The sequence below is a fragment of the Anoplopoma fimbria genome, chromosome 22 (assembly GCF_027596085.1).
Source record: "Anoplopoma fimbria isolate UVic2021 breed Golden Eagle Sablefish chromosome 22, Afim_UVic_2022, whole genome shotgun sequence".
Lineage (NCBI taxonomy): Eukaryota > Metazoa > Chordata > Actinopteri > Perciformes > Anoplopomatidae > Anoplopoma > Anoplopoma fimbria.
Window position 1 is genome coordinate 11,542,374 of NC_072470.1, and position 62,862 is coordinate 11,605,235.

The 62,862-nt window shown below is 43.4% G+C and overlaps 5 protein-coding genes across 16 annotated transcripts in view; all 5 read right to left on the bottom strand.

The window, feature by feature from the left end:
- Positions 1 to 2,143: 2,143 nt before the first annotated feature.
- On the bottom strand, positions 2,144 to 16,589 carry LOC129111743 (probable ribonuclease ZC3H12C). Its single transcript, XM_054623824.1, is given in 7 exon segments — positions 2,144 to 6,062; positions 6,065 to 7,045; positions 7,203 to 7,309; positions 7,655 to 7,889; positions 8,053 to 8,192; positions 8,347 to 9,224; positions 16,467 to 16,589. Coding segments are annotated over 6 exon segments (2,880 nt in total). The 5' UTR covers positions 9,156 to 9,224; positions 16,467 to 16,589; the 3' UTR covers positions 2,144 to 5,454.
- Positions 16,590 to 17,731: 1,142 nt separating this feature from the next.
- Positions 17,732 to 49,567, bottom strand: LOC129111682 (mitogen-activated protein kinase kinase kinase kinase 4-like). 11 transcript variants are annotated; one of them, XM_054623736.1, is made up of 32 exons: positions 49,250 to 49,567; positions 48,849 to 48,914; positions 38,426 to 38,482; positions 35,041 to 35,166; positions 34,710 to 34,820; positions 34,459 to 34,549; positions 34,224 to 34,354; positions 34,056 to 34,110; positions 33,862 to 33,940; positions 32,634 to 32,809; positions 32,420 to 32,492; positions 32,091 to 32,301; positions 31,802 to 31,963; positions 31,278 to 31,364; positions 30,367 to 30,804; positions 29,036 to 29,188; positions 27,982 to 28,263; positions 27,264 to 27,364; positions 26,989 to 27,128; positions 26,678 to 26,772; positions 25,301 to 25,479; positions 25,024 to 25,153; positions 24,338 to 24,622; positions 22,860 to 22,977; positions 22,303 to 22,473; positions 22,004 to 22,147; positions 21,561 to 21,695; positions 21,326 to 21,426; positions 21,088 to 21,237; positions 20,844 to 21,003; positions 20,537 to 20,676; positions 17,732 to 20,397 (listed from the first exon to the last, which is right to left on the bottom strand). In XM_054623736.1, exons 1-32 carry the CDS (start codon positions 49,304 to 49,306, stop codon positions 20,314 to 20,316), a joined length of 4,488 nt encoding a protein of 1,495 aa, XP_054479711.1. In that variant the 5' UTR covers positions 49,307 to 49,567; the 3' UTR covers positions 17,732 to 20,313. The 11 variants fall into 11 exon arrangements, with proteins under 11 accessions (XP_054479711.1, XP_054479713.1, XP_054479706.1 ...); XM_054623738.1 differs by lacking the exon at positions 30,367 to 30,804 and having other exon boundaries at positions 22,303 to 22,470; positions 27,001 to 27,128; XM_054623731.1 differs by lacking the exon at positions 30,367 to 30,804 and having other exon boundaries at positions 27,001 to 27,128.
- Positions 49,568 to 53,632: 4,065 nt separating this feature from the next.
- On the bottom strand, positions 53,633 to 55,982 carry chst10 (carbohydrate sulfotransferase 10). 2 transcript variants are annotated; one of them, XM_054623741.1, is made up of 6 exons: positions 55,862 to 55,982; positions 55,567 to 55,710; positions 55,372 to 55,481; positions 55,018 to 55,243; positions 54,720 to 54,825; positions 53,633 to 54,616 (listed from the first exon to the last, which is right to left on the bottom strand). In XM_054623741.1, exons 2-6 carry the CDS (start codon positions 55,670 to 55,672, stop codon positions 54,064 to 54,066), a joined length of 1,101 nt encoding a protein of 366 aa, XP_054479716.1. In that variant the 5' UTR covers positions 55,673 to 55,710; positions 55,862 to 55,982; the 3' UTR covers positions 53,633 to 54,063. The 2 variants fall into 2 exon arrangements, with proteins under 2 accessions (XP_054479716.1, XP_054479715.1); XM_054623740.1 differs by having other exon boundaries at positions 55,567 to 55,982.
- A 698-nt stretch (positions 55,983 to 56,680) lies between these two features.
- On the bottom strand, positions 56,681 to 58,826 carry rpl31 (ribosomal protein L31). The gene is made up of 5 exons (XM_054623743.1): positions 58,718 to 58,826; positions 58,195 to 58,298; positions 57,802 to 57,927; positions 56,835 to 56,947; positions 56,681 to 56,745 (listed from the first exon to the last, which is right to left on the bottom strand). Exons 2-5 carry the CDS (start codon positions 58,296 to 58,298, stop codon positions 56,714 to 56,716), a joined length of 375 nt encoding a protein of 124 aa, XP_054479718.1. The 5' UTR covers positions 58,718 to 58,826; the 3' UTR covers positions 56,681 to 56,713.
- A 321-nt stretch (positions 58,827 to 59,147) lies between these two features.
- The window catches only part of zc3h13 (zinc finger CCCH-type containing 13), an 11,896-nt gene continuing 8,181 nt past the window's right edge, over positions 59,148 to 62,862 (bottom strand). Inside the window, 5 exon segments of the mRNA XM_054623744.1 lie at positions 59,148 to 61,221; positions 61,346 to 61,509; positions 61,753 to 61,953; positions 62,168 to 62,311; positions 62,399 to 62,862. The exon segment at positions 62,399 to 62,862 is cut by the window's right edge and continues 238 nt beyond it. Of these exon segments, the coding sequence (XP_054479719.1) occupies positions 61,021 to 61,221; positions 61,346 to 61,509; positions 61,753 to 61,953; positions 62,168 to 62,311; positions 62,399 to 62,862 (1,174 nt within the window). The 3' untranslated portion in view covers positions 59,148 to 61,020.

Genomic DNA, 62,862 nt, shown 5'->3' on the forward strand with positions numbered 1-62,862 from the left:
ACTAAGGGTACATCCCAAGTCTGATATAGCTCATCATCACTGGAGTTGCGTACCAGAGTGAGGACAGATTAAACAGATTGAAAAGTTAGAGAGAGAGAGAGAGTTGGAGAGTCTGTTTGTTTTTACATCATTTATCGTCATTTCCATTCATTCATATGAGCCTAATAATTCCTGAGTTGAGCCTAATAAATTAATTCTAGTGTTTAGGAGAAACCATAATCCTATTCTGGATTATTTAATAATGACTTCACAATCAAATTTCAAAACATAGACGTTAATGATAAATAAGACAAACGCATTTCGCCGGTAGAAATCGGCCCTGCACTTATGAGCAGGACACAGAACACAGTATGAATACTCAGAACACAGTATAAATACATAGAACGTAGTTTAAATACCAGAACACAGTATAAATACTCAGTGCAGTTTGTTAAACAGGTAACAGGCTGCAGAGAGAAATACATTTCTACTCTGGCAGTGATGATTACTTTGTTTCATTATGAACAGTGATGGTTACTTTGTTTCATTATTAATATTAGTACAGTGATGATTACTGTGTTTCATTATTTATATTAGTACAGTGATGATTACTTTGTGTCATTATTAATATTAGTACAGCGATGGTTACTTTGTTTCATTATAAATATTAGTACAGCGATGGTTACTTTGTGTCATTATTAATATTAGTACAGTGATGGTTACTTTGTGTCATAAATATTAGTACAGCGACGATTACTTTGTGTCATTAATATTAGTACAGTGATGGTTACTTTGTGTCATTATAAATATTAGTACAGCGATGATTACTTTGTTTCATTACAAATATTAGTACAGTGATGGTTACTTTGTTTCATTATAAATATTAGTACAGTAATGATTACTTTGTTTCATTATTAATATTAGTACAGTGATGGTTACTTTGTCATAAATATTAGCACAGTGATGATTACTTTGTTTCATTATTCATATTAGCACAGTGATGATTGCTTTGTTTCATTATTCATATTAGTACAGTGATGATTACTTTCTTTCATTATTCATATTAGTACAGTGATCATGTGTGCAAACACAAAATCAAAACTCTCTCCAGCTGTTAAAGCCGACTGACATCATCAGAAACAGACGTCGCTTCAAGTGACGATTCAGAGGAAAGGACGTCTCATGTCTCTTAATACACATTTCCTCGTTTCCTCTCTCCTAGCATGGTGGAAAAGACGTAAGTGAGGGAAACGGGGATGCAATGAAGAGACTTGGGATGTACCCTAAGAGAGTACCTTTCAAAATAAAACCGGAAACTCACTAGACAAAACTTAAGGTCATGATAACCGGATGTAGTTCAAGAGCATGCACGCTGACTTAATTGCTCATTCACAGGTGGCGTTGATTTCCTCTGACAATTAAGAATAGGAAAAGCATTACACGCCATTACTCTCGTTTACTGCTTGAATAATTCAGGTGAATTTGACCGCTGGGACATTTGTTTATTCTCCACAAACAACCAAGTGAGATGTATGCTAGATACCAAACGTTGTGTGTATTTGTTTGTGTGGCCGTCAGCCTCTGACTGACCGAACTACTCACAATAAACTCCAGTTCCTTCTGTTGTTTTCATCCGCTCTCTTCTTCTTTTTCATTTTAGGCTCCAGTTCCTTCTGTTTTCCTTCGGTCTCTCTTTTTCATTTTAGGCTCCAAACCTCTCGATGTAGCAGGTTCAGCAAAGAGTAGATCACTTTTCCCATGTGCGTATCCAATCAAGTCGTAGCGCATGCGCCTTAGGTGTCAGTTCGCCAACAACACAGACAACTCAAAACAATTTACAATTGTTAGGATTGTTTAAACATTTCTGCCGATACCAAATCATTGTATTCATTTACTAATTAATGCAGTTTTCCACTCTTTTTGTCAAAAGAATGCTGTTTTTTTGTGTGTGTAAAAATACAATTTAATTGGCATCTTGAAATGTGAGGCTTCATCCAATAATCAGTCAACATTTTTTTAAAGTCAGTTTACTGTCAAAAATGGAAAAAAAACAAATCAAAAGCTCAAATTGGAGAAGCTGAAACCAGAGAATGTTTGAATGTGTTTTTGCCAATTCATCTATGACCAAAATAGACAAACTATTTAATAAAATAGTACATTATCATAATGATTCTCCATCTGTCCGCTAAGAGACCAAATCATCATTTCAGTTTGAATTTTTAATCCGGGAATGGTAAAATAAGGTGATGAGAAAGATCTGGCGTTCACTTCAAAACCTACAGCAGCTTTAAAAATATGTTACTGTTACAGGAAAATAATATGGTACAGGGCTTTCTACGTACAATATTCTAAAACAATTATTTTGTCAATAGTAATAATTGTAAAAAGTGTAAACGATAGTCACCTTTAGAGCCTTTCTTGACTATTATAATGCCAATGGATATCACATGTTTTGTAGCCGTACTCTCTTTAATGAACAATCACAGTTACAGTTGAGAATGCTACAATTATCAATTAGTTACACCATTATTCTACTGTCAAAATGGAAATATAAATATTTGAAGCAGAGGATTTTTATTGTATTGGTGTCGTGGTGTCGTAGCGCTGTAATATCTTCAGCACTTCAAGAGCAAACAATGGTGGAGAAAAGTGGGATGCTTTCCATAACTTGCTTCCTGATCCTTTGGATAGAAAACAGATAATATTTCTTCTTGACCCTTTTGTCAAAGGACTGTGTAGTTCTGAAATCAACTCTAACTGATGTGTAAAATAAAACATTAACAAGCAGAAAATAACTCTTTGTTTATAAGTAAGCCTAGTGGCATCTCTGCTACAGTCGTGTCACAGTAACAGCTAGACAAAGCATCCGGGACAGAAACACAGCTATGTACACTAATAAATCACAAGGAAACATGCAGAAACCAAAACAAATCAAAACATGCATAAAAGTTAGCTGAACATAGTTCAGAGTATTGGATGTGTCATAAGCACAATGCCATGAAGAGGCATTACTTTGGGCCCACGCTCAGGTGCCACACTGACACACAGTGCCAGGAGGCCGGAGAGAAGGCGCTTCTTCGATACACACAAAGGTTCTCTCTCGTCAACAGCACGTGTTATTGTACGACTAATCATTATTTGTACAATGTGACACGTTGGACAGGAAAGAAACCAGTGGGCTTTATGTAGCTGGCTTGCGATGAACCGTGTGACAAGCTCACTCTGTAGACTCCGATTCCACAGCGGCCACTTTGAACCTGCGTTACTCTTTGTTTGGGCTCTACCTGAAGTACAACTCATAGATACTAGCATTCAGAATATGTATTATACATTATACTACTAATAAAAGTGCAATCTATGTGGGTATTTCTACTTTTGGACCATCCCAGCATGCAAAAGGCCAGAGGCAGGTTACATACTGAACACGTCAGGTGTGGAAAATTTGAAAAATTCTCTTCGTTTATATTGTTGTTTTCTTTCAAGCTTCTGTTGCACATATATTAATGCACTCTGGCCAAAGAAATTTAAATATTTGTCCTTAAAATATCTAGCAGAATACCTATGTAAATGGAAGTTGAAATACTTTACCAACTGCATAATTTCTAGTTTTATGAAACCTCATCTTCTAGTAAAGGTAAAAACGGCTTTATACATTTGCAAATACTCCAGGTAGAACTTTGGTAGAGTGTTACAGACGTTCAAAATGGCTACCACGGTTAAGTAGACTGACCCAAATATAAAACTTTACTTATTAGACATGGTTGGGGTCCTTTCACTCAATTCGTGATTCAATAGAAACAATAGATTAGTTATTGATCAAATATCAATTCTCCATTATTTCAGGCATCAAGTCTTAATTCACTTCAAAGTAAATCCTCTTCCTGACTTAATAAAAAAAGGCTTTAAAAAAAAGCAAAAATGAACCGACCCCAACCTCATCCTGAAAAAATTGAATTCTTCTGGGGTTTTTTAAATGGGCATTTAACCAGTAAACCAAAGAATATTTCTCACAGGATTTAGTTAGAGCTTCCGGAGAAAAAATAAGCCAGCTTCAAACCCAAAAGCGCAAAAAAAAAGTTGTGATACCTAAAACATAGTAGGCAGACAACTCCTTTTGTTTCTTAACATATTTGAAATAATTGTCTCAAGGCAATTTCCGCAAGATCAAAAGTTGGAACGTCTCGATTGGAACATAACTGTAGTCGATGCATTTGATCGTATAGCGATACATCTAGAGTGTTTGATAGACACGGATCAATAAGTCCTTGTACTGTATAGAACATCAGCGACTTAGTTAATGATACAATTTGTATCAAACAAGGTTTTTCTCTGTCTAGCATGGATTCAGCTGGGATCTGCTACAGACAACCGTAGACGCCGTTACCCAAAGCGCAGCGGGAGAGTCTGTTAAATATATTTACAATACATACATGTTTGATTTACTGATGTCCAGATGTTCTCTGTCTGTAGCAGATACCAGAGTTGACCCAAAATAAAAGGGCCAGAGAGCGAGAGCGAGAGCGAGAGAGAGAGAAGAAAGAGAAAGAGAGAGAGATGTCCCTTACTAAAACTAAGGTACACACGACAGGGTCACCCATCTCTACAGCTACAACTCTGACCAAAATACTGACGTCGTCTCAAATAAGACGACCGTCTTTCAGACACCCATTTTTACCAACATGGAAAAAAGCCCCACAAATGGCCGCACGACACACATAAAGAGATTAATATAGTACACAGATCTTTGTCAAATAGTAGTTTGAAACTGCTGTGTGATTTGCCACATAACAAATTAAGAAACTCGATCAGAGAAATACCTGTGACCCTTTTCTGTATAGTTATGAAGTAAGAAATCTGGCTCTTCACACATGAAATGAAAATAATATTTTCAAATACTGTTTGACTTAACTCTGAACAGTGTAGAATGTGAGTGCCCATTAAGTCAGTCTCTAGTCATACAATTGGTGGAAATGCTTAAATAATCCTTCATCCTCACTAGGTTATCTTTAGCCTGTAAAACCAAAAAGTGCCTTGTGAATTTGACGCATAACAAGTCCTGCGTGTGAAAGATACAAATAATATGCTACTAAATAAATAAAAAAGACCAACAGGTAGGCCTGGAACAATCTCCACAAGTTGCACAAATGATGTGCTCTCCCTCCAATTCTTAAAGGTTGAGTACATTAAGTTGCTGGATCTGGATTATCTTCAGCATTATATATCATTGAAACGTATGCATTGTCTCATTAACGCCACGAGAAGAGAAAAAGCTCTCCTCGTAGACAATCCAAAAGCATTGCAGCATTTAGAATTCCACCATGCAAATCCAACGTGCTTTCAAGCGTTGCAAAAGGCAAATTCAAGTTTGCTCTGCTGATGCAAACCGCACACGCTTTTTTTTTTGTTTCCCTATTTCCAACCCAAGACTACATGACTGCTATTGTTTTCTAATGGGAGAACAACTTCCTCTGTTCTTCAGTAGCCTGTTTGGGCTTTCTCTGCAAGTATAGCAGCTGCCAGCTGCTGGGGGTCTGTGATATGGGGGCTCCTGGCCATTACCCGGCTCACCAGCTCCGAGGGGAAGATGTTACACAGGTTGACGTACACTTTCTCTCTCGTGTCCCCGTAGCGGCTGTGTGCGGGGGATTCTGGGTGCTGCGGCATGTAGGAGGGAGGAGCGTGGGAGGGCACTGCGAGTTGAGCGCTGTGAGACGGGTACGGCTGGAGAGGAGTGCTGGATGGATGAGGCGGGTGAGGAGAGTGGGCCTGGGGCGGCGGGTGGTTTAAGTAATGTGTTGAGGATGGGTGGAGAGCTGGGTGGGAGGAGTGGTGCTGGCCGTAGCCGTCCTGTGCCCAGGGAGGCGCGTGCCAGGACGCCTGGCGTGTGTCCGGCAGACTCTGGTAGGCAGATGTCTCATACCTGGACGGCGGCAGCAGAGGCTGTCTGTAGTACGTGTCCCAGCCGGGCAAAGCTTTTGTCCGGTGGTGATGGTGCGATGCGGAGAGGTGGTCATAAAGATGAGAGTCTGACACGCTCTCTCCTCGCGTTGGGGCCAGGCAGCGGCCCAGAGGAGAGCCAGGGGGTGAGGGTTGGACTGGGGCAGAGAGTGGTAGTCACCTGGGCAGCTGGAGCGAGCGGTCAGCGGTTGGTGCTGGAGATGAGGGGGCAAGGGGTAGAGAGGGCGCTTGGGAGGAGCCTCTGGTGGAGGCTGGTCGTGAGCACAGTTCTGTCCGCGTGCCACACCCAGGTGGTAGCCGTGTACTCCTGCATTAGACCCGTGGGTGTGCTGCATGCCCGAGTAATCGGCGGGATGATGGCCGCATAGTTCATGGTTTGCTGAGGCATGGTGAGGATACAGCCGGCTGTGGGGGTTAGGAAAATGGACGCTGTCGTCCACCAACGTTTCTGGGGGGCACCCGGGACACGGCCTCTCGCTGTACGAGTCGCAGCTGCTCCCGCAACTCACGCTGCTCTCGCTGCCGCATTCGGAGCCCGTCGAGCCCATGGAGCCCAGCCGCAGGTCCGTGTCGTTGGGGAAGCGACAGTCTGGGCTCCGTCTGGAGGAGAGGCTCAGGCCGGAGTAAGCGCGCGTCACCGAGTAGTAGCTCAAGTCTGGAGACTCGCAGTGAGGGTAAAGGTCATGGCCGGGGGCTGGTAGACTGTGGGGAGTCGCTGCTCTGGACTGCCTGTCCTGGGGATGGCTGAAACTGGACGGGGGGCCTCCTGGGGCTGATGTCACGCTTTTACCTCCGCTACTACTGCTGCTGCTGCCACACATGCCGTTCTTCTGGCTTTCCGCCCTCCCTTTTGCCAGCTTCTCCTCGGCATCGCTGTACGACAGGGCTCGGATGCTGGGGTCCGACTGCCTTTTCTGGGCGCCTTTCTTTGCCTCAATGCTGCCAGCTGGCACGCTGTGGCTCTTCACCAACCCAGCATCCCCCTGGTTCTTTGTGGTGACACAGGTCTTGGCGCTGGCACGCAGCTCATCGGCCACAGCACGCTGAGGCTGAGCACCTCTTTCTGGGTGGTAGTACTTACACTTGTGGCCGTAAGTGCACTTCTTTCCTGGAGACAAAAGGCCTCGGTTTCATTACGCGGTAAATATACAAAAGCTCCCGATACAAAAAAGGTCAATATGTAACCTGCAATGTATACATACATAGTGTTGTAATAATATGCATTGTTATTTCTGTGGGTTAGTATATGTGCATTAATGTCTCACCGTATGGGCAAGGCTGTTTCTTCTGCTCAGGCATGACAGGTCTTTTCCTCAGGAAGTTGTCTAAGCTGGGGCCATGACGACCAAGAGGGTCATCTGGGGGCATGAATCTGAGAGACAGGAAGGGAGGATTAGAAAGGACAAGAAGGATACGTGACTTTAAGGTTAAGGACAAAGTTTTTTAAAAAAACAGGTGTATATTCTTTAGGTTACACCTCTCATTTTAGGTGTAAATTGATGCAACGAGAAGGAAAAAGACAGAATAAAATAAACAGGAGTTCTTTTTAAACCAAGTGAAAATGTCAGCTGTTGTGGCATTTGTTAAACATATGATAGCTGGGAATGAGATGCATAAGATGACCTGTAACTATGAATGTCACAGTTGTTTTGACACCAAATCATCAAGGTCCATCATATTGACAGAATGGACCCCTCACTGATCCACCTCTACTCACTTGTCGTTGACAAAGGAATACATGAGCAGCCGTTCGTCGATGAACTTCTTCCACTCGGGCTTCTCGTTAGCCAGGTCTCGGTAGTTATCGTTGGAGACGATGATGCCGTCTGACTCATAGGCCAGCTTGACGATGAAGCGGTCGTCATAGCAAACCACGCGCCGACCTTGGACACGCCGCGAAGGAGTGAAGACCAGGATCTTTTCCTTTTCTAGGCGACGCAGGACATCCTGATCTGTGTAGGAAGGGGGGTTGTGGTAAAGTTAATAAAAATGCTGCGCTTGAGTTATCTCACGTGTGTGTGTGTGTGTGTGTGTGTGTGTGTGTGTGTGTGTGTGTGTGTGTGTGTGTGTGTGTGTGTGTGTGTGTGTGTGTGACAATCAGCCTCTTGCCCTGACCTGTTATTGGGGCGTCAGGGCGAGACTGCTCTTTCCTCCACGCAGGCACAAACACCGTGATGTCATGATGACCCCGCTCTACGAACCAATCCACAGCCAGCTGGATCCCCTGGCATGAAAACACTTCCTTGTTGCCATGGCTACAGGTCATAGAAGAGGCAGAAGGTAACAGCAAATTAACATTTGGAAATGTGATGAAGGTTATTCAGCAATAAACACATACACTATGATGTGTGGAATCAATAAAAGGACATTTTACAATGTCTCAACTATGTGTCGCCATCGTCTGCTCACCTCATGGCTACATTACTGCCATCCACCACAATCGGCCGCAGGTTGTCCTGGTCGCTCAGAGAGTCTGACGGACATGGCGAGTCCGACCTCTGGCTGTCCTGCAAATCAGAACAGCCGCAAGAGGAAGAGGAGGAAGATGAAGATGAGGTAGAGGCTAATGATCCGGCCGGTTGCTCGCTGTCCGACTTGGTGCCCAGTTTGACCAGCTCTCCCAGTATGTCATTGATGAGGGTGTCAGGGCCAAGCTTGGATAGCACCAGTCGCACCGTCTCCTCGGAGTAGCCCAGCTTCAGGGCAAACTCCAGCTTAGCCTGATACTCCTTGCCGCCGGCCTCGGGCGCCGTCTCTAATGAGGAGGGATTGGGAGGAGGCTCTGGTGGGTGCTTGCACGGCGAGCTGGGTGAGGACTCGTGTTCAAGCTCCGGTGAGGGCTCAGACGGGAGCTCAGGTGGACCCTCGGTGCCCAAGTCCACACATTGGGTCCGACAAAGCGGCTGGTGGGCGTTCTTACTGTGAGCTAACCCTTCCTCCCCTCCATCCGGTTCGGGGCTGACAGGGAGGGTGGCGCTGGACGACGACGGCGGCTGCTCGCACTCTGCATCAGACCCGGCATTTTCTTCCGCTCCAGCGGGAGGAGGGGAATCGGCGGCGTTGATGCTCCCGGAGCACTCCCCCTGCTCCTCCATAGCAGGGGGCCCGTCAGAGCCGCCAGCCTGCCGGTCAGACCCTGCTACGTGGAGATACTCCAAATCCAGCCCCAGGTCGAGGATGTGGCCTGCTCCTGCCTCCACATGGTCCTTCTGGCCCATGGATCTGTCACAGACATCCAGCACACGGGGCTGACTGCTGCCCTCTCACAAAGCTCGACTCATTGGTGCCTAAAGAAAGGGACGGAGAGGAGGACGGGGCGGGTGTGAGATGTGAGGAAAAAAGATCCTGACCGTGTCACTTTAAAACCACTTAGTATAACTTGATCTACTCTGTACTGCGCCCTGCAGAAAGATAAGGAAATTATAATACATCTTAAAATGGTTGAGATGGAGAATACTGGGTGCAGAGAGATACTGAAACTAATATTAGGGTAAAATATTACCATGGCGTCTGTTACAGAAGCAACCAGTCCACTGAAATGCCCGGGGAATCGTTTGAAAAGTGAGTATTTGCATTCAAGCTGCATTGTTGCATGATCATTTACTTAGGGAAATCTGACTTTCTCTCCTTTGTTTTCCCAAAGAAACCTGTTGCCTAAGCTTCCCTAACACTCAGGCTGTGAGCTGATGTTGTTTACACTGGCTCCGACTGGTTCGCTAGGGCAGTTGGGGACGCCGCTGAGGCACAGACCGGCTGACACAAAGAGCTGATGGGGCCCCTCACCCTAGTTAATGGACTCCCGCGTTTTTTTCCCAGTCTGGCCCCAGTGTGTTATTACAGGGCCATGCCACAGCACATTCATCTGAGGGGGAACAGAGGGGGGGACTGTTTAAAAAAAAAAAGACAGCAAGCCGTTAGGGATGGGGCAGGCGGGACCCTTCCCCCACTCACATTCTACCTGGTAATTAAGGTCCATATGCTTCTCCCCGCTGGGTCGCTGGAGTCACTCGTTAAAACACTGAGGGGCTCTGAGGCCACCGAGCCAATCAACCCATTACATTCAAAAACCAAGAGTGTGGGATCTGGTTTGGCTAATCTGATTTGTGTCAAAGATTTAGCACTTTGGAAAGTTAATCTGAGATCAGGAAACGGATATGTAGATGGACACAGTACATTAAATTAACACTAAGTTTGAGAATATTTGGTGTGGTATTTCCCCCCAAAAAACATGCTTTTCCAGGAGGAATCAATCATAGCAATTTCTACCAATGTAAATGTGCAGTTGGACGTCGCCCAAAGCGATCTATGCCTAAAACATCAACTCAAACCAATGCTATCTGGACAAAACAGATGATGGAAGGGGAAGTGACTTAAAAAGTGGTGGGTTGGGGGGCCGGGGTGGGGTGAGTGCGCATTTTATGAAAAAGGGCTGCCTAGCAACGCGGCTGAGCTACTGTTGCTAAGCTACAGCTGTTGAAAGCATTCTCCCCTCCAAATGCCGAGACAGAGGCTGCGGCGTTCAGTCGGCGGCCCGCCTTCCACACACACATAACAAAAAGATCTGGTGTGGGGGAGGGAGGGGCTTAAGTGTGCCTCACTGGCAACCCACCCCGCCAACCAGGACAACAATAGACCTGTAGCAGTGATTAGGACTGGGACCTTGGCATCAACGAATGTGGGCGTTGATGGTGCCCATGCACACATGAACGTCTGCCTCACAAAGTGACTCATACTGCCGTGGAGAGAGTGGGGCTATTGGGGACATTTTATACGTACTCGACTCTGTTGATGGTCTGACACACACGCACACACACACACGACTAGATTTTAAACTAGCATAGCAGTAAATGTATGGGAATAGGTGCTGGAAGAGAAATAGTTCGATCAGTTCATCCTTATATAAAAACCTCAGTACAAGTAGTATAAAGTATCAAAAAAAAGTATAAAAAACTGTCACGCTTTTTAAAACTAGTATCTATATGTTAGGTCAGTTTCGAAATTGTGTCTATTCTTTAAATCAGATAGCTTCTGATTTAATTCAAATAGTTAACACTATTTAATTACAGTTCTTGTAGAGCTACTTGTGTTTTACCCTCAACATTTGAGAATTTGCTTTCTTTGTTAAATAGAATAATATCAAAATACATATAGGAAAACATGACAAAAGTATTGTTTTGAATTGAACCTTAAATTCAAGTATCATATCAGCAGTAGACGATGTCCAGAGAGACTGGCATCAAAGGTAAAAACGTATTTAGTATACAGGACTGAACCAAGATACCGAGATACATTCGCAACAATAAAGAATAATAAAGTGGTGATGGATTCTTCAGGGTTTCAGGGCTGAAATTGTGAAAATGATCGCTTTCATTATTTGCTGGTTATTTTCTTGATAATGGCTGAACTGTTTCGTCTATAAATTGACAGAAAACAGTAGGATCTTCCTACTGCCCATCACAGTATTAAATACTAAAATATCTGCAAATGTTCACCTAAAACAAACAGATCTGCAAAACATATGGCAGGTTATCTGCTGCATCACATTAACCCCATCTGATTTCTAACAATCTGTACAAATCTGATAATAATAACTTTTGTTTTAGTTGCTTAACGACAGAGATGTGTGATCTGCTTAAACATTAGTCTTAGGATGTTAAAAATCTTCTGGTGTGGTCCAAGCTCAGCAGAATTATGCATCCAGTGCATTGTGGGATATCCAAACTGGGCTTAACGTGTTAACGGGCTCGTCGCACTCCAGACCTCCAGGCTGAGTGGGTGCATCTTTCAAACATCAGCAGGGCCAGCTCCCACACACAGCAGCTCTGTTGGCTTTGATGGAGGCAGTAATGAATATGTAACACAGTCCTTACAGCGCTTTGTGTATGTGGGAGCTTTGTGTATAAAGTGTGTGTGTGTGCAGTGGGTAAGAGAGGGGACAGAGGGTTTGGGGTTTGAAGAGGGGGGCAGAGGGGGTTGTCTGGCGGGTACGTTGCTGCATGGCTGATACTGTGAAAAAGTTATTGTAAAAAAAATAAAAAAAAAGTGGGGGTGGGGGAATAATAATGTGGTGCATCTAGATGGCGCGCTAGGCTTTCCCCGCCGGCAGCAGGGCAACAGATGTCTGCTGAGCGGTTCTTGCAACTGGTGTCTCCTCCACACACACAGCCAGTGGAGCGAGAATAAAGACGCAGCGGGACACACACACACACACACACAACACACACACACACACACACACACACACACACACACACACACACACACACACACACACACACACACACACACACACACACACACACACACACACACACACACACACACACACACACACACACACACACACACACTTTCTGAGGACAACATCTTTAGCCAGCAAACTATTTGCTTCCTCCAGTCTTATGTGACCCAGATAAGAAGACGCTTGCTTTTTATTACATCCCCCCCCCCCCAAAAAAAAAAAAAAAACAACCACAACACCACCCACCCCTTCACATCAAGTTTCATATCAACACAGATCACACCGTTTGAAATTCAAGCAACTGCAGAGTCAGTGCCACAGCTGCAGACTAAAGCTCAAGCAGCTGTAGTTCTGTGCTACAAACTCTGCACATACAGATTTCTTGTGATTTCCTGTGGAACGTACGGCTCAAACTCACACTGCATCACCTTTTGTCTGCAATATTTAACATAAAAAAACATAATTTGCCAGAGACCTTCTCCTCTTTATTCTGAACTTATCAATAACCAGTAATTTAGGTCATGTCAGTTAAGGTAGGTCCACGTTAAGTGATGTATTATGCTGCAGCCCTGCAACCTGTCGTGCAGGGAGCACTGTTACAGCCAGGGCCCTTTGCATCATCTCACTGGCCGTTGTGCGACTGAGGTAAACACAGTTGCCTTTTTAAGACGGAGATCAGATCGGCCAAAATAAAAGGAAGCTCCAAAGTAAGATGCCTATAGGTAGACACACTTACCAGGCTTTAGAAGATCAACAAACAATGCAGAAAGGGAAGTAGATCAGCTCATTTCCCCACATTTAAATCCTTGAAAACTAGATTGTAAAACACTGTCAGGTGATACAAAGGAGAAACAAGTCCTTAAGTTCCCACAGCAGCTACATCCGAGGTCAACGCTCGTCTCTTCTGCAGGTTACAGCACAGCATCCAACTCCAGACTCTGTCCTCCCGCTGTCTTCCAGAGCGGTGTGTGTTTTTTTTTTCTATACAGAAGCAGCCAAGTTGGACAATGAGTGGCAGAACAGATGGAGCAACAATGTCTGCCATTCCCTCGTTTCGAGTGGCTGCTTTTCCACCAATCAGAGAGCAGCGGCCTCACAATGAGGCACAGGGACAAGGGGGAGGAGGAGGGGAGTGGCTGTGGGCAAATGCCTGCAACACCCAGTTTCCCCAAGGCACGCGTAACTCACACACACACACACACACACACACACACACACACACACACACACACACACACACACACACACACACACACACACACACACACACACACACACACACACACACACACACACACACACACACACACACACACACACACACACACACACACACACACACACACACACACACCTGAAAGGGCTTCCCCTGTGTGGCCGAGGGGTGGGCGGCTGAACAATGGAGCTACACAATGGGAGGCTGGGGAGGGCAGCTGCAGTGTGAAGGCTGGTGCTATTACGGCCCGGGGGCAGCAATGGAGAACACCTGGCTACAGAGCTCCACAGTCACTCTCCGTTCTTTGTCTGGGGCATGGGGGGGTGGTGGAGGGGGCTCCACACAGAGAGAAAAGACCAAGGCTGGCTGAAAGACTGCCATGGCCTTTAAGAGAGTGCAAGAGGAAAGAGGAGAGTGTGGCCAGGCTGAAAGGGAAAAAGGACAAGTGTGGGGGGGCGAGAGACATCAAAAAAGTTTTATGTCCCAATAAGGAAGAGGAGGGGAGCTGTTCCTCATTGTTGCAGCACACTTAGGGCAGATGACTCGGAAGCACAGATCTTTGCCTTTCTGTCTTTAATGTGATTATGGGGCCCATGTGCAAATAACACGATCTGAATGAAATGTCCAGGTTAAAAATGGTACCTAAAAGTAGTATAATTATATGTTTATTTGCACCAGTGTCATTGAGGAAAATACATTTTATAAACCTAAAAGTTTATAATATTTGTATTTTAAGTTAGCTACTGTTGCTGGCCATTTTAGTACTAACCAGTATACTGGAATATGCACGCAATAATTAGCATATCTGGCACTCTGGTGATAAATGGAGATAACATGGATAGGGTTGAAAAAAGGAGGAAGTCACATAAAATGCACCAGGCACGCCAAAGAGGAATATGTATAAGCTTTGCAGCAGATTAAATATTGGATCTGTCTACACTTAACAAAGTCGTTTTCCTTATAAAAACATAGGAATCTGGATGGAAGCCAGCAATATATGTTCAAATAAAAGAAAGCTGTACTCACATACTAGCCGCTGAAGTATTATGGTCTTCGCCTCCAAATTCTTGAAAGGCCAAACATTCCACCTTCACAAATGTGCTGCTTTTCTCTTTTTATAAAATCAACATAAACTGAATTTGGACGGCAACTAAATGATTAAATAATTATGGATTCGTCTGCTGAACATTTTCTCGATTATTTCATAATTATCTATAAAATGGCCCAAAGCCCAAGGAGATTAAATTCAAATTGCTTTTTTGGTTCAGTTTACTATCATACATCAGAATAAAAGGAACAAGTCCTGACATTTGAGAAGCTAAAACCAGAGAACGTTGCAGATTAATTGATCTGAATAGTTACAATATTCTCCGGCCTCTAAGTTTTAAAGACTGGAAAACCACACATCTGCCAACGGATAAGTAATTTAGTCAGATGAGGTAAAATATCAAGAACTATTTGTCTAAAGCAACAAAAAGCAGTCTGTGGTGTCAGTGAACTTACTGAATAAAATAAGAGTTATCTTAGCTCAGTGGCTCAACAGGAAACCAACTGCCTGATTAAATAAGAATGCGGTCTGTGTCAGCTTTGCCCAGAAAGATAAGGCCGATGAGGGGAGATACAACAGCTGACCAACTGCAGACACAGACAGAAGATCACTCTGTCGACCATCTGTCCTAACAAACAGGTGTGTGCACTGCGCCCAACAACTGCAGCAGCAGGAGGATGATCGTTTTTCGACAGATGACACTGAATGCACACAAAACTAACTTAAGCTATTGGGTTCAATAGCAGAACAAGAGCAATTATGAGAGAGGAATACATTTTTCGCAGCATCGTTTTAATCTGCACTATTGTTCCCACAAATTATAGTGAAAACAGTGACTTCTTGAATCTGCTCACCAAACATATTCAGTCTAGTATCACTTAAATCAACAACGGTTGCAAATCAATGAGTATTGAAGGTTTTTCAGCATTACACAGCAGTTAAAAAAAATGCTGAAAATGATTTGCATGTACAATCTGATCCCAGGTCTAAGCAGCAGAAGGGAGACCAACGGCCCTTGTGACCTCTCTGACCTGTCCACTGACCCACTGACAACCAAGCACTGAAAACTCCTCAAAACAGCCATTATATATTCAGTTAGAATGTCATAGCAACAATCAGCAGCTCGGCATGTGTCTGCTGCATGCATGTGTGGTTCAAATCAATACTCAATAACACCGAAACACCACTGCTGAAGCTCCTAAACCAACCAGATCTTTAAAACAACAATGAAATGCAGATATATTATCTGTACTCTGTGGCTCATAAAACTATGGGCTGTAAAATATGTCTGGTGCACAGGCAAAAGAGCTTTTTGCAAGGAGAGTTGGAAAAGACAGAAGCAAGAGGGTTAGTCCACACTTAAAGTATAGGGAGGATGCACAGAAGTTGAAAGGGAAGGTGAAATAAATGAAAGACAGCTGCTGGGGCTCGTGCTCACATAACCTCCCCCCTGCCCATCAAAAAGCTGTGAACCCAAGACTGGACTGCGACTGTTATGATCCTCAGGGAGCCACTACCAACCAATGAGTAACAAAGACACAGCTGTGCTAGAGAGCACATACAGATGCACACTAGACTGGTTGCAGCGTGTGTGTGTGTGTGTGTGTGTGTGTGTGTGTGTGTGTGTGTGTGTGTGTGTGTGTGTGTGTGTGTGTTGTGTGTGTGTGTGAGAGAGAGAGAGACACCGGGTCTACAGCTGAGAACTAGAGGGAGGTTGTGTTTTAATCAGGCCACTTTTCCTCCAGAGCATGCAAATGAAATGTCTCTGGTTTAAAAATATGTTCACCTAGATTTCGAGTGAAACAGATGATTAAAAAAAAACACAGCAGCATCCCTCGTGATATGCCTGTTGAAGGGGGTCCAATCCACGGAAACTATATTATGGATGTCGGGGAGCGCGCAGCGGCGTGCACGGTCACTGCAAACCAGCACCGTCACGACCTCCCTGCAGCTTTCACCCACACCAACCTGCGGCTCCTCTCGGCTCACAAGTCCGCTCGACCGACGCTGTTCACGGCACTCACCTGGTCAGGGCCGCTGCTGGAGCCGCACGATAATCCTTGTGTGATCACACGAGCGAGTCTTCCCATCACATACTGACGACGGAAAACATCCGGCTGGATTGCAGCGTGACCCAGCCGAACTGCGTCAAGTCACGGAAGAGCAGCGAGGCGACTTCCGCTCTTTCTGTGTTTCAGAATAAAAGCAAATGCCCTGTTTCCGGAAGTTATATTCACATTGACCTTATGACCCTTGCAATACATTTCCTCTTTGGAAATTTACCAGGTTTATAATAAAGTGAAACATTTTTGAATATGTTTCTTGTTGTAACAATGAAACTATATTGTGAAGTATTGAGGCAAGCTTCACTAAACTGCCAACATTGTTTGGAGGCGAAGTGGGATGGGCCGTGAGGTGCGCAATGGCGCCACCTCATGGTTGAAATAAAGAATGCGGGTTAAGTTAAGATTTAATGGGAGGTGTGGGAAGAACTAGAATATTTATGTATTTAATTAAAGAGACCTTCTGGCATTTAAATTGTTAAATTAAAAAAAGAGTTGTTAATAGGAAGTTTTATAAGCCTTTACTCTCTCTTTACACTAATAATGAGGCATGTGTAATGATAAATGAGTACGTGGTGGGAACCTTGATAAGTTTTATGGAAGGTTATTATTGGCTATGGAATAGGTTCATTAACATGGTTAATAGCAGGCAAATATAATGTATCATTTTTACTCCACTACATTTATATGACAATTTCACTTACATGAAAAAACACACGATTTACATATTTAACCTAAAATAAACATGGCATACTGTACATGAACTCTAATTCAAGAGAAACCTGGGCAATAGAAGCATGGAGTAGTTAACTCATTTTAATATACAACATAACAGAACTGCATACAGCAGAATAAAAAAGTATCCCAGAGACATAAAGGCAAGAGTTTGACTATTTAAAACAGTTAAACTCTTCATGAAACATGTGAATGTGCTTTTGCATGTCTGCTATTAAGTTTGCCATGATGAGTTTATAAAATATGATACATTGTTATGGATTTAACAACCCAACAGTGTATAAAATATATTTTTTAAAAAGCTCCACCTTATCGACATGCTTCCTACACATACAAAGTATGTGTATATTTAAAAAAAAAAAAAAAAAAAAAAAAGTACCTTTACTTTTGACACTTTAAGTAGCTAATAAGTACCTTTACTGCAGTAGCATTTTTTTTTTTACCTAAAACTATTACAAAGAATGACACCACACGGTAAATTACTTCTGATTTTATTCAATGGAAAAAAAGACCTTCAGGAAAATACAGTAATTCCCATAGTACACACAGAGAGGACATAAATTAGAGAGGCATGGCAGAGAGAGACGCTTGAGGGGGAACATGTCACCTGGCACCTGGGTGGTAGAAAACATTTGATCCACACTGCCACACAGCCAGGGGCACACTGTGCACACTATGCAGGATGAAGAGGAATCAGTGAAATCACACTCTAGACTTGTGTAATTCATAACGTGAGCAAAAGTTGATTATTCCTGTACACAAACGTCTAAATGATAGTACAAAAAGGGAATAATACAAAATACAAAACAGGGAAAAACTGCCCTCAAAATAAACCATAAATATTCATATTGATGCACATTGGTTTAACAAAACAATTGCTTCTGTAAACATTTTCAACATAAGGTGTGCATTACAATTTAAAAACCACTGCAGTCGCATACTTATCTGAAGGATTACATAATAAAAATTGCAGAAACAAGACTAAAAACTAAGTCAGAGTTAAAAATATGCCGCTTAGTTCACGCCGTCTGAAGTGGTTTTGTAACACTGCTATTAGAACGTGACTTTCTTTGCTTTTCACAGATGATCAGGACAGTGAAAGCATCTCATTCCCATGTTCTGCAGCTCTCAGCAGGTCCCACCTTGGACAGTGAAGGCACCACTATTACTGAGAGCAGGGTCAAAGATTCAAAGTTTAGGCGGGAGGGGGGGGTGAAAGTCCCATAATATAGTTTTCTCATTCATACAAACACACAGCTGCAGGATGGACTATATTTTAACAGTGGTTATGAGGCTGTCTAAAATGAAGCGACAAAGTCTTTCCTTGTCATTTGGGTTAAAAGAGGATGAGAGGAAGAATTGTGAAATGAAGGAAATTCCCTTCTGGGATGGAAAAATGATCCAGTTAAAAGTATTTGCCTCTTCAATCCAGACTGGACTGAGAAAACTAACTAATCGCCTGTCTGAAGCCAAAAATGGCCAAAAAAAAAAAGGAGGTCCAATATTGAATCAAATGGCTGATTCAGACTCAAGTGTTCCTACAGTACATGAATTCCAAACTTCACTTTTAACTCGTCAAAACCTGCAGATGATTTTGAGCAGTTTTTAAATCAGCTGAAGACCCTTATAAGGCAACCGTTTAGCTACACATTAAGCTAAAGTCTCCTTTAAAATACAGTTGGATGATGTCGATGTGAATCCTCCCCATTAGTGGAGTGTGATGTTCAAAGCTTCTTCTCAGCTCTCTGGATCTATGCACACTGCCTTCATTCCCTTACCGTCACTTCTGCCCACTGGCCTCAATGCTACCTCAATGGCCACCTGCTAATTCTGCATGTCTAATTCACAGTTTATCCTAGCCCTACTTGTGACTGATGTTAAAGGGGAAATCCACCCGCTAATGCAGCTCACGTTTGTTTCGTTTTCATGTTTCTAGTAGATGTGAAAATGAGCAAACTGACAAAGCTGGTTGACCGAAGAAGCAAATCACAACTTGGAATCTCTAAAAATGACAGCTTGATGACAAAAAAGGGTGGATTTTTCCTTTAAAACTCATCTATGGGTGTGTCCTGCATTCCTTATGCCTTATTTATGTGCAGCAACTCGCATACAAAATATACAGTGTATGGAAAAACTGGAGCTAAATTTAGTCGATAACACCAAAGCAACATGCTGTCATAAACAGGGCTACTTCTGTCCCGACATAACCTACAATATGTGAGGCAATGTGGTAAAAGTTGAGATAGTGTCTGTAAAACCTGGGAGAGTCAGAAGCCTACAAGGTAGATGTAGTTAGTATGTACAAGCTGATATCCAGTACCCTGTATTTAATGGATATATCAAGAAGGTCCCTTAAAAAAATCTTCACTTTAAGGAAGAGAAGGCAAAAAAAGTGAAGATACAGAGGCAGATTTGCATGTCAAGCGTTATCTATGTGGCTGTGAACTCGTGTGAAATGGCATGCTTGACGTGGAAATCTACCGTGGTGGGAATAGGGAGTTAATTTCACCTGAACAGGACCCGGACTAAACTACGGCTACAAACGGCTACACTCGAGGTGTGGCACATAAAGTATTCGCCTTCTTTGATACAGTGACAGCCGCGTTTTAGCCTCTAATCGTCCCTTCAGTCATTCACATGCTCAGTGTTTGCTCCATTCACACACATACACGATGCAAAGTTTTACTATGACACATAAAGATTTACCATCAACAGGCAACAGATCCCGCGTCCCTCAGAGGAATGGGAGGAGGGGATCGGCTCAAAAGGTTGGGTGAGGAAAAAACCTGGAGGCTTGTGGGGAGGGGGGTTCCTGTTGTCGTAATATAGTTTACTAGTACACTCAGTGGACACTAACAGAACGCACCTCCTCGCCCCCACACACACGGCCGTGCCTAGCTTCTTTTTCATGATTACAGTCCAATCCGTTGTTTGTTTTTGCCCCGAGAGGAAGCTGTTCCCTCCATCGAGACGCTCGAGGCTTCTTCATCGTCGTCGGTCATAGTCACAATCGTCATCTGTTGGTCACTGCTTAGGTATGGTCGTCGTGTCGGCTGGGGTGGTGGGATGTCGACTACCAGCTCATGAGGGAAGTGCGTCCCAGGGTCATGAAGTACACCTGGCTGGCACCTCCAGCGCGCACAGAGGCGAAGAAGACCTGATAGACAGGGGACAAAGGCAAAAATGTAAACCAGAACATTTTCTTTGACAACAAAGCAGAAAATCACTTAAGACGGTTGTAAAAATAGAAAAAGCAGGAAGGAAGGAAGGAAGGAAAGAAGGAGTTATGTTCTCACCTTGTCATTCCTCTCACAAAGGAACTTGAGTCTCTGGGCTCTCTTGTGCATGAAGACGCCGTCCAGGTGGCCCGTCTCCACTGAGCGGATCTCTATGGCCTTCTCACCCCAGCCCATGATCTGGTTTGACCTAATGTAGGCTGCTCAGACACAAGAGGGAGATAACAGAAGGGGATGACAAGTGATTAATTAGACACAATTTAAAGAGGCACCACAGGTTCCCTAGCTACCACTCGCTGTGCACACTGAAGAACAGATAATAGTAAAACTGAGCTGTTTCCTAGAATGAGTTATTGGTCCCACTGACCCACTGAAGTTGGCATTTCTCCCCACTGCAGCACCACGTCCTTGGTGATGCGCCCGTAGGTGTTGACGTAGACGCCCTCGTCCTCGTAGCACACCAGCAGCTCGATGCCGTCAGTGTTGGGCAAGATGATGATGGCATGGCACTGAATGCTGGTCTGGATCTGAGGGAGAGAAATGAGGAAATGTCAAAAGAGTGAAGAGATGGGGAAATGAAAAGGTATGATCAGACTGCGCAAAGTGCTTACATGTGTGGGCAGGTAGATGTCGTAGACGGCACCGGAGTCCACATCCACAGCATGGAAGCCTGAACAGGAGCCATAGATGACCTTTAACCTCTGACCTTCCTCCACCGTCAGGTCAACCAGCAGAGGCTTGTGCACCAGATCACCAAAAGACTAAAGCCAATCAAGGAGAGGTGAGTTAGTCGGGTCAACATGTGTCTGTGGTGGGTGTAACTATTTTTTGCAGACTGACAATGCTCACCTTAAAGGCCATGAATTTGTGGTAGGGTTTGGGTGCCCAGGCGTACACCTCCACAGCGTTCTTCAAGGCCAGCACCAAGAACTTAATCCTCTCATATTTCACTGGAATGAGAAGTGAGTCATTCGTGAGTTATGGTATTGCTTAAAGTAGGGCTTATCAAAAAATCTTGGTCAGTTTTAACCTTTTTTATTTTTTTATTTATGAATTTGAGGTTCAGGAATCTTTGGAGACGTACCGACTTTGTAGTGGACGCAACCCTCCAGGTCGCCCACATTAACCCAACCCTGCTTCTTCTCCACCTCGGGGTCGTTGTGCAAAATCTTGTTTCTCAGCCACGACAGGTAATACACTCGCAGCTTGTTCTTTTTACCTGCAGGAGGTGGAGTTGGACGAGAGAAAGAAATGTGGTTTTCACAGATGTGTAGTCACAAATAATACAATTTGGACCGCATGTAAACTGTTTAGAGCCATCAGTGTTGCAAGTGTAACACAATGACATCGATTTGTTTACAGAGATGAGCCAGCCGCTGTGACAATATACGACTAAAAAGTAACACTAACTCAACGGTCCGACAAATAATCCCCACCCATTTACCCATCCAAACCCTCATCACTACTGAGAATAAATCAAAAGCCGATATCTGTGTTCAGTAGCCGAAGGCAGCACATGCACTGTACCTGATATGGTGACCAGGACGTTGAGTCCCTCCAGGACGTCCATCTGCTGGATGCGTCGCCTGTTGATCAGAGGGTAGACCTTCCCCTGACCGCTCCGGTCCAGCAGCATCAGACCGCTCTCTGTTCCGACCAGCAAGTTCACTCCTAGAACAATTGGAGACAAACAAAACGCCCATAGTTAGTAGCGCTTTGATGGATACCAGAGTAGAATAATTAGGTTTAACAAGCGACCGTTTTACTGAAGGTGTTTCTGAGCAACACCATGATTCCCTCACAGCGGTTTTATGAAGCACGCTTACCCCAGAGTGCAGCACACAGGATCTCAGAGTTGAACCTCTTCTTGTACTTGCGAATCTCCGGAGTGTCGCTCGGTGGGCGCGTGTTGACCGGGTTGACGTTGACCACTGAGCCTTTACGGGACGGGTCGGATCTCAGCGGGTCTGCAAGCCGTCCGTCCGGCCCAAACGCTGCTGGAGGGGGCACATAGAGGTCAGGCTGGATGCCATCATGTATTTAAATCATTATTGAACAACCTGGTGCCTGGTTTGGAACACACAGTGCCGTGTCAGTTAATCTTCACCCATCTCTTCGGTTTATTAACCTCACTCTTGTAGTTATTACAATAAAGAGAATATGGGATTATACTGACAATATCCCCTTGCATAACACTGTATTGTGTCGAACTTGACTCGTCATTACAGCGCAGATGTTTCGACATAATTTCATTATCAGTGAGGAAAAAATGTTGGGGGAGAAGCTATTGCTCATAAAAACTCCATCAAGGAAAACTGAAGCGTACTACGCTCAGCAGTTTTTAATTATCTGAGCTGCCGTCATAAACACATTCGCTACCTACCCATGTTGTTGAGGGAGCTGCCGCTGGATGGAGAGACCTGGAGAAGACGAGGGTCGATGAACGGAGTGAAGGAGGAGGAAGACTTGTGTTTGGACATGGAGTTGCTTTCTGACTGGGACTGAATGAGAGTTAAAGACATTTAGAAAACATTCAACTTTACCTGCATAGAAAGCAATGGCAATTCATGTTTGTGGAGGGAACTCGATTTAATCATTAAAGTATATTTTACAATGGATATACAGAGAGAGAACAGGGGGCCTAACAGAAGCAAAGATGAAGCCCTTGTTCCAAAAATTCCACTGATTTGTAATTTATAAAACTGACTGTGACTGTTTAACTCCAATAGCTACTAAAGTTACATTTCTACCTCTCGGTTTAACTGTGTTCAATCCAACTACCATTTTACAACAAAAACAACTGGGAATAAATAGTTGGCACTGCAATTCAAATTTATGACAAATGAAATGAAAAAAAAAAAAAGATGACGTGCAGTTATGTTAGTTGTTTTGAAGCCAACGATGGCAGAAATGTTTGAGAGAGGGAAAACAAACATGTGCGACGAGAACAAATGTGTTGAGGGAAATGAGAAACGATCCACACGCTGGCTGCTGTGAAGTGTTAAGAGGAGAGAGCTGCTCCTATTAAAGCACAGATTGTAATTCCACCACCAGAGATTCTTGTTGTTAGCAACGCATGTGTCACACCACGAAAGAGGCGGTAATCTATGACAATAAGCATTAAAAATAAATGTGATTTATTCTCTGTAAGTAGGTCATGTGTGCTTGAGGACTTGCAGTCCAATATATACTTAAAATTCTAAATAAATAGCCCCATTTCACCCCTACCACCACACCAGGCATGCCATCACCCAACACTGCTAGGACTACAAAGTGGTCAATGTACTGCTTGTCCATGACGCTCCAGGTTAATTTCCTCAATGCCGTGACCATGCTCTACCACCAGGAGGCACCAGTGTTAGCAGTCACACAGTGCAGTGCAGTAAATGGGTAGGAGGGAAGGAGGTTGCAGATCAGAGGTGTCAGCCAAGCCAGAAGGGGGCAGAGGAGAGCCAGAGTGAAGGCAGGAGGACACAGAGGGGCTCGGACCAACAATCAAGGACTGGACAGCGAGGTGTGTACAGGCTTTGAGATGGAGGATCGTTTGCTGCAGATGTAAATATTACCCAATCCTGCACAAAATAACTAGAAAAAAAGAGCATTTGCAAATAATCTATTGTACTGAGTTTCACATCCAGGGAGAGCTTAACCATATAAAAACTTACAACGAAACACTTAAAAATTCTTCTCAATAGTAGCGTTGGAGCAGTAACTCCTCTATCATTTTAGACACAAACTAGACACATCAAACAAATGCTACTGCTATTTGAGCAGATCTGCTTTGCTGCATGTCGAAGCCTGTACCACCCTGCAACAGTCCATTCCTCAGTTGTTTGTCTGGCTGATGTGAGGGTGACATACCTCTATGGCAATGAGCTCGTCCAGGGGGTTCTGTGGGGACATGGCAGGACTGGCATAGCTAGATGATGAGGGGAAGGAGGAAGAGGAGGAGGAGGTGGAGGAAGGGATGGTTGTGGAAGAGGAAGGGGAGTGATGGCTCTGCTGGATAAGGTCTGGTAGGTGGTGTATGCGGCCGGCAAAGCCGTTTTTCTCGGCGAGGCCGTGGCTGGGGGGTTGGGGGTGGACGTGACCAAGGCCAGCCGAGGGAGAGGAGAGATTGACCAACCGCTTTATGTCAACGGTGCTCTGGAAGCAAGAACAGGCACACTTGGGCTCGAGCAAGCAGGTGGAGAGACGCATGTTTGGCTGCTAGTCTGCTGCTTCGTATCATGATTTACTATTCGTTTGATTCATCTTTGGAGACCATCGCTGCTGTGCATGTCGCGTTAAATGCAATCTATAACAATCTGAGGTATTAGATCTGTAAATGTGAAATGAGAAGCAGCAGGTCTGTAATGACTACAACATAAAAAAGGCATGGTAATATACAGTAATAGGAAGAAATGGTGGAAAACACTGACACTGGACAAAGAAAGATGAAAATGACATTTCTAACCACTATTTACAAGCAGAATGTGCCTATAACTGTGCCTAGAACATCTTGATGTTAAGACGAGAAGTAGATAATCTAATTTTCCCCTTCTTACCTGTCTGATGACCAGCGTGCCATCCTTGGAGGGCGTGTTGGCTTGGTCGCTCTCAGAGTCTTCCACCAGCATGGTCTTAGCCGACTCCGTCTCCCCGTTACTCAGCCGCCTGCGGAAGCCATGGGAATATCTGATGTCCGTAATCAGACCAGTGTTAACATTCATGCAGAAAAAGCCATGCAGCACTGACAGAATTTGGGGGTTTTTTGCAAATAAAAGATAAATGCAACAGAAAATGCGGACAGTAAAGCCAACAAATCATCACAGCGCTACCTACCCAGCCCTAGAGTCCTCAGCTCCCGAAGTGGACTCCTCTCCCGCCTCCTGGTCCACCTCCTCATCGTCTTCCTCGTCCGTGGTGCCTGAGTCCTCGCTTGAGGAGGAATAGTCGGTGACCTTGTGGGGAGGCCTCACGTCGTCTACCGCGCGAAGCTCCTTGGCCAGAGCTGTCAGATCCTAAGAGGGACAGTAAGGAAGTCATAAGTCCGATGTCTTGGCGAAACTCAGGTTATCTAGAATTATGCCTTATTGGTTTAAAAATGTGTGCACTGACCAAATCAAGAAGCTACCAATCCATAGTATGTGAGCAAATTTGGTGCCATGCTTTTACCCACTTTATTTTGAAATAAATGAATTGATCTTAAGTAAAACACTTCATAACAGGCTCTCGCTTTTTAGAAAATCTTGAGGACATTCCTCCCTTCTTCATAAACTTTTTCTCTGTTCAACTTCCTTATACCTCATTTTTTGTACATTGTCTATTCTTAGCCTAGGTCTAAGTCTTTTAAAGACTTGTCCTTGAGTTGACATGTTTCAAAATCCCGTGAGACCCAGGCTAAGATCCCAGTTAGTCTAAGTTCTAGGCTGTAGTGAGTTAAGTGGCATATTGTTTGGTAAATCCGATCATAGTTGAATTGTTTTCTGATTCCTAGATTAGTGTTGCAACCTCTAAAGTACATGTCTTGTAACCACATTGCCCTTTAGCTTGTTCCTTGCAGACTGTGAACAATGCAGTCTTTTAAGGTCAGTGAAAAGCAAGAAGAGGGAGGGGACACACTTCCCAGGCATGCTCAGCGACGCACATGTGCCACATTTTATCCAACAACAAAGGAAGGTGTGATTAGGAGCAACTCTGGGAGCTACAAGGGAACAGGAGGGATGTGGTCGCATTCAAATGTGGGTCGCATTCAAATCCAGGCTGGGGAAGCTGCCGCGGAGGGTTAACCCTTCTTGTGCCATGTGTCGACTAAAGCGATAAAGTGAGAAAGAACTGTGCAGGCACGAGGAAAGATGCCAGCAGAAGGCAAACACATCACAGGCACAAGGGACAGTATCCAGTAACAGAGGTAAGACTTATTGCATTAATCCTCACAAAGGAGAGACAGCTCTTTTATCACAAACCGTTATCACATAATGCAATGAATGGGGCAATGGTGCAAGCATAGCGTAGGTGTGATTATGTAATCTCGTTTAATAAGGCTTACCGCATCACCCTAAGAGGTTCCCCAACAACCACGAACCATCGGATTCATGAGCAGTTGCACCAGGTGATTGAATAATTTAAGTAGTAGAAAATAGAGGAAAAACACAAAACAGTTTTCACCTATTCAGCATCAAACAAGTTCAACCAGCACTTTAGCAACAGTGGACTTACAGCTGGTCGAGTGGGCCTGGCAAGGTTCTTTTCATCTTGTTTTTTGGGAATATTTTCAGGCCGCTGGAGAGGCGATCCTTCAGATTTGGAGGAAGCTTTGAAGGAACAAAAGGAGGTTGAGTTAGTGAATTGAAACAGAGAGTTGGCTCTAAAACCATCTTTAGTTGCCTGTATTAAAAAAAACAGCAAAAAAGTACTGGAGAGTGAGCAGATAGCACATTAACAAGCAAAAATGGGGTTTAATATAGTAGTCATGATAATGTGCTAATAAGCAATAAGTAGAGTTAGTGAAATGTAGCCGAGTACAGTACCAGGGGACTCACAGCGTGGCCTAAAGCGGTCACCAGGACTGGCCTGGGAGCTGGAGTTGGAGGAGCCGGAGGAGCTGCCGCTGCCTGGCCGAGGCTGCAGCTTCTCCACCCGGTCCCACAGCGGCCGCTGCTCCACATTACTGTCACAGAGAACAACGCCACATTAACAAGCAGAAGAAATGCTCCGGAAATACTAGTTTAAATGTGTGCAACTGGCTCTAGAGTTCATAAACCAAACGAGAAAATCCTTAAAAATCGGAGGTCTCTTTACTTACCCTCCAGCGCTCCTCTGTACACCCTGGTTGCCGGGCTGTGACGGCAGAGGGGACTCTCGGCGCGACAGTACCGGAGACCTGGATGTTGTCCTTACTGGGACCTGGAAGAAAGAGATTCAAAAGGTCCTCACATAGTGGCAGATTTGTGTGTGTCAAGATAACAGAGTACTTTATGAAATACAGTTGAACTTAAATTGAAAATCCAATATGAGAATTTAAAAGTTACCAAAACAAGAGTTTTATGTAAAATAAAAAGTAGGAGAAAAAAAAGACAGAAACCACAGCAACATATACACTATAATTGCATAAACCCAATAAGGCATGTGTATGGACATCATCTTTGAAGTGATGTACTAAGACCAGACAGTGAAATACAGTACAAAAACATCTCTTTACCCACAACAGCTGACAATCAGAGAGAGCTGGACAGATACTCTCCAGCACCAAACACAGTGTTGCTTATTGATATCATATAAAATCAATACCGAATGTGCAAACTCAATTAAAAAGGCCCAGAAATGCGACGTTTCCTTGTTTTAACACAACTACTTGTATTTAAATGTTCAATGGTGATGTTCAAGAAATGACACTGAACACATCGAAGCAATCACAAACAGACAGCATGATAAGTGAAGTGATTGGCATGAAGAGGAAGTGAATGAGGGAGTCAAGGGGAGGATAGGGATGGGGAGGAGGGGGGCCCTCATCAGCTCCTTACCTTGGGAGGTACCTCCTCGCCGCTGGCCTGGTGTTCGGCCCTAGTAATGGCCTGAGGGTGGTGGAGGGGAGGTTGGGGCTGGGGGTCAGTGCGTGCGGGCGATGGGTGTTGGTGATGGTGGGGGTCCTGGGAACGCAGGTGGAGGTGTGCAAAGTTAGAGGTCACGCCACCGGGCTCGCTGAAGGACTGGGAGCGAGAGACCACGGGCGGAGGAGGAGGAGGAGGAGGAGAGGGGGCGGCGCTGTTGCTGCTTTTTAGAGCAGCCAGGTGGGACCACTGGACCTTTTAAGGGATGAGGGAGGAGGAAGGACAGGAGGAGGAGGAGGAGGGAGGAAGGAGGAAGGAAGGAGGTGAAACAAGCAGACAACACAGTGAGACATGAGGGAAGATGTGTGTGGTTTTGCACATACATGTGCTTAGATATAAAGCCTACACATGCATACAGCGCAACACGACATGATGATGTGATCGACTGTCTGGGCTTCAGATTGATGCAACGGCTTAAAGGAACAGTTCAACTATTTGGGAAATATGTTTATTTAGTTCGAGAAGATCGCTATCACTATCATATTGGTAAATATGAAGCTAAAACCACAACTTTTTGTTCTTAGGCTTTGGTTTTTAAGCTGTTTGAACAAACTAGGTAACGTGTTAACTAGTGAGCTTTAGAGGTGCTGATAGGCAGGTTTTGTCACCTTCAGACAGAGCTAGGCTAGCTGTCTCCACCCGTTTTCAGTCCTTATGCTAAGCTTACCTGCAGCTGGTGGTAGCTTAATATTTAGCGTATAGAAATGAGAGTGGTAGTGAATAAGCAGATTTCCTATGAACTATTCCTTTAACATGTATTGGTATCTGTTTCATTGCAGATTACTTTCTACGCCCCTAACTGTTTTTGTACAGGAGGAAGATATACACACTTCACCGCCCATCTGTCCAGAAACTGACCCCGCTGTTGCTTCGCTGATTCACAAAACCGTGCAAGTACACAAACTTGGCAGTGAGGGAGGAAGAGAGCAACAGGAAGGAGAGGAAAAGGCAAAGGTGGGGGAGTTACCTGAGGCTCCATGGGCCGGTGCATGGCGGAGGCCTCGGAGGAGGAGCTGCCATTGGAGAACGGTTCAGAGGAGCGGGGAGGCAGAGGGGGCTGCTTGGGAGGAGGGGCAATCTGAGGGGAGCCCTGAATGTTCTTACGGTACCGCTCGTCGGCCTGGGGTGAGGGAATCGTACAGGACAGACATGGAATGAGGGTCAGGGGAAATATTTCAATGATTTACAAAACAGAAAAAATATGAAATCCAAGTTTTCAAGTTATTTTTTTTTTTTCAACAGAAACCTTCGTTTTGACGGACAAACAACATCTGGTGACAATGACATCAAACATGCTTGAAGCCCATTCGAGGCAGCCGTACAGACACAGGTATATGTGCACAGACAGAAGTGGAGACAGGAATCTCTCGAACAAATACATCCTTGTAATTACTTTTGCATGATAAATGGTGGGAAAGAAATCATTGTTAATGACGAGACAGCTCTGTTGATGACGGGAGACCCTGCTTGGGTGTCCGGCATGTTAGTCTGGGCCTCAGCCATCAACATGCAATGGCCCGATCCACACATATTGAGAGTCAGAACAGCAATGTTGAAGAATTTCACAGGTGGCCATCCAAGATCAAGAGAAATTCCTAAAAGGTTTTGTTCTGTAGTGTTCTGAGGAAAAAACCCTTTCAAGTGAAAAACATGAAAGGAGTACTTGGACTCAAATGACCATAGATAAAAGTGAAAAATGAAGGAAACTATAAAAAAAATTCAAAACCTAAAAGATATAAGCATGAAATAAATCATCTTTTTCCCTATGGGGAAACGAAAAAAAACAAATTATTTGGAAAAAATGAAGCCTAAAAGTTGCTAATGGAAGTGAAAGTGGAATCTTGCTTATTTTTCCTACAGATTGATAATTTCTCTTTCTCTTGCTCAGCCTGCTTCAAGTTAAAATGAAGACGCAAATATTTAGGACATCCTGACGGTTTTAGTAGTCAAGGAGACTAGCAACAGTGAGAGCGAGTGCCAAGAGAGAGTGGAAGATACTCAGGACATAAAAAGGCTGGTTGCTGGGTTTCTATTCTCCAACGTTCCCCCCACTTGTTGCATTCAAAAGGGTCTGGCTGAGAAGGCCTGCGTTGTAACAAATTAGTTATAGCTTTGGAATAACGCCACTGCATCCAAAACAGAAAGTGCCAATTAAATGTAACTATTTGGGTTAAAGAAAAAACTATTTGCTGCTCGCACCACCTCTAATATTATGGTCGCCGAGGCTGTGTGAGGATAAGCAAGAAGAAGCTGGAAAGAGCAGGCAGCGGGGTAGGCAGAGCCAACGAGGAGGTTCACCTCTCTGATAGGCTGAGGAGGAAGACTGAGAGACTCTGCAGGCTTATCGGGCTCCAAACTTTCGGGCTGGGGAGGTTCAGAGTCAGTGGGGGCTTCAGTCTGAGGGGTGTTGGGGGTGTTTGAGAGCTGGCTGGGACAGTCAGTCTTCTCTGGCACTGCTATCTGGGACTTAGGGCTGTCTGAGGGGACTGTCTGAAGGGCTTTGGAGGAAACAGCACTGTCTAGGACCTGAGCTTGAGGGGTTGCAGTGAGGAGTCTGGCCGGGGGCAGGGTGGAGGTCTGTGGAGGTTTGCTATGGTCTGAGGGGAGTTTGGTCTTGTCGCCAGGCGGCTGTTTGGGTTCGTGCTGGAGCGACAGCAGGTAGGCCTGCTCCTGCTGCAGGCGCTTATGGAGTCGCTCGGCCTTGCGTTGCTCCTCGAGCTCCCGCCACTTGAACTCCTATTGCAGAGTGTGGGGTTGATTTAAGGTGGTGAGAAGAGACGGGAGAGTTGGCAGCATGCGTCAGCCTGACAAACCAACTACCTGTTTAATCTTTATTAGAAGGAGAATACACGGTGCAGACTGAATGAAATATAATCTAATCCAACGTAAAAAATGCCTAAGAAGATTTTGGATTTCCAATCATTCATCAAATTATTGATTTGGTTCACTTTACAAAATGAAAGCAAAATGTGGAATAAAGAAAGAAAGAATTAACAACATGATACAATGGAGGAACACAACATTTCTTTGTCATCTAAATGATGAAACAATTCGATGATCCCTAATAAGCAACACACCTGAAATCAATCTTCACAGAGAAAATAAGGGATAAATTGCAGTGGTAAACTGAACTGAACTTGGATGCACAAATTACTGCAAAACACTTGTTAACTGTAACGGGCAGCATGTGGTGCATGTGTGTGACTGACCAGCAGCATGGCCTGTTCACGGAGCAGCTGCTCCTGCAGCATCTCCAGGTGTCTCTGCTCCTCCTCCAGCTGACGTCTGATGTACTCCTGTCAATCAAAGAAAAGAAAAGCAGCCAGTGTGGTTAGTGGGAGTGGAAAGAGTGGAAATACAATATCCAGGTTTAAGTCGAGTATGTTTTCTCTAATCATATTTTTGTCTAATTCAAATTACAATAACAGCAAATCTCACAGCAAATATCTCAGCCAGCAGTCAATATCTAATTTTGGATTTTTCTCACTGGCAATGTGGCAGGTGTGCCACCTTAAAAATACATCCTCTGAATCAGCCCCCTGACTGCACAAGGATGTTTTTGTTTTTTCCACATTGTACAGATTTATTCACAGCCTTGAGGAACACACCGACAAGCATCCTTTCTTTCACCACGACTAGCAAATCAAAAGAATTGTGTGTCAGAGCCCAAAGCAATGCCTCGCGAGGATACATGCATTGAAGACATTCTACATAAAATTGTTTTAAAGCTGACCTGTTCACGATCGTTCCTTCTCTTCTCGTCATCAGCCCGCCGGCGTTCCTCCTCTTCTTTACGTCTACGATCCATCTCTTCGATACGCCTCTTGTCCTCTTGCTCACGGCGACGCTGCTCACGCTCCTGCTGCCTCCTCATCTCCCGTTCACGGCGCTGTTGCTGTGGGGGCAGAAGACAAAGAAATGTCAACATTTCTCAACAAAACATGATTCCCTGCAGTCAGATCAGTCTTATCTCATAAGAGAAAAATGTCCAAGAAAGAACAAAAAAAAAAAAATCATCCTACCTCCTCCAGCCGCCTCCTCTGTTCCTTCTGTTGCTCAATGCGTTTCTGCCTCTCGGCCAGTAGTTGGCGCTTGTACTCCTCCTGCTCCCGGAGCTGCTGCTCCTGGAGGAGCTGCTGTCGGCGCAGCGCCTCCGAACGCTCCTTGTTCTCCTGTTGTAGGCGGATGAAGTCGCGCCGCAGCGTTGACTCACCCGGCACATTGACAATGGAGCTGGACGATGGGAGGAATCGGCAAATAACGGTTAGATTAGAGAGACACTGGGTTTAGATTGGAATGTATTACAATAAGTAGGGGGACTAGTTTTTAAGAGGCAACTACTCAGGCATACCTGGGCTCTCCCTCCTGCTCTGGGGGATCCTCCTCCTCCTCCTCACTGCCACTGTATTCGTACTCCGTCTCATCTGTACACGATAAAATGAAAAAGTCAGAATCGCATCAGAAACTGGCTCAAGAAATGCATGTTATTATCTATAACACAATTTATTGCCACATTTCTGTGAATAGGCAACGCTGTTGGCAAGTAAAGACAAAGAGAGACGTACCCTTCTCTCCTCTCTTCTTCTTGGTGCGGTCGATGTGGTCTTTGAGCTGGATGCGGACTTGCCTCTCGTTGGGCTGGTCTCGGATGAAGGGGTGCTTCAGCAGCTGGTCTGTCGGGGGGCGCTGCGTGTAGTTCTTCACCAGACAGCCCTCGATGAAACTGAAAAACTTTTTGGACCTGTGGGGATTGTAGAGAGAAAGGGTTACACAGAAAAAGAGACAGCGGTCCTCAGAGATATATTTCAGCCATTAGAGCATAGAGCACAAACAAGGATAGTAAGTAAAACAGACACTTGTGCAAACAAGCTCTGATTACAGATTACCAAATCAGTCCTTGCAACACTCCCTCCCTTTATGTCTTGGAAATAATAATAATAATAATTAAGCCTTTATTAGTCCCACAATGGGGAAATTCGGTTCTCTGCATTTGACCCATCCCGGAGGAGCAGTGGGCTGCAATGAAGCGCCCGGGGAGCAATTTTGGGGTTAGGTATCTCGCTCAAGGACACCTCGGCATGTTGCCTGTAGAGGGGTTCGAACCACTGACCTTGTGGTTGCAGGTCAAGCGCTCTACCTCATGTGGCCCAGCCGCCCCAACACAACACAACACAACAGCCTTCTGATTTCTCAGTCTAAATTGAGGTTTATACATGTGGACAGGCGGTATCTAACCTTTCATTGCATATTTACCATGAAAGCTCTGAAATATGGGGCGCAGTACAATGAAATTATCGTCAACATTGCACCTGCTGCCATTGATGGGTGGGTTCAAATTCACTTTCGATCGAACAGCATAACAACCACCACTATTTTTAATCATTAAATGCAAGATAGGATCCATAATAGTGTAGAGGCCCAGCTATACCACAACTTCTGTTATAAATAGGAACTAATTAATCTCAGCTCTAGTGCCAGATAGAAAAAAAAAAAAGGTTTCTCTGCAGTGCGTCCAGAGCAGCGCTGCAGTGCGTGCCAGTAGAGGCTGAGCCTGCCAGAGCAGGTGTACCACAGATGTTTTACTCAGCAGCAAAGCACAGAGGAAAAGGCCGATTCAAGCCTCTGTAGCTGCCTGGTCAGAGAATAAATGAAAACGCAGAAGAGTACCCATAAAGGGACCAAGTAAGAAATCTATATATAAAATAATCCTGTGTCAAGATGAAAATCAGGGTGAAAATAGGATTGGAAAGGATAGAAATGCACAAAGGACATCCTGTTCTGGGTAGTACTCACCATTTTTTAGACTTGAGCCTGGGAGGAGGGTTTCTTGGAATGAGGAAGAGCGCACGCATTGGGTGCATGTCACAAAGTGCTGGAAGAAGACGCACACGCACACGCACACACACACACACACACACAGCATCAATAAGAATTCAATAGGCTGAACCGACGCAAAATCAGTAATATTAATAAAAGCTGGCACTCACGTGGTGCTCCTTCAGCCATCTCAATAGCTGTGATTCCACAAGACCACAGATCACTCTGCAAGAAAAGACGACGGCCATTAATTGCAGCAAGCACACGGACAAATCAAGGTGCAACACACCTTTTGTACACAATTACATAATGTCAACCTTTGAGTGGTGTGACCTTACTCTGTAGTCATATGTAGCGTCTGGGTTCTCGTCACACGCAATGACCTCAGGGGCCATCCAATAAGGGGTCCCGATGAAGGTGTTTCTCCTCCCCACTGTCCGATCGAGCTGAGCACTCACTCCAAAGTCGACTAGAGAGAGAAGAGTGACCACAGTCAGCAAGGCGTTGAACACATCGGACACTGATCTGAGGAAAAGTTAGCAATCACACGGAAATAAAAGTGTTGCCAATCACCTAGTTTGACTTCAGCATTCTCCGTCAACAGGACGTTCTGGCCCTTGATGTCACGGTGGATGACGTGGTGGGCATGTAGGTGGGCCAGACCCTGTGGTGGTGGTGGAGGAGGAGGAGGAGGAGGAGGAGGAGGAGGAGGAGGAGGAGGAGGAGGAGGAGGAGGAGGAGGAGGAGGAGGAGGAGAAACACAGGACATGAGTGACTGTGAGAGAGGAGAGGAGACAAGGAGAGAGGAGATAGGAGGTACTCACCCTGAGGATCTCTCTGGAGATGTAGGCGATCCAGTCTTCCTTCAGCTGGTTCCCCTTGGTGTTCTTTACAAGGTCTGTGATGGAACCAGCTCCACAGAACTCCATCACCAACTAGAGAGGGGTACGTATTGTCAGAGAATAAGCTTGTGACATCTAACGTTTAACACATGCCCCTTGTGAACATTGCACAAATATAAATCAAAACACTACATCGTTGGGGATCATAGAGCTTAGGATAACTGAAAAGGGAAAGTTGGTGTAAGAAATAATCATGGCAGCTACATATTTCTCATAGTCAACCTTAATATCTTGAATGGATTAGAGGACTTACCCATAGCTGGTCATCGTGTCCCGGGGGGCTCTTCTTAATGAAAGCACCATAGTAGGTGGCTATGTTTCTGTGGTGGGAATACTTCTTCAGCATATTGATCTCCAGTTTAATTTCCTCCTCTTCATCCTAGACACACAAACACACACATGTTACAGAGGTATAATAAGACACAAGGTTGTTTGTCCTTCCACTGGAAACTCTTTGATGAAACAATAATCACTGTGGTGATTTAAATCATCTTTTGGCCTTGAGTGACATTTTATTTCAGAATAATTCACTTCCATCCTTAGGGTCACAGCAAGGGTCAAGCTATGCGACGACGCCCTGGTTTTATTTCAGCCTGGCCTCATTCATCTTTTGGCCATGCAACAATGCAGAAGCAGTCGTGCGTCTACTGGCAAATCATTCCTTTGTTTAGGGATTAATGATGCATGAGTGAGTCTAATCGCGAGCTGATGAGTACAGTAGCCATTATTGTTAATCCCTTGTAAAAAAACAAACAAAAAAAAACAACTTAATATACATTAGATCGATGGCAAATCCCAGACAGTTAATCCATTAGTATCAGGCAGACATTATCCTCAATATAGTTGCTTAGAACTGTGAAGAAAGCTAGGGATCTATTTACCTGCAAAAACACACATAATATCATGCATAATTTGTGTAGGATTATCTAATGGAGGCAGAAAATGGATGCTTTAAAATATCTAATGCAACCTCGTAAAACACATGATGATAATGACACAGAGACCATGAACACTCAAAGGAAATCAGTGAGTTTAAGAAAAGCTAATTCAACTGCCAGATGTAGCTTTAATGCAGCGTTTATAGTCTCTGTTGCAAACGGCCTTTAGTGCAAGACAGAAGCGAACCTGTCCTGCATCACATCTTGATAAAAAAAATAAAAAAAAAAGGTCAACTAGCTGCAGTGCTAACTCCCTGCTTGCACCCAGTAGCAACTTGACAATGATTAACAGTGACACACTAATTGAACACATGCAGGGGTCAGCCCGCGAGTGCTTTGCTTTACGGTTACATGGCCTCTCCTATAGAAAGTACAGTGGGAGGAGGGGGACACCACAGCGTTATCACTGCAGACTGTGCCTCGTTATACTAATAGTGATTTTATTAAATTATCACCTGGCTTTAAAGCACCACAATATGGTGAAATTAAGAGTAATGTGATGCCATTTGTGTGTATTTCCGCACCGGGTCGTGTGCATGCATCACCTATAGCAAAATGGCAGTTGGCTGTCTGTGCGGGCGGCCATACTGCTGCTGCATGACTCGTTTGAGTTGACGTAAGCTTTTCTGTTGTGCGCAACCCCCGTCCACCCCCTCCAGCCCTCCCTCCCCCTCGCCCGTCCACCCCCCTCTCTGCCGTGCAGCTGTTGGGTTATCACACTGCCGACTGTGAAAGCCTTTGCACGGTGAGGGAAAGACTGACACAATCATATGGTGATGTGAGAGAGAATGAAAGGAGAGGAGGTTTGTCAAATGACAGCAGGGAGGATTTGAGGGGAAACAATGTCTCAATGTACAACACACAAAGAAGAGGTTGTAGTACATGATAATCAAACATTGTGTTTGAGGCTATGACTCAAGACGATAATACAATGCATGAATATTATGAAATACAGTTTTTCTTTAAGTAGTGGACTGTTTGGAATTATCATGGTCGAGCGCATGGAAGAAAATGTTTGTTTTCATGTCTTTTTCAACAACTGGTTTAATACATTCCAGATTGAAAAATATAACATGATGTTGCTACACAAGAACAAAGCCCCAATCTTCCAGTCAACTAATCCTATACCAGGATGATGGGATATGCTTTTTCATTTTATAAAGCCGAAGTAGAAAGGCATCCATTTTTATCTTCAGGGCTATTAGGCAGATAGTGGAGTTGAGGAGCGTTTGGATTTGAGAATGTGGAGCAGGGATGAGAATGTGGGTCAGAGTGACACAGGACAGCCCAGCGATGCCTGTGGATGAGCTCTAGAGCCGGGACAGAGGAGGGAGTGCAACATGGCCTCACTAAACCCCCGGCGAAGATGATCAGGTAACAGTTATAAGATAAGGAAGACCAGGTGTGGTTCAGATAAAGATAAGTCCAAAACCAGGTGCTTCCTTTTAATGAGTGCCCATGAGGTTTAGTTATGCAACCAACAATTGTTTCTATCAACGATGATTTTCTCCATTAATTTAATCGTTTTGGCTATAAAATTGGATTAGCATACTGTTGAATGCCAACAAATTAAATCACAGTCACACTGTCCTGAAAATCAGAGAGGACTCCTTTAAGTAAGCTTTATCAGGTTAATGCTGGAGACAATACACAATAAATCGTGTGCAGGTAATAATAATAGGGCTTATGATCAAGCCGTCTAAGACATTTACTGCAGCGGGCAAGTAAAACAGGTTAAGCCTCAGAGTGCACCTGCTTCATGTGAAAAATGATCCGTTCCATTTGTTGTCTATACATGTCTAGAAGGTACACCTACAGTAGTGTCCTGTCATAGAAAACAGGAAACAAGTTGAGCAATACCCTCTACACCGGTTACACATGATAACGCATCAGTAAAGTGTGTCACTTGTGACTCAGCGTGACGTAGGTTTATGTGAGGAGTGGCAGCAGGCAAGTCGGGGCACATGGGCTATCTGCTGCTGCGTCAGTAGCCTCGTTCAAGGTTTTGTTGATCATGGTGCAGTGTATGTGGGACTCAATAGCGGTAAATGTGTCCTTATAAGGGTAGTGATGCATGAGGGAAATTTAGCTGATGACTTTAGACTCTGCTCCCCCAGGGGAGGGCGATGGACGCCGCAAGTGCAACCCATTCAACGGAATTCACCAGCAGAGCCTGTCATGGGTGCAACGTGTGTGTACGGTATCATTACGGCCAAATTCCTCCATCATTATTATGTCCGTGTGGGTGGTTGGCCCTGCTGGCCTTCACTGCTACTCTGAAACCTTCTGCTTTGTGTTTTTTCCATATGTGCATGTGTGGTTGTGTGCGTTCTCTCATCTTCAGACAGGACCTCCCACGGCTGAGGGCAGCCTGCTGGCCGCCAAATGACGCATTTCACTCAATAAGCATCCTGTTGCCTCTACCCCTCCCCTGCTGTTTATTATGGGGGGGGGGGTGGAACTCAGTACAGAGCGTGGCATTTTTCTCCTCTGTAAGCTCAAAAACATGTAGACGTCAGATCGGATGGAATGTCTACTGATTTAAATATTAACCAGACAATAGGAGCAAACACTCAAATACATCCAAGTGCTTTGTTATACTTAAGTTCATTTCCTAGCGAGCATGTCATCACTACGACTACTACTGCACATGCTTACATCGTGATGTCGAAGCTGAAACAATACAACATTGAGCCTTACCTCTGTGACGTCCATGACTTTGATGGCAGCCAGCTGTCCAGTCTTGACGTGTCGTCCCTGTGAAGAGACCAAATCAGGTGAGCATCCATTCATTGTACTTTTATCATCAAGTGGGTGATGATCAATGAACTACAGAAGTATGGCACACGTGTGACTGACAGAATATAAACTCAAAATACAATACAAATTGACACATTGGAAGACACCTGGAAAAAAATTACTTTCATTTTGCTGTTAGTTGTTGCTTTGAAATCAGCACCACATCTCATAAGACTTGGGGGTGTCACAGCGTCATCTGGATGTCAATTCCTAATAATTGATTAATCACTTTTCCAGTAACAATGCCAGACTTTTGGTGGTTTCAGCCTCTCAAATGTGATCTGTTTCATGTCATTGTAAATTGAATATCTTTGGGTTTCAGACTGCAATCAATCAACTGAATACAACTTTTTCCCATCATAGATTGCAATCTCAAGCCTGATGCATCCCATGGTATAAATAAACCCACTATATACAGTACAAACCGCAGATGAGAATATTATTCCCAAGCTATACAGTCCCAACATTCCCAGACTCCTTTGCTCTCCCAACACCCTACTGCCACTCCTTACATAAACAAAGGACCGAAATAGAGGCCTCTGTTCGGCCCCCTCCCTCCCACCCACCATCCCAGAGAGGAGATAAAACACGGGACATTTTTGGGAGCTGGCCCAGTTGGGTCATTGGGTATTCCCCTTCTGGCTCTTCAGGACCTCACTGCAGTGATAGTGCTGAGTCTCTGCTGGTCACTGCAGTATAGGAGGGACACATACATAATAACGCTGTACAGACCTCATGCACGGTTGCAGGTTAAGTAAATGCACATTCAGACACACATATGGACACCCCCGCCCTACACCACCACCACCACCATCATCATCATCATCATCATCATTTTAGCCAGTGCATTCCATAGTCAATTGAAACTGTATGGATTATGACAATAAAAGCCATGCTGGCTTAGGGGCCCTCTCTTTTCACTGGGCAGGAGGGGGGGGATGAGAGGGACACTTTACAATGCCTTTAATCCTCTCCACTCTGATCCCAGGGGTCACCACCACAAAAACCACAGTGACGCTGACATTATGGCCGTCAGCTCCCCGTGTTCTAGCTGCTAGCGCTGAAGCATCCTGCTTTACTGGGTCCACTGGTCACAGGTGTCACCAGGAGGAACTCTGTAGTCAACTTCATGACTTAAATGCACACCGACTGTTCTTCAGTAGAAATTTCACTAGGTTTATTAATTTAATCTCTTAAAGTCCGGTGCTTAAGAAGACCAAAGCATAATGTCAATTATGTGATGCAACAGGGTGTGTTAACATGTATGTGATTATAATTGTATCATTATTGAGCTTAACCAATTAAGTAATTTGATTAGTAGATTAGTTAAACGATAATTAATTGTTTTAAGCAAGACAATGTGACTTTTGTTAACAATTTCTAAGCATAATGTAACTGCATTAGTCACCATTTTGTCTGTACCTATGAACCCCAAACTGAGTCAACACTGACTGTCTAATGACAGGAATCATTGCTGTTTGAAACACACCCGCACCCAACACCAGGTGTAAACACTGCAACTGCAGAGGTTAAAAAGGTGTCAATATCAGATGGCTGCTTTCTCTTTCTCCGTCTTAAAAATGAGCAGAAAGAAAAGAGGTCGGGAATTAAAGAATCAAGATGTTAATTGTGTCTCTGTACTCCAGCAACCCTCGTCTATTAGCGTGACAGCTTACTCTGAATTGAATGCTTTTTTGAGACAAAGCTTGCTTTGATCCAAGGATACAGCCACAGAGAGGCCATCCAGATAGCTGTGGGATACAGCCAACTCAAAAACAATGCCCCTCTTTGGCTGTTAATAAACTAAAGCTGATAATTCTTACAGTTTTACAGCTGACAGTTCCTAGATACATGTGTGTAAACCTATGACAGCCAAAGAAAAATGTCTGTTTTCATTGGGTTCATTGATGATTTAAAGACATGTGGTTTGGAAGTGACACCAGGAGGTGAGGATATGAATGTGCTGTGATTCCTTTCCTGTGAGCCTGAAGAATTTATGGTCATATAAACCCAAACATCTCTCAGCTTGTGGGTGGAGATAGTGTTATGTAGGCCGCAAGGTTATTGCATTTTGATACCACAAAACAACTGGGTTGGTTGCACGTTAGAATATGAGTTCTGAGATGAGTTTTTGACATGCTTAATCCACTGATTTAATCCATCCTTTGTCCTTGAAATAAGCAAACTGGGCAATTCCTTTGGGGTTGACACTAAACTCATCATCACTACAAATTAAAAGTTTTTGAAAAGTTGTATTTGGAGAATGGATGTTGCCAATTCTGCTCAATAAATCTTAAAAAACTACTTTTGCCTAGGTTATTCTAAGAGGGACTGGCAAACAAAATGATGGAGAGCAGCAAAGTAAACAGATTCAGCATATTTCTCACCCATATGACTGTAAATTAAGCACTTTAAAGATACAACTATGGCTGTAGATTAGCGCTATGACGATTATTTTCATTATCAATTAATTTGCAGGATATTAACCAGTTGTAACTAAATGATATTTAGCATTTTAGCATGAAAACATCACATAAATGATATAGCTGTGGCTCTATATCATTTATGTGATGTGTATGTATGTAAATGTAGTTATTAGTCTTGTGTTTTCATGTTGATTCATGTTCATCCTTTTGTTTACCATTGTACCAAACCACTGAATTTTAACTGAACATATATCTCAATATTATTCTATTTTTCTTCAGAAACACATTAACCAGATACTTCAATAAGGATATTCTTCCAGGCACCGAACAACGCTCTTGAGTTTCAGCATGGATCTGGCATTCCTTTGCTTTGATAGGGAAGGGCGGGTTTCTAGACTTATTAACTTTTTGCAGATATTGGTGACCACTTCTAGTCCTCTCAGCCATAAATTATGCACATCTCAATAACAAGTATATTTAATCATTAAGAGCATAATATGCAGCATTCAATGACTGACTTAGGAAAAGAAATGCAACATCTGACATATTGAATTTGTAGTTTATATTCATGCCCTTACTCTCTTCAGGGTTTTTGGGTCAACGAGGTGTTAAGTGAAGTAGAAGGATCAATGTTAATAAAGACACTTACTGTTGAAGTTCTACTACTACTTTTTAAAGAACATTTATCCTATAAAAGGCTGCAGCTAATGATTATATCATTTGTGATTAATCTGTTGCTTATTTTTACTATTATTTGAACAATAATTGAATCTAAAAATGTCAAAGCAGTGTAAGAAATGCAAATGTATAACTTCAAAGAGCCAAAGGCCAAGTCTTCAAATGTCTTGTTTTGTCCAAAACAAACACATTCTATTTACAATTATATACAGAAAAGCAGAACATTACAATCTGATTTTCTTTGATAAGCAATTTAAACAATTATGAATTATAAAACTGTTGACCATTACATTTTCTGACGATAGACTTATTGATAATCGACTGATGGTTTCAGCTCTAGTCCTGTGGTTGGACTCCTGTTACAAGCATTGGGTTGATCACAGGAGGGCTGCAGCTCTAAAGGGCCCCTTGAAGCGGCCAGCTAGGCGTGGCTGTGGAGGGGTTATCTGAGGCACCGAGCTATCACTCAGCCCTCCCTGGCCTCCATCTCCACTCCTCCATCGCAGCTCCTCTTAACCATGGCCAGATGTGCTGCTGGCCTCCCTCCAGCTCAGCACTAAACCACTGACTGACTTACTGCCTTTAGAGCCAGAGACATTAAGTCAAAATCTACCCTAAAACGAAATACACCATTCTGCTAACACCACTGTGGGGACATAAATCTCACACAGCGCTAGACACTCGATAAGCGAGGCTCTAACTGGCTGCTCTGCTGACATAAAGGGGTACGAAATGAGAATCATTTTATTTCCAATGAGGTGCCGGAACACATCGGCTCAAGATCCCCATTAGAAAACCAGTGATTTGTGTTTTAGGTTGGATTTTCACTTAACAGGAGTGAACAGTAATGCTCAGCAGTATCGTTAGTGGTCTGCCCACTGAGTCAGTGTGGACAAAGGGGGAGTGCAGCTTCCCATACACTTTTCCACAAGGCTCGTATCCTCTGCTTCCTGATTGACCAGAACACGAAGGACCTCTCCCTCCCTGCATCGTTCACATTAATGTAAGATCAATCACACTTAGCGGCTATTTCAAAATGCCGGGCTGGCTTTCAAACCAGGTCAACCTACTCTCCCCTCCCCACCCCCACCCAACAACATTGCACAACAGAGTGCTAAAATTGAGCGACAGGCTTTCTAACTAGCCATATAGGTGCAAAGCAAACTGGGTTTCATATTATTAGTTCAGACAGCGAGGGAGTGAGAGAGCTGCTGGGTGCCACGGTTTGGTTCTTCAAAAGGTCACTGGTAGAGCTGTGGTAATAAAGGATGGATGACACCCCCCCCCCCAGGGTCACGTGAAGATCTAAGGCGAGATTTGAACTGGCAGAGTGAGGAGGTGGGTCGACGAAAGGTGATAAACTGACAGGTCACAACCTCCATCTACCTTGGGAAGTCCTGCGCACACACACATAGATACACACTTCTGCCTACGTCTTCCTCGACACACATCAGATGAATGCTGGGGGAAGAAATGATAAATCAGCAGTAAGTAGCGGCACATGACATCCAGGGCTTTGCCTTGCCTCTGCCTCTCTGGGCTCTTCCACTTTGCACTGCTGCTGCATACCAGCACACTGTGTGTGTGTGTGTGTGTGTGTGTGTGTGTGTGTGTGTGTGTGTGTGTGTGTGTGTGTGTGTGTGTGTGTGTGTGTGTGTGTGTGTGAATTGGGTCAGACAACCTCCAATCCTGCACTCTCCAGAGAACTAAGGATGGATGGCAAAGACCAAGAAGGAAACGGTGATGAGACTGGACGGAGATTAAAAGACAGGAAGTGAGCAGAGAGATGAGGAGAGAGGCTGAATAAGAGTCTCAAACAGGAGGCCAGCTGATGTGACTGTACCTCTATTGGTCAGGGTGCAGTAGTTGGCTGCTGTAAGGGATCAAAGCTGCTTGGTGGAGCCTTTGCACAGGTCTAAACAGGAGTTTAAATATTACACTTGAAGGGTGTAAAAGTAAAAATCAGCCAGAGACGAGATGGCGTGAATTATAGCTGTAATTCATAGGTTTGTCTACTCCACATGATAGTTGTAGGTTTTTAAAAAGCAGGGAAAGATGCACATTGGGATTCTAGTAAAACATAGCCCTGGTATGATGTCATTAAAATAACCAAAAAAACTAGAAGCTGATGCTCGGAAATTGTTTTTGACTGCATGTGGTAGGAATGAGAGCGAAGCTGAGTGGGTCTTAAAAAGAAAAGGAATTTGCTCTCGAGAAAATCCCGTCCCTGATTTGAACGGGGAAATGAGAAGATCTACTCGTCCCTGCACATCAAGACAAGAAATGTCTCAAGGAAATGTGGTCTCGAAGAGAAAAAGCGCTCTCAAGTGAAGTCAGCGGCGCTGGATCAAGACAGGCAAGAGACTGTCTCGTGAGCCGGCGCCTTTGTGTCTCATCTCAACACCACTCGGGTAATGATGTTTCTCAATGAGCTTCACACAGACAGTTGCCTGAACGAACACACACACACACACACACACACACACACACACACACACACACACACGGACACAGAGAGGTTTGTTCAGGGCAGTGTGGCCGGTCAGGGGATGTCGTGGGTCTTGTGACACCCATTAGGGAGAGGGTCATTGTGGGGGAGATGGGTGATAAAAGACATGCACACTGTCAGAGAGGGTGCAGAGTGGACACCTTGTGTGTGTTCACTACACCTTGAGCTCGAGATGTTTCACACGTTCCTTTCAGCTATTTAGAAAAGAGCACAAAAAAATTTACATGCTGGCCTGTGTTGTGACACATAAAAGATAAAAGAGCGTGAGGGTGACACAATATGAAGCGTGGGTGACACATTCAACAACCCCGATTCTGACCTCAAAGCTGCAGAGCCAATCAGCACACAGGCTCCCAGAACCTTTACCAAGAGTCATTCTTAACAACCTGGCAATGGCATCTAATCCACTGTAACAAGTCATAAATATATTTATAAAAGTTAATTTCCTGCTTCTTCTGGGTCCGACAATTATGATTTTTTTAGTACAAATCTGTCATTGGGGAGCAATTTTTACCCATTCACTATTTCCATCCGCATTTTTAATTATGATCGTCAATGCAGATTTAATATAATAATATTAAAGCTATGCCAAAATCTTACAAATAGTCCACAAAACCACTAAATTGCACATAACCTCAGCCCACTGCATTTAATTATATAAAAACATTAAGTAGGTGTGAAGCGGTTAGTTCAGTGCTGTTGAAATCGAATGTCTGAATCAATCAATCAATCAATCAATCTTATGTCTGTCAAAAAGTGTTCTTAAATCAAGTTACAGCTGTTGTTCCAAATATATAACTTATTGTCAACTTTCATAATAAAGTTTATTGTTCAACTGCATCACTGATTTGAAGTGCAACCTGGAGCATCTTTAGTTGTTTGCAGACTGCATTAATAATCCAGCAGTAGCCTTTTCTATAAAATCCACAACTTCAACAAACATTCAAAGCACCTCGTTGCTTTGATCGCTAATAACCACTGCTCTGAGCTAAGCACCAGTCTCGCCCAAAACCATATGGCACTAGTAGGCATTTGACAGATTGTACGATAGGTTTTTGCTCCCTCCTCAGCTGCAGCTCCCCACCCAGTGTGCCCATCAGGCATGGCCAGCCCCCTGAGGAGAGAGTTTATTGTCCTGAGGGCAGGGGCGAGGCTGCCCCTAAGGTTGGAGGAGAAAACAAAGGAAGGAGATGGAGGACAGTGCACAAATATCGTATAAGCTGCTCCTGAATTGGCTTGCTGGAGGTAATATGTCTTTAGAATATGATGATACTGGATGTAAAGTAAGCCAATGAGAAAAGCCTGTTATGTGCAGTGCATGTGCACATAAAATGAATAAATCATCTTTCCATTTGGTGCTTTTCAGCCACATGACCTTGCTTGTTATTATCAGTAAGTGCACCGAATAGACCCTCCCATGTCAATTCACCATAGATTTTAACCATCGGACATACAAACATGCATGCACATGAAACATAGGGATGTGACAATGTAAAAGTAATAGTGGCACAGCCGTGGCACACCCCATGGATGCATAGCAGGCAGGGAGGCAGGTCAGCGGCCTCGGGCCTGACTATATATGGCCATTCTGTAGAGCGGAGGGGAATCTTCCCTGCATACCACACACAATTTGAGGAATTATGTATTTTCCTATGTTATCATTACTCTCTCTCCCTTTTTTTAAATTCCTATATCCAGAGAGAGGCACCTGAGATGGTCTACAGAGCCAGCTGGTTCAGGGCCAACTGATAAAGAGTGAAGCAGGGTGAGTCTCTTGTGCTACCGCTTTCAAAGAACGTGGATATATAAGCGCATTATTATAAAATAACATCAGACCAAGTGTATGTGGCCACCATATATAATGTCATATTTTACTGAATAGTTACTAGCAAAAAAAGACACAAAATAATATTGTTAAAACACTGGTATAGGTTGCAATCAAGTCTTTGCAGCCTATTTTTCAGCATACAACGACCATACTTCTAAAATTGATTCGTCTTTTCTGATTATATTACTGGACACAAGTGTGTTCAATCTGTATATAGATCTGGGCTTTCATTCCGATAAGCCAGCTGGCCAAAGCAAAATGAAGTGATTTGAAAAGGGCTTTTTAGCCATAGCGTAATTTTCATTATGGCCGTCAGTCAAATTCTGCTGTGCTGTGTTTTCAGAAGTTGACTGTAATCTGGCACCTCTCCAGGGGCGACGGCGGCCCTCTTGGCAGAGAGTACAGCTGGAGAGCCTGCAGCACAGCATGGCCACAAGAACCTTGACATGGCATTTTGGGTCTTAGAGAACAGCTTGGTTCTTTAATTTTCTGTAAAGCTGCAAGTAGTGCAGCACAGCACAGATATGGAAATAGATTTTGGTGGGATCTGATTCTAGAGCCAGCAGCGATATATGTCTTAATCAGGCCTGTAGTTGAGTGTTGAAATATTTTAATGCTATCGTTTTTTTCTACCAAACCTGTTTTCTTAAATTGTCAAAATTATTATTTATCAAAGAATAAGACAACCAATCTGACCAGACAATTAAAACCAACTTCTAGTGCTCGGTAGTTCCAATAAGCAGGGAACTTTAACACTAAACTTCCTGTGTTATGTTTTTAAATAATTTTCAAACAGACAGCAATGCACCAAAAAACGACTCGAGGCACAAGTCTGCGAAAAGCTTTAAAAAAAAACATACGTAGTCTCATAGGGAGAAATAAATGCAAAAAAACGCACTTATACACTTGACATTTGTTGTGAAAAACAACTTTAAATTCAATATTTAACCAAATCAGAAATTCTACTCCTATAGTCCAAAGAATCAAGGGAATCAAAAGTCACCACAAATCAAAGAGTAGAGAAACCCGGTCACATTGTGTGATCCGAAAGGGCCTCGCAATCTGTGACCAAGTGCTTGACAAAGCAGAAAAGGCCTCAGAGGGAGAAGAAACTCCACCCCGTTTTCAGTTGGGGGGCCGTTGTGATTATTCAGGCGGTTTGGCGTTTGAAACCCTGCAGGGACAAACTGCTCCTTTCTGTGGATCCAAGTGACTGACGGACTGAGAGAACCCAAAGAGCGAGGAGACAAACTCAGCTTTGTGAGAGTGGTGGGCAGCTTCTGTCTGGAACTGGGCAGCTGCTCTTCTACCAGTTGCAGCCGACAACCCAACCCCCCCCTCCTCCCCCTTTAGGCCACATGCTCATTCAACTGGTTAACATGACAGTCAATGCAGTGACCGACAGCTGATCGGAAAGGAGGCTACTGCAGAGAGCTGCACTGGGCTACAGGAGGCTATGACTTGGCTATAGACAGTTTATGGCTTATCTCATGCAGGCGGTTAGGACCATGTCTTTGTGTTGACTGCAGGCTAATCTGACAGCCCTCTCTTGTACGAGCTCCATTCCCACACAGCGGCTCTCGCAAATAGAATTAGCAGTGGACAGTGAATGGAGAGACAGAGATTAAAAAAAAGGGACAAAAAAGGAGGGAGAAGCAGTAATTCTCTGTCCCGTACGCCCGGCTCAAAACCCATCTGGTTGCAAGATAGCATGCAGGCAGCACGCTTCCCCATGACAGCCATCCACTCCTTCTCTCTGCATCGCACAGGGCTGATTCCAGGTGTGGCAGTCAGACGGGCACATGCATACGGATGGGTTCGCTTTGTGAGTTGAGGAAGGGGGAGATATTGGAAGTTCACTGCACTAGGGGATTGAATGCAGGTCACTGGAGCACTGTGGGCTGTCAGAATTAAATACTCAGCTAAGCTTGCTGCTTAGCGCACAAGCAAATTGATGGGTTTTTGGAGTTTTTTTGTTTTTTTTTGCTAGCCTGCTTCTGCCAGCCTGTTAACAGCCTGCGCCGTGCTTAGCAAACTAGAGGTCTGCTTAACATATAGGCATGTGGTTAAATGTCATCCTTCGGTGTAGCAGCAGAGAACAAAATGGAGCCTAGCTAGCTGCAGCAATAACAACACAAGGAGGCCCATTGCAACACTGCTAGGACAGATGTGCCTCCAATCCAAGGCCATCCCTCCATCAAACACAACCACCACATCTATGAATTCTGCACGAGCGACTCCTGTGTCTCTCTCTCTCTCTCTCTTCCTCCTCGGCCATGTCTTTCAACAGCCGCAATGTTAATTTTCAACGGGGGAAATGTGACACCAAGAGCAGATGGCCCAGAGAGTGGGATTCCCATCCAGTGAACTGGAAAAGTCCTGATTTAAAACAGGATATGAAATCTGGTTTGGTTAAAGAAAAAAAAAAAAAAAAAGAATAGTGAATGAGCTGCGGAGAGAGACGTGATGTCAGTAGGATTAGTGTTATGACAGATATTGTTTCTCCATCCTTGCCTCCTCACCTACTTTTCAGGGAAGGCAGGTGATGTAAGATAGGTGATGCATCAGACTGTAGACTGTCTGATTCACTCTTTACACACACCTCCCAGCTGAACAATGAGCTGTGATCGGACTCCTAAAACAAACTATTACTAGAAACTCTCAGCATTGCATCTGTTTCTTTCAGCTTAGTCATCCATAATGTGGTCTGATAGCAACATCTGAAAGGGATGGGGGGGGGGGGCTTTTTTTTTTTTTTAAATGTCATTTTCCTTTGTTCCAAGGCTTGATAATTGGGGGGGGAAACACAATAAAAAAAACATTGTCTATCTTGAGCATTCACAGTGAAAACAGGACAGGCCATGCACTGCGCCTCCCACCAACCTTGTATACTTGTCCATAGGTGCCATTTCCAACTACCTCCACCAATTCAAATATCCCAGCTGGATCCTGAAAAGAACAAGACAGAAAGGCGATTCGGTGTTAATAAAAAAGCAATATTATTATTTATTTTTTCTTTTATACACAACATTGTCCACTGTGAGCCAGCTGTTGCGCCCTGGTCTACCCCTACATGCCAAATGCATCTCGAACAAAGGAAAAGCAGACACTGGCAACACCTCGCTGTGGCTCAGCGGTCATTTTCAATACTTCAGCTCCAACAACAAGGAGCCTTTTGGACAGTTTAAACCTGATCACGTGAAATAAAAGATTGCAAAACAATGGTTTAAAAAAAAAAAAAAAAAAAACCAAAAAAAAAAAGGTTCGCATTTGGCTGCACTCACCCGCAATGAAGCCAAGTCTATGTCTACTAGACTTTTAGCTGGAGAGTCGTTCGCCATCTTTCAAATAAAAGCCGAGCTTTCCTCTGCGTTTGCAAGAAAATATTGCCGCTGTATCATTTGCGGGGCGTGCGGCGGATGAAGTCAAACAGAGGCCGTCGCGTATTCCTCTCTGTGGGATCCGCTTCTTTGCAGAAAAGGCTGAGGTCTCGCTACTCCATGTTGAGGTGGCAGCAGCGGGCTCCCTGTCCGCTCGCTCTCTCTCTGCTCGTGCCCCTGGTGTCAAGCTGGGCTCAAAACCTGGACTTCCGCCTCAGAGTTTCATCATAAAAGCCTCAGTGATACTGCTATCCCCGGTTTGTCTTTTTTTTTTTTTACCCAGAGACACAAGATTGCATTTTTTTGTTTGTTTGTTTTAATCTGAATTTAAACTTTAGAATAATTGTTTTAATGCCAGTTTATACTCAGATTCAATTTATTTTAGATTGGCAAGCTATTCAATTGTCAATTACTGCACACCTGTCTACCACAAATACATGTAATTCTGTTTTACTTATGCTATATCTTATCCATATAAATACATACAGTACCAGTCAAAAGTTTGGACACACCTTCTCATTCAACTACTTTGAAGAATCTAAAATATAAAACATATTCTGTTTTTGTTGAGCATTTGTTTGTTTACCACATAATTCCACATGTGTTCCTTCATAGTTTGGATGTCTTCAATATTGATCTACAATGTAGAAAAAAATAAAAATAAAGAAAAACCAGAAGGTGTGTCCAAACTTTTGACTAGTACTGTATATATATATATACCTCTGCACAATTCTATGTCTTAGAATCTCCTCTTTACTTGCCTTTCTTTTTTCTTAACATAAAGAATTATTGGAAACTTTGTTAGACAGAGTCTGAGATCCAAGATTTTTATTGCCAGCAGCTGCTTCTCTGTAATGGTTGTGCATATGACAACGCATAGCTATAAGCTTCATAGACCTTTGCTACGCCGTGGGTCTTATCAAAGTGTGCTTACATTAGCCAGTGGTGGAAAAAGTGCTCAGATCTTCAACTTAGGTAGAGGTAGCATTTTTAAAGTATACACATACTCTAGAAGTAAAAGTCCTGCATTGAAAATGACATTTAAGTAAAAGTGTATTCAGGAAAATATATACTTATAAAGCATAAATAGCAAAAGTACTCAGTAGGAAGAATTATACATTTTTGCACATTATGTTATTTTCTTACAATTAATGGCTCATAAACATGCATGTGCCACTTTAATGTTACAGTTGGTAAATTTGGGGCCATTTTAACTACTTTATATTGAGTTGGATTTATAACTAACTCATAATTATTTTGTTGATTATGTATAGTATGACACATCGGATTCTGTAAATCAATTAGTAATTCAAGCTTAGTGTCATAAAAAGTAGCAATATTTCGCTCAGACATGTAGCAGAGTAGTTAGAGGTGGCATACAATGGAAATTAGCAAATAAAGTACATGAAGGCTTATGTAGCGTAAAAAAAGATAATAACCTGCTTTCCACATAACAATGATGTCATTCCCTGAGCAAATTGTGTTTTACACAACCTATTTGTAATCTTTTATGTTGAAAGCAAAACCGACTCATTTCCGCTTCCATCCTGCCTGCTTCTGTCTGACTTGACGCAGCTTTGCTCTAGAGCCGCACAAACACAGGAAGCCGGTCGGCTTCGCACAGAAAGAAAAGGGCTGGGCCTCAATTCATCGTGCACGGATGATCCTTAATGCACTATCCGCACACACTCGAGTTACCACTTTTATAGCAACCTGCATGTTTGTATTTACACAATGCACACGAGCGGTTGGGCAGGTGCGATCGAAGCAGACAGAATCCCCCCCCACCACCACCATCACCACACAGCATCCTTGTGGACATGCGCATGATCGAGTGTCAATATTGGCAATCATGGGTGTGGCAAGTGAGCAATCTCAGGAGGGATGCTGGGTATGTTAAGCAGGGGACATGATAAAAAAAAATAGCATTACTTAATGAGAAACACTGGCTTTTAGATGAAAGGTTCTACTACCTTCTTCAAATAGTGATATACTGTTTAGCTAAATAGGAGTATTTCATAACATCATGTGTTCGTTTGAGTGTTTTGTGAGGGATTTTCTGCAGGGTCACTCTATGTGATGATTTTTGCTTTATTAATATCAATGCATAGGTATGTGTATACTGAATTCTTAAAGGCCTGTCAGCGGTGCACCGCCAAAAATATATTGATACTATCCAGCATGGATTTTATTTTTATTTAAATTAGAGAGAGTGTGTTAATAGGGTTGTGTTAGGTCCACTGCAGAGTGGAAAAATGGTAATATGCAGTGTTCCAGTTATTCACCACAAATCCACAATGAATCTTCCAAACAGAAAACATAAGCTTTTGGTTAAACAGACTTCAACTCAACATTTAAACTACGGGGCAGGGAGAACCAGTTTGACAGGATGAGAGCGGCAACCTTGCAGCGGGGAGACACACACATACACATACACACACACACACACACACACACACACACACACACACACACACACACACACACACACACACACACGAGCATGCATGCACAAAGCCTTAACTTAGCCACTCAGCGAAACACTTAAGACACTTAACTAACACGTAAGCTTCCGTAAAGCAACTTAAATCCATCTGACAAAAGGTAAGCTTGAACGGATGACACTAATACTGTAAAATCTGCTCCACCCCGCACTGTCGGGAAATGTTTGTTGCTGACATGTGGTTATGAAGTCATTGTTTTGCCCTGATTCCCATGGTTCAGATGTCAACATCAACAGCCCAATGTGGTGACATTTAGGGAGAGTTCCACAGGGTTTGTGGTTTCTTAACGAGCAGTCAAATTTAAGATGCTTTGCTGCCACCTTGTGGACATTTTATATTATTGCCGCAACAAACAGAAAATTAACAACATTCAGAGGTGTGACTTGATGGTAAATGTTTCTTTCTCAGAGCAAAAAACAAATATTTTTTTACATGCAATAACAATTTGAAAAGAGAAAAAATGGCTTTTCCCGTTGTAAGAAGAAGGAAAAGCAAATTATTTCACACGGAACTTTATTATTAACTCGTGTTTTCCTTGTGTTATAACCGTCTGTCCATAAGGTCACAAGGTGGTTGCAGAGACACAGCACTGTCCTACAATTGAGACACTGTTGGCGTCAGGTTAATAATGATATATTATAAATAGCAACATGTGGTACAAATGTTGAGTTGCAAGACATGTTAAGAACATTTACACAGTACATTTCTGATAGAAAAATGATCCAGCGCCAATTTCCTTCAATGACCTTGTGCGGCTAACGGCTGAATAAATGAAAAACATTGGATATCTTTCGTCATTTTCAGTAAAAGGCAGAACAACCAGAACAATGGATACACTAAGGACCGGGGCAGGACCAAGGCCTTTGCTTCAATGTGTAAGTATTTCATTATATTTGAAGATTAATTTACTGTTTTCCAAGTAATTAAAAAGGAAAGTTTGGGTGTTTTGCAGTGTCAGTTTATTACTGTAAATGGCGGTCGGTACGCCTCCAGTTTGGAGAAGCAGACAGGAGTTACTGCACATGGGCAAAAACATTTTTTGCTACTCAATCGGTTAGTTTGTTTGTGTTATTGTGGCGAGAGCGTAGATGGATACAACAGCTTCAGTTCTCCGTTGGAAACTGCTAAACAGGCGAAAAATATTCTAAATGCAGCACCTATATAGTAAACTTAAACTGTTTTTAGTGGGCCTTTCTTTTAGGTGTCTAATGTTTTGCTGCTACCCCGTCCACAGCAGTACATTGCTTTGCTTTGGTGCGGTAACTCATGCCTGTTACTACACACTAGGGGCGTGTCAAGGGTCATCAACTGACTAAGGATAAGTACCTCATACAACCCCACTGCAAAACACCCAAACTATCCCTTTATTATGCCTTTGCATAAGGCAAAAAAAACTAAACTGGTAAAAAAAATATTTAAAAAGTTAACGCTGATTTGTAGCTCTAATCAATACTGATGTCCGATAAGTTTGTCTTCTATTCTTACCGTTCTCACCCTCCTTGTCCCAAAAAAGTTAGAATCCCTGATACAGACTAGCTTCGCCTATGTCTAGCATGATAGCAAGAGGTACAGAAAAGACATGACATGTCAAAAACGCATAGCATTGTCCATAGCTTTCCTTTGAAACAGTGACCCATACAGTACAGTATAGTAGCTACATTACAGGATAACGGGCCTGCATCCCTGGCGTTACAGAGAACACCTCTCTCTATGAGGATAAGTCATTCATGAACATTAAATATAAGATAGCACATGGGTTCTGTACCTGTATTTGATCTTCATATTTACCTTATTTTTCACACTAAATGATCAATTCTGAAGCTTTCTATCGCCGCTGAATCTCATTACGTGATACTACGTTGCCCATACTCACATCCACCTTTTGCAGCAACACTTTCTTTTTCTCTTTTACTGTATTTTGACACTACAGGTTTGGTGACACCCACTTATCACTTACAGCTCCTCCCTCCATAAAAAAAAAGTTAAATATATGAACATTAGGCAGCACTTTTCAGTCATTGGAAATACAGCCAACAAAGCCCACCAACCTGTCAGTTATTTAAAAATAAAATAAGAACATTACAGCGTGCCGTCTACCGTATACCAGTGTTTCAGGTCTGCCAGTTCAGTCAGCTACATTACACCTCTGTCTCAGTAAACCAAAGATGTCGAGAGGATTTCATATGAAAACGTTTAGTCAGTGTTAATCACTTTTTAGTTCAGTAGAAAGTCTGGGCTTGGGTAACCAAACAGCTGAAAGTCACCCTGGTATCGTGCGTACAGTCGCCTGATGTCCCGCTTGCTGATGCCTGAGAAGTATTGCTCCACCTTCGTCCTGTTGTAGCGGGTGATGCCCGGTGGAATGGCTGGGTAGGACACCGCATGGTCGATGCCTGCAGCTTTGAGGATGTGGGGCGCGTCTTGCTCCAGTGTCTCATGGTGGCCCACCACGCTGTAGTGTATTTCGCACGGCGCGCACAACTCTGCATAAGTCACCCAGTGGATAATGTGCTCACCGAACTGCCGGTCCATGCGGTGACGGCCTTCCATGTCACCCAGGTAACGGACAAAGTCCTCAAAGTGCAGGCCGGAGGCGGTGAGGTCGCTGTCGCGGTGGATCTTGCGGTACTTACGGATGATGGCTGGGGCGATGTCATGCTTGTACCAAGGCTCGAAGCGCGGGTTTTTCACAAACTTGTCCTTGAAGGCAGAAATGAGGCGCTCAAAGGGGTCTCTCACGATGAAAAATTTAAAGTAAGTGTTCAATCTGTTGAGACAAACAAGGGTTTATGGAAAAAAATGGTTGTCATTGTAAATCCTGCTACTCGGCTCAGACAGGTCTATATTTATCACAGTGAGTCTCAACTAACCTGTGAGTAATATCCTGCGGCGTGAGTGAGGAGAGACGAGGCAGGCCGTTCTTCTCATGGTCATGAACAAGGTTTTCTGGGATCTCCTCCACAGTGGGGAATGCTCCTGCCAAAAGATAATAACATAAGTCATCAACTGAATTAACAAAATTAAACAAATATACCTTGTAACAGTGAATACACAGCACCATGTTTTATATTTTATGTCCATGTTTTACTCACTCACAAATGGTATTTATCAGCCACCCCTTCTCATTATAGTAACCATTGTCATTACCCTCGACCAACCCATACTTACCATTGAGCACAATGAGGACCTTCTTCCATTGTGTGTTGCCCACTTTAGGCGTCTGGCAGAACAAGATCTTGTGTTTGTCGCAGACAAAGATGCGGTCCAGAACAAACTTGTTGATGGAGACGTGAGTCAAATTCCTGAGGCTGCTGTTCTTGCATACAGCAGAGAGCAACTCGCCCCGACTCTCAACGACCGAGGGCCAATCCGTCACCGTAGGAACCGCTGAGGGCTGACACACACACACACCACCAATGTGACTGATAGCCTTGTTTTAATGATAGTGTTATTGCAGAGAAACATGTGATTGACTTTGATCCAGACTATGGTGTAAAATAAGTAATCTGCTGGATTAGCCACCTGATCAGATTGCCTTGGTGCTGGTTTCACTGGGTTGGAAACAGGAATGGGTTTAACCACCTTGGTGCCTGGCACTGTCCAGCTCAGACCACCGACCCTCTCTCCATAGTCTGAAATCACATATTAGAGAGGGTTGATCACATGCAACCCCTACAGCATGCCTGTAGTAAATCAACATAAGACAGAACAGCTCACCATCTACAGCTCTGAAGCTGATGAACTTGCTGACGAACATCAGGATGAGCAGCACCCAGCCGCAAGCCCCGAGGAGCAGCCAGTGGTGCCGCATCGCTTCGCCCATCAGCCGACGGCCATGGAAACAGAGAGCGACGCTCCCACCTGGACACACACACACACACACAGGCTAGCCTAGCCGTTAGCTGCTAGTTAGCTGGTCAGCAGACAACTTGATCCATGCTGGTCTTTCTCTGTGAGGTTACTTCAATGTCAAAAAACTGACAGAGCAGCAGGGCAGCCTTTGCGTCTTTACCTTCTTATTGAGTTACAGCAACTTCACAGCTGAATCAACTCTGGAGAGGAAAACTATGTGCGATGACACCGTCTCTTGCCTGCTGCGTCCGCTGCTCTTCACAACATCCGACTGCTAATAAACAAGCAGCTCCCTCTACTGGCAGCACGGTGGCACTGCTCATTTACTGCCGACACGTGTTTCCATTAGAATCCCCATTTCTGCAGTTCTTATGCTACATGGCTGCTTGACTTGATGAAGAAGCTTTAGGTGTTGTCTTCAGCATGATCACTGGGATAGGCTTAATGATGTCTTTAAACATTTAATCATGTGCTTAGAATTAGGTGAAGTCCTTTCATTTTGTGTGCATATCCACTTACAATTTGAGTAACATATAATTCTGACGCAATTTATTGAGTACTGACTAAATTGCATTCTATTCATAACATTTTAATAACCTGACCAAGCACTTTTTCCAACCCATTTGTATATAAAAAAATAAATTAAAAAAAACTTTAATGCAAGGACAGGATCATCACTGTTGAAGACATACCCAAACTGAAATAATATCCTTTTGTTGTAGAAAGGAACAAAGTCAATATCTTTGAATCATTGCTCTTTACTCTTACATGGTAGTTGCACTCCTCTTACCAAGCATGGCATGAACACCATTTGTTTTCCGGTTGAGTTGTTATAAACTTTTCAAGAATATTAGTTTAGTACAATATTTAAAGGAATAATACTCTGAAATGATTCTACTCATTAATACAAATCTAAAAACACTCAAAATATAACATTCAGTTACGTGCAGAAACAGAAATAAAGACATAAGACAAGAGGTTCTTTTTCTTTCATTTATTCGACTTGCAGAGTTTAGTTTTCATCAACATTGACTGTCTGCAGACCTGTGGGGAAAAAAAGAGGCAAAAGATTAATTAAATGTCTTGACTGCTTTAGTAGGCGAATGACAGGTGTCTGTTAGCGGCGTATTTACCTTTGCATGTGGTGACAGGAACGTATGTGACGAGGGTGTACAGTTTGTTAGGGGAGTCCTCGTCCTCATTACGCTTCCTGGACAGTCGTACGCGCATCCTGTAGGGCACGTTTCTGCAAAGTACACACAAAATGGAGTTACAATCATAACTAAATACAATCTATTTAATATGTTGCCACAACTGTAATGTTGGTCAGCAGATGTGTCATGGCTTGTCTTGAAATTTCCATCCCAAAAAAAAAAAGTAATGTTAATTTCTCTGTGATTAATGTAAATTTGTATGAGTCGACCATCTCCAGCTTGTTGATATTTCTCCTTTTTTTCCAAATTTTCAAAGCAACTGAACATGATATGAATTTGACAGTATTGAATCAGAGCAGAGTGACAACTCCAATCATCTTATAAATTCATTATGCACAGCGTCAGAGTATGTTCACTTTCTACACATTAAAAACCATAAACCACTGTGACATCTCAGTACAAAAAGCCACATTTGCCACTGCGAAATGTATTTTCTAAAATGCAATTGCCCCTTGCTGGCAAAAGAAGTCCATAAAAACAAACAGCTGCAACCGCTGCAAGAGTTATGCAACTGCTAGTATTACAATGACAGGAGTTAATTGTTTGCTAGTTTATTTCCATTTTGGTTGCATCTTTTAATATCTGTCCCTCTTCTTAATTCAAGCCGGTGGCTTTCACTTATGAAAAGTGTAAGAGGTAAATATCAGACAAAAAACCCCCCAAAAACACACCTTTTTCTATATTAAGCAGTCTCAGAGAAACCCTATACAAACTATGCCCGTCCCTGCACCAATAAACTATTACGAGCAGGAGAACGCAAAGTGAGATTAAGTTTAATTCTCATGGACAGTCATTCATTTTATGAGGGGGGGAAAAAAAGTCTTATCACAGTATGTTATGACTAAATTTGCTGTGCATTTTCGCTCAGACATGAGTGTCATCTCACCTGACGCCCTTGCTCCACACTGCCTTGTTGAGGCGAGTGTCAATGCGGACATCAGGAGTTCCCATCTCCTTCACGGCGAACTTGCGGATCTCCTTGATGGCGCGGGGAGCCCTCTTCTTGAAACCCCTGAAGGAAGACATCATTAATCTCCCCGAATAGATCAAATCCAGTACTCGTATGCTCATTTTGTCATTTGTCAAACAATACTTTTACATTTTTGAGCAGATAGAAGTTTTTAACTGTTAATTGCATCTTGATTTTCTGGGTAAAACAATTTAAAAAAAGACGCATTGGACAATTTGATAAGCATGTGTCACAATACAACTAACTGCTGTGCATTAGTGGGCCTTAAACACACATTTCCAGAGCCTAATGTCTCCTTGCTGTACTCACACTCCATGGATACGCTTGTGGACGTTGATGGTGTACTCTCTGGTCACCACCTCGTTGATGGCTGAACGCCCCTTCTTTTTCTCTCCTTTCTTAGTAGGGGCCATCTAGAAACAACACACATGGATCACTGATTACACATATGAATGCGGTTGCAAGTGTTGACGTTGCAATCACCGGAGTACTATGGCAAAAAGGCACCATCAGTTAAACTTGGAAGACTTGAAACCCGCAGCTTTTAAACAACCACTAGTGCTTCAAGTTAGAAACAATGTAACACTCTTTTTAGCTAAAAGAATAAGGGCACTGGACAAGCCGGTGAATTGAAGCCATTATGGTGGAACCAATGCCGTAACGTTCTTCTCCTTTAAATGTCTTTAAATACGTTATACCCCGTCAAAAACCATAAATGAAGGACAGTGAAACACTAATATGTAAGTTTATTGAAAATGCCCGGTCAGAGTTGTCTCTAATAAGGCAGGATGGTGTTAGATTGTAGAACTATAATTTCCGAAAAAATACTCACTTTGACTTGTAGTTGAGGCGGAAGTCGGAAGGACGGACCAAAAGCAGAGAATTGTGGGTAAAAGGAAACCGGTCCGTTTTATATGATGTTCGTCAACAACAAATGGAGGAATAAAGGTTCCGAGAGCAGACGTTGCCAATGTGAGTTTATTAGGATTTTTGAGAAACTCTAGACAAGGATATGTACACTTTATAAACAAAGCATGGAACAGAATATAATATATATATATATATATATATATATATAATATATATATATATATATAACATAATATATAACATATATATAATATATATAACATATATATATATATATATAACATAATATATATATAAAACATATATATATATATAAAACATATATATACATATATATAACATATATATATAACATATATATATATATAACAAATATATATATTCTGCTTATGTGACTTATGGCCATTGCATCCCAACAAAAAGTGATTAATTGAACAAGGCTTCGACAAAGTTTAAGACAGACAATAAAAGGTATTTCAACAATTCACAGTAAAATAGATGATTTATTTCGTTTGTTAGGCTTATGAGGTCTGCAACCAGTTATGATACACCAGATCTATTCTTGTCTCAAGTCTTCATCAAACCTTAGATATATTGCGCGAAAGCTGTAATTTTAAAAGATATACAATTGTGTGTTTCCTCAGACTGTCTGTCAAAGTTTAGAAAAAACAGCAACCCTAAGGAGGTTGTGGTTATATTTCAAATTCAGCACTTACCTGAAAATACAAATGTTTGCATCTCGTTGCTGCCCTCGTAGCTCACTGTGGCACTTTAATAAGACAGTCCTGATAAACCAGCTCTACATTTAATTCCTCAAGGTCCAAAGCTGCTCTTATTTGGTAAAATGTCATTACAATGTGAAAATGTCATTCTACATTTATTTTTCAGTAAAAAAAAAAAAATACAGCTTTAAAATCAGATATCACTTGCACATCTCAAAATTGACCTTGAACCTTAGACAAAATAAATATGTAGTAGGAAAAGAGTTGCGGTCAGACTTTAAGATAGGGGGCTACTTCAGAGCCCACTCTCTCCATGTCTGTAATGTCACTTAGATTTCAAGTCACAGTTGCATGGCCGGGAGGAGGTGTCATGTTGAATCCGGGTCTCTAAGATAATAGCCTTTTCCCCATTCCAATTAAGTTCTGTAAATTGCTCAGTGCAACACTGAAGCTGGTTTGTCCATTGATTTGTGTCCAAGCACTCACAGCATGCATGGCCTGCACTTTTCAAGTGTCATTTGTTGAACTAAGAGGGATGATACATTCACCTCCCAGAGGTTCAGTTTATCCACCTGTACAAGTCTTTTTATTGGAACTCTGGATGGTCAACCACTGGAACTCAGAAACATGACGTGAAACTCAAATTATTTATCCTTTGTCATTTTTTTTTTTTTTTAAACTAAGCAGTATATTGTCTTTCACCTACTGGGGATATTTTGGCTCCTTTTTGGATGGTGTGGGCTGGTGAACGTTAAGGAGAGGAAATCCACATGGCAGTGTTGGAGGTCTGGTACGCTGCAGTCTACAGTGTGCTCTGCACTCACTTCAGTTCATTTCAGGTAGACATTGCCAAACCATTCAAAACAAATACATCAAGCAAAAAGCAATAACGTCTGCAAAGACTAACATTTGTAACAAATTACATTCAATGAAGGAATAGTTTGGCAGTGCTTATTTGTGAGAAATCTTCATTCAAGTCCCTGCAGGATGTTTCAGTGTTGTTGGTCAGTAAGAATCTGCAGCAAATTCTTTAGATTTGCTCTGCAGATACTTTGTAATATGACCTAAACAAAAGTAGCAATAACATCAAGCGTCACATGATTTCAAGGCTGAAAAGTAACTTCATACAAAGCAAAAGACCCGTTCCAAAAATCAACATCTAACCATTTTAATGCACAGTCGTAGCAACCAATGCACAATAAACAAAAACAAAATAGACACTTGAACTTGGTTAGGCAAGTGAAACTGACAATTAAAAAGCTGCTCTAAAACTTTGCAATGCACAAAAAACAAAGTCATTTTAGGTGGGTTTTATGCGTCTCATAGATGGTTCATGACACACCTCCATAGGCTTGAATGTCCAGTAGTCTATGGCACAGCACGTGCAGATCATCCGAAACATGTGAAGCATAACTTAGTAAGATTCACAATTTTGCCGTTTTCTTTTATTTCATCTCATGACTAAAAATGCTGTTATGAAATGAAACGGGAAGAGTCAGACGTGTTCACTTTCATGTTTCTGACTAATCGAAACCCATTTCTCTTAGGACACACACACCTCAGGCTGTGCTGTGCTGAGCTTACTACTGCCAGCTGGAGCGACCTCGGCCGCTGGTGCTGACCCACCGTCGGACCGTTCTGGGCCCGCGGCCTGGCTGGCCATTGTCCTTCTGAAGAGACGCATGCTCATCTGCAGCAGCTCGTTGTCTACCACAGGCGTAGTGGGGTACTGCTTGGTTAGGCCCTGAAGAAGGAGAAGCAGATTTAAACACATCTTTCTTGACAATGCAGTTGCAAGGTCAGCATATATAAATGACGTCCAGAGAAACCGATGCGAATATTCCGGTCAGTGATTGGACGATATCTACCTTGTCATTTTTTAACAGCTGCCGGCGGATGGCGAAGTCCCTGCGGGCACACAGGGCCTTGCAGCAGGGCCCAAGGTTTCTCAGCAAACCTGCCCTCTCCACCCGCCTGTTGAGGGCCGCCATATTCAGAGCACCCAGGTCATGCTCAAACAGCTTGTCAGCATCTGGCAGGGCAGAGTTGGAACAGTTTTAGACAAATGGATCACACAAATAAAATTAAACACAATCAAATTCTAGATAAAGAATACATACTGTACAATAATGTCTGTTGTCATATTAATAATTAATTGTGATCTTAATAACTTGCTGATTTAAATACCATGTTACCAATGTAAAATAAAAGAAACATAAGGAAGGCAAAAATAACAAGCATTGGTGTTAAATGCTAAATATGTCCAAACTCTCACCTTTGGGGTCGTCCAGCTCAGACTTGCACACCTCTCTGACTTGCTCCAGGAGTTCAGGCCCAGCGAGGCGCTTGGAGATTCCCGCCCTAAGAAGCACGGCCCCTGGGGTGAACCGGAGCAACGCTGCCCCTGCTGCCCGGGGTTCCTGCTTCGTTTTGGGCATCAGGCTGGACCAGTCCACATCAATGACATCCAGAGGACCTGTCGACACATGGCATCGATTTAAAAAATAAAAAAAAAAAAAAAGCTTCTGAGTAGTGTACTTATATTATTTCTTTAAAAGAGTTTCCAATGAAATTATGAATTTCAAAATCGCTCAGATTATCCAAAGATGATAAAACAGTTTGGGAATTTAAAAAAGGAATTGAACCAATCAATCGCTCAAGCAGAAATAATTGAATAATTCTCCTGGTACCTGTAATTTTTTCATCGTCTTGCTGATCCTCTTTTTTCTGGCTGTCAGCCAGAATTTCATCCAGCTCATCATCACTGATTGGTTCATACTCCTCCCCCACAGATGCGACAGACTGGCCATCGTCTTCTTTGCCATCATCGTCTCCTGAGAACACAAAGATAGCTTTAAATCCATGTTGGAAGTTTGGAAAGAAAGCGACAAAATAAAGCGTCGGTGTTTTGATCTTCTTACCATCGATGCTGTCCGTCTTCTCCAGCTCCCGTTGCTCACCCATGAGATGGTGACTGTTGCTCGGTTTCTCTGGCTCTGGAGGGCTGAAGGCTTCTCTTGGCAGCAGAGGCTCATAGTCGCTCCTCTCCTGTCTCATAAGGTCCCCTCGCAGGTCTCCCCTCAAGTCACCCCTTAGGTCACCTCGTCCTGGGGCCCTGGGGTCCCCGTGGGGCGGTAGGTCCATCATCATCATCCTCTCCCTCTCTCGATCGCCGCCTCGGTCACCTCTACTGTCTCTCTCCCGCTCCCTCTCCCGCTCTCTTTCCCGCTCCCGCTCGTGCTGCTGAATGAGTCCTTCAGGGAGTAAGCGTTCCCTGTCCCTGATGTCCCGCTCTCTCAGGAGTGGTTCCCGGCCAGGACGCATCAGTAGGGGCTCCCGCCCCCTGCTAGGCCAGTCCCTAGGTTCAGGCTCCCAGTCTCTCTGC

Excerpts from the sequence above, each read along its gene's own strand:
- LOC129111682 (XM_054623736.1), bottom strand. The coding sequence starts at position 49,306 with ATGGCGAACGACTCTCCAGCTAAAAGTCTAGTAGACATAGACTTGGCT. Across the intron at positions 34,111-34,223 it reads ACGCTACATATGACTACAGA|AGTGATCTGTGGTCTTGTGG; the intron begins GTAAGGTCACAC and ends CTTTTCTTGCAG. Across the intron at positions 32,302-32,419 it reads GAGCAGGAGGGAGAGCCCAG|CTCCATTGTCAATGTGCCGG; the intron begins GTATGCCTGAGT and ends CCCATCGTCCAG.
- chst10 (XM_054623741.1), bottom strand. The coding sequence starts at position 55,672 with ATGGGCGAAGCGATGCGGCACCACTGGCTGCTCCTCGGGGCTTGCGGC. Across the intron at positions 55,482-55,566 it reads CAGCTTCAGAGCTGTAGATG|ACTATGGAGAGAGGGTCGGT; the intron begins GTGAGCTGTTCT and ends ATGTGATTTCAG. Across the intron at positions 54,826-55,017 it reads GGTCCTCATTGTGCTCAATG|GAGCATTCCCCACTGTGGAG; the intron begins GTAAGTATGGGT and ends ATCTTTTGGCAG.
- rpl31 (XM_054623743.1), bottom strand. The coding sequence starts at position 58,298 with ATGGCCCCTACTAAGAAAGGAGAGAAAAAGAAGGGGCGTTCAGCCATC. Across the intron at positions 57,928-58,194 it reads CACAAGCGTATCCATGGAGT|GGGTTTCAAGAAGAGGGCTC; the intron begins GTGAGTACAGCA and ends GTCTTCCTTCAG. Across the intron at positions 56,948-57,801 it reads GTGTGGAGCAAGGGCGTCAG|AAACGTGCCCTACAGGATGC; the intron begins GTGAGATGACAC and ends TGTACTTTGCAG.